Source organism: Rosa rugosa, chromosome 4, assembly GCF_958449725.1.
Source record: "Rosa rugosa chromosome 4, drRosRugo1.1, whole genome shotgun sequence".
In the NCBI taxonomy this organism is placed as follows: domain Eukaryota; kingdom Viridiplantae; phylum Streptophyta; class Magnoliopsida; order Rosales; family Rosaceae; genus Rosa; species Rosa rugosa.
In genome coordinates, this window is record NC_084823.1 from 2,080,462 (window position 1) to 2,152,550 (window position 72,089).

At 44.3% G+C, this 72,089-nt stretch overlaps 1 protein-coding gene and 3 long non-coding RNA genes across 8 annotated transcripts; 3 read left to right on the forward strand and 1 right to left on the reverse strand.

Annotated features, from left to right (window-relative positions):
* The first annotated feature begins 9,048 nt into the window (after positions 1-9,048).
* On the forward strand, positions 9,049-33,219 carry LOC133706464 (uncharacterized). Of its 3 annotated transcripts, XR_009844548.1 has the most exons (4): positions 9,049-9,557; positions 9,867-9,949; positions 32,464-32,595; positions 33,184-33,219. It is a non-coding gene; the product is annotated as an uncharacterized LOC133706464 (long non-coding RNA). The 3 variants fall into 3 exon arrangements; XR_009844546.1 differs by lacking the exon at positions 33,184-33,219 and having other exon boundaries at positions 9,051-9,557; positions 32,464-33,145; XR_009844547.1 differs by lacking the exons at positions 9,049-9,557; positions 33,184-33,219 and adding an exon at positions 9,762-9,784 and having other exon boundaries at positions 32,464-33,145.
* On the forward strand, positions 11,476-29,400 carry LOC133742347 (uncharacterized). 2 transcript variants are annotated; one of them, XR_009862524.1, is made up of 3 exons: positions 11,476-11,849; positions 11,986-12,105; positions 28,842-29,400. It is a non-coding gene; the product is annotated as an uncharacterized LOC133742347 (long non-coding RNA). The 2 variants fall into 2 exon arrangements; XR_009862525.1 differs by having other exon boundaries at positions 12,001-12,105.
* A 5,035-nt stretch (positions 33,220-38,254) lies between the features above and the next one.
* LOC133741722 (uncharacterized) lies at positions 38,255-39,176 on the forward strand. Its single transcript, XR_009862083.1, has 3 exons — positions 38,255-38,275; positions 38,356-38,631; positions 38,987-39,176. It is a non-coding gene; the product is annotated as an uncharacterized LOC133741722 (long non-coding RNA).
* A 15,906-nt stretch (positions 39,177-55,082) lies between these two features.
* On the reverse strand, positions 55,083-57,408 carry LOC133742241 (uncharacterized). Of its 2 annotated transcripts, XR_009862445.1 has the most exons (6): positions 57,289-57,408; positions 57,102-57,181; positions 56,099-56,168; positions 55,696-55,887; positions 55,457-55,591; positions 55,083-55,247 (listed from the first exon to the last, which is right to left on the reverse strand). XR_009862445.1 is itself a non-coding variant. In XM_062169917.1 (5 exons), the coding sequence occupies exons 1-4, from the start codon at positions 57,355-57,357 to the stop codon at positions 55,855-55,857; spliced, it is 252 nt and encodes an 83-aa protein (XP_062025901.1). In that variant the 5' UTR covers positions 57,358-57,402; the 3' UTR covers positions 55,083-55,591; positions 55,696-55,854. The 2 variants fall into 2 exon arrangements, 1 of the variants encoding a protein (XP_062025901.1); XM_062169917.1 differs by having other exon boundaries at positions 55,083-55,591; positions 57,289-57,402.
* Between the last annotated feature and the right edge of the window lie 14,681 nt (positions 57,409-72,089).

Sequence of the window (72,089 nt, forward strand, 5' to 3'; positions counted from 1 at the left end):
TTAATTCACTTGTCAAAACCGGTCCTTTCTTATTTATAATGTTTCTCATGCATTTAACCAAATCAGGGGGGGGGGGGGGGGGAGGAAAAGGATGAAGGCTGATGATGTCTTCATTGCTGATGTCAGCACAATTCAGAATTTTTTTTCTTTTTCTTTTCTTTTTCTCTTCTTTTCTTTCTTTCTCTCTTCTTCTTCTTTCTTTTCTTTTCTTTCTTCTCTCTTCTCAATGAACTTCCGCGTATACTATCAGAGGCAATTGGATCCGCTCCCTTAATGGTGTTGACCACAGTTGACGCGCATTGACTATTTCGTCTTTTTGTTGGAAACTCCAATTTGCTTAATTTTGCACAATTTTCTCTCGTTTCCGCAGCTCCGCTTATTTTCTACAAAACAAATAAAAGTGGGATTAATTACATACTAATAAATATGAGGATTAGCTCATTTCTAGTGTTTTAGATATAATTACACGCATAAAAATGCTTGTAATCACTACTATAAGAAAACAAGTGACTATTACCATTCCTGAATGATGCACTTAACGTAGTAAAGCTCTTTCGGGATATGGTGATCACACTTCTTTCCATGTTAAAGTTCAAGTCAACCGATTTGACCTCATTTCATTTAGCTTTTAAACCCTAAGCAAATTAAATAGCAACCACCATTCCCAAAAGATCTTGTCCTTCGGTAATTTCTGGGATATGGTAGGTTTAGAATACTTCAAGTGTTTCACGAACTTTAAATTGAATTCCCAACAAATTAATTCACTTGTCAAAACCTGTCCTTTCTTATTTATAATGTTTCTCATGCATTTAACCAAATCACCGCTTTCATTCCTAAGTCACACTTCAACATTGGAAACAAGCTTACTAATAAAATTCACAAGACCAATTTTCTACACAAATGACCAAACCAAACTTGTCCGATTAACACCATCTATAACTCGAGCAACAAATACCAATTTCATTATCATTTTCTCAAACAATTGCGACTACTTAATCTCCTTGACTTCATTCAACACATCGAGCTTTAGTTCTCAATTACCACCAAATTAGACACGTCTGCAAAATGACATTTCCAAACCAGATACATCTTCTTAATTGACAAAACTAACTCTGTCCATACATTCAACCAATTTCATCTCAAGTAATCCACAAAGCCACAACTTCACTATGTACAAACATTACACTGCATCACAAATTTCCAAGTACTAAGACCCTTACCGTCATTCTTTTCCAACTTAGAAGCCAAATTGCCGTAGCTGCACCCTACCACCATTAATCCTCCAGATTCCCTAGTACGCAAAATAGGATCAAAATTAACCTTCAACCAATTTCTTATTCCACACAGAATCTGCACATGATCCTTACCTCTTCTAGTTTCAATTGAAACTGACCCAGTAGTCTCCTCCTTCTCTGAAACTCTAAAAATGTAGATTCCACAAACCTCAATTAAATGACAGAGTTAGGAATTTCAATTCACATCAAAGCAGAAGCTCTAATCAAAGGGAAACACGAAGATTACCCAATAGTGGCGGAATGAAGCTCCAACAGCCGTGAACGGCGGAGCTAGAAATTTCTCACGCTCCTGCGGTGGTGCTTGCGGCGGACGAGGTGGCTCTGGTCGGAGTTAGAGGTCGGGGCCCTAGGGTTTTAGTGTTTGACAAGGCGCTGATTCTATTCTTGAAGGTGGTTTAGCTCGATTTGGATTGGAGGCCAGAAAACGAAAACATGCAGAGCCGAGAGCTCCGGTGATGCTCGAACTGCGTCATCAGGCAAAAGGGTTTCTGGGTTTTGCTCCGCTTTGCTGGCTGAGTAGAACTGACTTTATACAAATTTACGCAAGCGTATGTATCATTGTCATGATAGGGAAATATTATGCCCAAAGTTATCGTACCACGGGGATTAGTGGCTAACCCACAATCCTTGGGTGGTCGGAACTAAAGTCACTAAGCAAACAAAAGCAAAAGAAAAAGAAAATAAATAAAAATGCTAATCTAAGGCACCAAGCCCTAGCAATGCTCGGCTTTGGTTTTCACCAAAGCCTAATCAAAACTAAGAGCCTAGTGGTGGCTACTTACAATGAGGTAGAAATTGTCATTCAAAATTGTGATTGTAATTTTCTAATAACTAAATTGCAAGAATTTAAATGAAAGCCTTAGCTAACAACTAAATTAAATAAAGAAAAGAAAATTAAGAAATGGAAATTAGGACACTAGGGTATCCTCCTAGCTAAATTCAATGCACAAATATATTCTGACAATGGTCAAACAATGTATAATGGCATCAAGAACCGTACCCAAGGCTTTTCAAGGCTCATGGATCATTAGATTCCTTAAAGGGTATTCCTACTCCGGATCAAGGGTCGTAGAAACACAATTGGGACAATCTAGAGCCTTGTTAGAGCCTCTAGTTGCACCAAAAGGCGAAGAGTCCTAGAATCAAGGTTCCCAAGCTAGCCAATACGGCAATCGAAATTGGTATTGTAACTAACCATGTTCTAAACTAGTGTCCTAGCCATAAATTAGAGAAGTGATTAGGTCCCCTAATTTGTTTTAGACATGCACATCTACACATTCAAGAGTTAATCAAGCTCCTAATCATGCATCTAAGCCAAATATCATAGAATAGAACATATGCCAAACACGAAATTGAAAACCATTAAATCAAAACATATTTATTACATTAAATCCATGGTAGGGCTCAAACCCTAGTTTTCAAATACACTACTCACAACCCATCAACAAACCCACAACAAAATTCATCAAATTACAATAAATTAAGAGGGTATTGAGTTGAGAAAAGAGAGAGAAACCAACACTAGTCACGACAACACTAGAGAGTGAGCATGACTAGCTTGGAATTATACTTTCTCTATACCTAACCCAAATCCTTGGAGAAGATGATGAAAATTGATTGGGTGTGAGGTTGTGGTCTTGGTGGGTATAGTAGAAGAGAGAATGGTGATGGTATGTTGTGGGAAGAAGGGGAGGAATGGATCTGATGGGAAAGGGCAAAGCCCTTCCCTTTTGCGTTGCGGCGCTGCAGCTCTCCGGTTCTCCCATCGAAGAGTGAAGGGATATCTATATATAGTGGTGCAGCTGTGTGTTGTTGGTCTCTGAAGGGAGAGAGAGGATAAGGCTGCACGTGCCCAGTGCATGAGTTGGTTTTGGATAAGGAAGAAAAAAAAAGAAAATGGTTTGGTGCTTGAACGTCAGCTAGCTGCTACATAATTAAACGAAGGCTCAATTATGAAAGCATGCTAACATGCTATGCAGCATGATTAATTAATAAAATAAAATAATTTTTTTGTTTATTATTATTATTATTATTATTCATAATATATATAAGTATAAATATATATATATATATATATATATATTTCTCTTCTTCCTTGAAATTAAAATACTTCCGCACACAACATCATGACTAGTGCAGTTTCGCTCTCTCGTTGGTGTTGACCACGATTGACCCGCATTGACAATTTCATCATTTTCTCAAAATCTCCATTTCGCTCAATTTCTCACCAATTTCTCTCGGTTTCCGCAATTCCTCTTATTTCCTACACAATAAATAAAATTAGATTAATTACATTATAATTGACTCAAGGATTAGCTTATTTTTAGTGTTTTAGATATAATTACACGCATATAAATGCGTATAATCAAGAACGACGGTGGTGGAAGGGCGAGGAAATCGCCGGAGATTGAAGAAAGTAGAGGAGCAGTGGTGTTGCAACTGTGGTGATCGTGTATGGTGGCTGTGGGCGATGCATGTCGAAAGGTGAGGCTGGAGTTTGGTCGGTTTTGGGTGCTGGAACGAGTGGTGGTGGTGGTGAGTGGAGAAAGTGATTGGAAGTAGTCTTTCCGGCTAAGCATGGTGGCGGAAACTGTGGTGGTTGCATGTGGTAGCTGGAGGCGGTGCATGCCGGTGATTCTTGCTGGGTTATGGTCTGAATTTGGTCCTGGTTTTATTGGTGGAGGTGGTGCATGTGTTGAGATAGTGGGCCGGAGCTGGAGTCTCCGGTGGTGGTAGAGGGAAGAAGAAGAGAGGGAGCAAGAGGTCGGGGGAGAGAGTTCTGAGGGAGAAAAGGTGAGAGTTTAGGTTTTCTATTCCTAATTGTTCTATTTATACTCGTGTGTGAGAGAAGTCAAATTTGCTCTTGCGACGAGTTACGAAACTCTCCTAGCTAATTGCTTTCGGTTTTGGGCTCGTAACTTTCCTTTTTCTCATCCTTAGTAATTTCTCGACTTTGCCTAGAGTCAAAACTCGATTTCGCCTAGAGTCGAAACTCGATTTCGTTAAAACTAAAAATTCAAATCTTCATTACAACTAAATTTGCCTTCCTTTCAAATTTGCTTCGACGATCTTTTGCTTCAATGAACTTTAGTAACCTTCTAGGCCCAAAACGAAGGAGTCTGGCCCAAACTTAAATTATAAGGCCCAAATCGAAGTCTCGACACCGAATTGATCTCCAAGGTTAATTTCTTCACTTAAATCACCTGGCGAACAATTACCTTCAAAAATTTTCGGGGGCTCACACTCCACCCCCCTTAAAATAAATTTCGCCCTCGAAATTTGCCCAATCCATGAATGAGAGAGGTTACTTCTTTTCACCTCGTACTCAAGTGTGCACAAGACATAGTTTTACCTTCCTATGATACTTTTTGAACCTTTACCTTTCACATGGTACATCTTACTTCACTTATGAGGACGACCTCATCAAACTCTCTAACCATTTGTTTTTTCGCAAATTGCGATTTTCCTCTCATCACATTGTGTGTGTATACGCATATATTTGATTTCATTGTCTCGTCACTCTCCTCTAAGCTCAATACCATAGGCAATGACATTATCGCTTCAGCATTTCTAAAAAAAAATTCAAACAGCCTTAAAACAAATCGGGGACTAACACTTAGTCACCCACTAATCTCAATAACAACATACTGCAAAGCAGTCGTAAATCCACTTATCAACCCATAACTGAATGACCAGCACATTAATGCAAGAATTTCTCAAGCGTTACTTGTAAACAATTCACGTGGAATACCCCATCACGCATCAAGTTACGCAACATAATAACATTCATAAAACCTTCACATTTTGTGCTCCCATTCATTTCATATCCCCATTCCAGAGCTATTTTTATCAATTTAGCAAGTGTTCCTATTATACTTTCCTTAGGATACACTTCGCTCCATGAATCATGATTCTTTTTTATCAGTAACTCGCTAAATAGCAACTTCGTTGCAACCATGCAAGAATAGCTCACTTTTCATAATCACCGGAAACAAATTGATGTCTACACCCAATTCCCATTTAACGAGAGTAGAAAATTACTCGGGAATTTGAGCCTTAAATATAAATAGAAACCAAGAAGAGTAACCGAGCTTTGTCTGCATGTCTAATATAAACAACTTTCGTAGAACGTCACTATGAATGGCACGCCAACCATGTCATCACTGACGTCCGCCTTGTAGTCATCAACGATCTCGGTCATCCAACCTCATGCACCCTTATTCGTAGCCCTAGCGGATACTGTTTACTCTATGAACAAACAATTGTGACAGCTTGTCCATATGACGTCGAAACCAAGCACACAATTCAGTAAACTTGATGTCACATTGTAAAATTGCAACACCTAGGTATCTACTGCACATCATGAGATACCAGTCAATAGGTCGCTTGGCATTGACCGAACAAACCGTCCAATGCTCAAGGCGTCAAGTTGTAACAATACCTTTCTATAAGGTTCAACGAAATTCGAGGATCACCAATTGAAGTTGACTCCTCGGAATTTGTAAAGTTCGTAGCATTTCCATTCACAGTCTCGGACTTGAACTATTATTTTCACCCTATGAACTCGTTTGATGTCAAAACTCAAAAATCAAGTCATATGCGCTCCTTCAATTTTTGGTCAAGCCAAAACAGTTGAATCAGTTATAAGCACTTTATTTCCTTGTGTCCTCGTCCGACAACAAGAAAAAGTAACTTCCAAATATTCTCCTTTAAAGTAATCCTTTACTTTCGAAGTGGATGTCCTGAGTAAATTCGAAGGTGAACAAAAATTCTTCTAACCACCAGTTTTACATAAAAAGAGTAACCAAAAGTAAAAGAAAACCACAACAAGACTAACATTTCAAGTTTCCAAGAAGTTGGAAAATAATTTTGAATGGGTTCACGACTAAAATTTTGCTTATGCAATTTCAACCCAAACAAGATCCATAGATTCAATGTAGAGATGCTGACTGAGAGCGTCGTCAAAATTTCAAAAAAGTTAAAAGAAGTAGAGGTCGGATAAACTACATTTGGAGTAGTTGCAGAGAAAAACAACAATAAAATTCTCAGAATTTCAATTTTGCTGGAAAATAGATTAGGGAAATTTTCAACTTTCCTACTTTTCGAACAAGATTTGTTGGCAAGAACCATTTGGTAGGTAAGGGAATAATTTCAAATGCATTTCGCTGAAACAGCCTTGAAGATAGTTTGGAGTTTGTTTTCAAAGTCTAGGTTGCAGAACTTCTAAAGAACCTAAAATGTTCGGACTTTGTAAAACAAAACACTTCAGTAAGGAAAACTCGATTGTTTAAGGTGTAGTCTCTTGACTTATGAGGAAAATATTTTGAGTAATGCAAGAGATGAAAAGCAGCTTTTGTAGTAAGAAGCAAGAATGTAAAACAGTTAATGTAAACTCCTGGTGTGGAAGAAATGTTACGAAATCCTTGTCTCAAAAGTAAATGCGCGAGGTAAATGCGTAAATTGTCACCTAGATTTTCGAACACGTACTCATCTTTTACCTTTTTATGCCTCAAATCCCAGTGTAGCGGATTTCTCCCCAAGCAAAACTAGGTGATACATCGATCCGGGAGAGCTACTGTTGACTTGTGACTTCTTATTTTCCATTCGAATCTCCAAATATACATGTCAAAGTTTCCAGCCCTGACGTACTTTCTCCAAACTAATCATCGTCACTAAGGAAAAATAATTCGAACAAGGTTGTCCCAATAGTAGGCTCATGAGCTCGCCAACTGCGCATAAGTATTTGCGTTCAAACTTTTCTCGATTTTTCCCTTTTCTTGATGGCGAAGCCACAACATGTAATTCTACATGGCACATTGATCACCTTTCTCCACATCCCTGTAGAAGGAGGCATTAATTCAACTTTTGAATTTTCAATTACTCCTTGACATCACCATTTCAGCTTCATTCTAACCATGTAATCAAAGTTGTCTTTCAAGAGTGTGCTACCAACTTGTCCACTTTCCGAAATTCGTAGCGTTTTTTTTTTTACTTCAAAGCAATCATAGATTCCTTGAAGTAAAGAAAACTGGCTGCTAAAGTTATAATCCTTTAAAGATCTTTTCTTGACCACTCTTAGAAACGTTATTGGTGATCCTACTAAAACCAGTACAAGGGTGTGACGCTTGATCTCGAAACGTCCTAACAATTCCAAGTACGTTGCTGGTACCGCAATCATTTATTTTCCCAACAATTTCTCGAATTATAGTGAACATAATTTCTCAACTCTCTGCGGACCAATGGCAACCTAAGAATAGTTTCTGTGACTCTACTAGTCGTTCCTCGATTTCTTGGGTTTCCCAACAAAATAATATTGTCAACACAACAACACAATATTAGATTTTCCAAAGCAATAAAGCTTCATATCGTTCCACCAATTAACAACAAGATTGGGGAGATGCCAAGCTCAAACAATATTTAATTTCATGTTTGTGTTGCCATTACAAGTTTCCCTATTAGTCCACTACTTGGGAAACACTTGAGAGGTGTCTACCTTACTCGAAAGTCACACCTTCTTTCCGTAGAGCATCAATGGGGAACCGCTGCAGTCGGGCCATCGCTCGGAAGAAGAAGAGGAAATCGAGCGAAAATATGAACACCACTGATCCAAATGACTATATAGGGGTCATTATCTCACTTTTTACTCAAATTTTCACTTTGATCCGCCCAACACTCTATATTTTACAATACATGCAACAATATATGTAGTACAATAGCTTTAATCCATCAATAAAATTTTCTCTATAACACTAGCATAGGAGTACATAGATATTCCTTTCAACTTCATCTCTAACTTACTTTTCCGAGTACCAACTCACCCAATATAATCTCATTAACTCCTTATTGCTCAATCCCCTAATGATTTACCCAACACTTTATCCAATTTTCATACTTACTACCTTTGGAGCGTTTGTGGTCGAGTGGCATCATGACGGCATTGGCAATTTAAAATTTAAACCAAACTTTAAAGCACCACAAAAGACAAACTAGATAATTTTCTAAGAAATCTCAAAGGTATCTTTACTTTTCAAATCCAATGGAAATTCTTTAAACGACTCGGAAGTAGCTTTAATGAAAAATATTTGCAAGTGAAATGAGGTAAAAGGTATCATCCGAAAAGAGTAAAATAAAAGAAAAGGGGTCAAAAACATATTTTTAAATGCCCAAGAAAACTGAGTGTTTTGCTCAACCAAATTTGACACTTGAAAAATTTGAAAAGGGTTGCTAGTTTTGTAAAAAAAATTTCAAAAGTATTTCGGAACCTAGAGCTCTGATACCAAATTTTATGTGGTGACCCGAGAGGGGGGTTCCACAGCGCCGTGACCCCGAGCCAATGAGAAACCGACATGTCACGAATGACATCTCAATGACTCATCAACCCGAAATCACAGATCCTTTTGGATTTAGTTTGTTGGTTTACAAAACATTCACTACAAAAAAAAATTGCAATGGCCACCCCAGTTAGCGTCGGCGCAAAAATGCCGTCGCCGTTGGTCATAATTTGCTACGGGAAACAAGGCGTCGCAAAATTAAAATTAGTTTGCGACGGCAAAGGAGAGCCGTAGCATAAAAATGCTTCAATTGCCACAACATTAAAGGATGCCATAGCAAGATTTTTCCTCATTCTTGCTTCGCTACAATTGTCGTAGCCTTTATTCACTTTTCAACTTATTTTTCAGATATAATATTTAATATTTGGGTGTTAAAATCAAAATCAAAACGCTAATTCCTGTTTGGATCTCTCTCTCTCTCTCTCTCTCTCTCTCTCTCTCTCGTAATCCTTCTCCTTCCTGTATCTCTCGATCTCTCAATCAGGAACAAGGTAGGAGATCCAAAATCCATGCAGATCCCCCACTATCGATTTTGGATCTGCTCCGATGGTGAAGTTTCTGCTGGAGCATCTGGAGAAATCGATTTTCGATTTGCTCCGACGGTGAAGTTTCTGCTGGAGTAGTATCAGTCCTAATCGAGTTTGGATCTGCTCCGATGGTGAAGTTTCTGCTGGAGCATCTGGAGAAATCGATTTTCGATCTGCTCCGACGGTGAAGTTTCTGCTGGAGCATCAGTCTTAATCGAGTTTGGATCTGCTCCGATGGTGAAGATTCTGCTGGAGCATCTGGAGAAATTGATTTTCGATCTGCTCCGACGGTGAAGTTTCTGTTGGAGCATCTGGAGAAATCTGGGTGTGGGATATTAGACGGGTCTTGCTGGGCCGTTCATTGCGAGAAGAAGATTGCCGGAGTATACACCCGCCGCGGATGGGTACTATACATTTTACCTTTTCTCTTTGTTTTGACTACTTTGTGTTGAAATTGGAATGATTTTTATTATGACAAATGTGACAAACTTCACTTTGTAGTTGAGGAATGAACTAAAGTCATTCCTAGGATGAGTGTTTGCGTCATTTGGGTTGCTCTCTAGCTCTTTTAATTATCTCCTTTTGTATCTGTAAGGGTGTGTTATGTGGCCCTCATCATGCTTGTAGCGAGGTGTGAGTCAAATAGAAATTGATTCTTTTCCTTAAATTTGAACCTCAAGTTTATTTATTTACATACTATATCTCTAGAACAGATTCGTGCTGGCCATCTTAGTGGTGATTGCCACTGTAAACGTGAATTTTTGCTGTGCCAAGAAGATTCGAGAATTGTGAACAAGTGAGTTTCTCAGCTTCAATTTAAATAAGAAATTGAGATACCCTCTTTTGCTTACTTCCTTTGCATACATAGTGGAATACTCTGTTACTAAGAAGATTCGTGAATTTGTCTTTCAAAATTTGAAATAAGGGAGTCTGATGACTTCTTATAATTCTACCTCTCACTTGTTTATAGTTTACACCGACTTAGGTATCTCAGTAGGCTGTAGGTGACCATTTTTGGTATACTTGTGACATTTATCAGTTCCTTAAATTGTATGGTTCCTAGAGTTGTGTCAAACATGACCATTTTTTTTTATAGATACACTAGGCCAATAACCTCAATATACAACACTTTTTACACAACGAAAAAAAAAAAGATGTTGTGTGATGATGGAAAGTCAATCATACAACACGATTAGGAACCTTACGTTGTATAAGGACATAAAAATTTTGAAGTTTTTATGTAGAAGGTGATTGCACAACACTGACAAGAATAGTTTGTTGTGTGAATGAAAAAAAAAAGAGCGGTAGATTTTCCTCCTAGCTTGACTCAAATTTGGCTCCAAATTGGTACTATATAGTACAACAGAATAGTTAAATCTGTTGTATGAGAGTAGCTTGCAAAATATCATACAACAGTTTTTTACTTTGTGTTGTCCAAGTGAGGAAGATATATTGGGATGGATTGGATGTGCCCCAAAATGCCATTCATTCCCCCCCAAAATCAATAAATTTTTATCAACTTACATGTGATGATTGTAAGCTCCTACAACCAAATTATTTATCTGTGTTGTCTGAATAAGAAATGCCTCTACCCAGCGCCTAAACTAATATTTTGATTGCACATAGGCGGGAACTTTTCCTCTTCGGTCGCTCAGCTCAAATTTAATGTGTACATAATGAGACAACGTAACTTGATCTATGAAAACCAAGTGCACTGGGCCAGCGAGTTTGTCTCCTACTTAGAATCTTTCAATAGCTGTGTTTCCAATACTTTAGAAAAAATAGCTTTTTCTTCGAGCATCTCCTCTCAGCACCATCTCTCATCAAAATAGCTGGGTTTCAAAACAATCTCTCTTGAAAACACCATCTCCTCTCAACACCATCACTCAGAACAACCATCACTCTACTCAGCCATGTTCGATTAAGGTTCTACTCAGCCATCCCTCACTACTACAATTATGGGATACAAGGACACACAATTTATGTGGAGTCCTTGAAGGGTTATAAGGACACTCAGCATGTAAATGATATTTTTTAGAGGGTGAAGACTATTGCAACGACACAGCCGACGTGTTTAATGTTGTGTCCTAAATAATCCAATTTCACTTGGCGCTCGATCCCGCTCCCTCCCTCCCCAAATTTCACTTTCCCTCCTCTCAAATTTCACTTCCCTCCTCCCCAAATTTTCGACTTCCCTTTTCAATTGAAACCCACTAGAAGAGGAAAGTTGTTTCATTCACTCTATTTACATTTTCAGTTGTAATAGAACCAAAAAAAAAAAAAAAACTCAGATTTGAAAACAACTTCGATCTGATTCGATTCGGCGGAGGAGGCAGCGACTCGTAACAAGGTTCAACTCATAGTAATGGTGTGAGACATATGCTGGGTTGAGAGATTCTGGGAATTTTTCAGTAAAAGGTGAGGTCACTCGATTAAATTTTCAGATTCTCTCCTCGTCCAATTTTCAGATTCCCTCCTCCCCAATTTTCAGCTCCCCATAAAAGGTGAAAATGAAGCTTTATTAATTAGACGCAGCAGCTCTCAGATTTCTTCTTCTCCTAAAAACCTCTCAGACCCCAGCACCGCCACGATGACCTCGACCGAGACGGAGGACGCCATACGACATCGCACCGCCATCACCGATTGCCGTAAGAGGTTACTCCAGCACAAGGAGCTCGACTTCCTAGTCCGTGCAGGTCAGATTCGCACTCCAAACCCTCTTCTATCAAACTACAAATGTTCCCAATTTGTTCAATTTTTCGTCTAGGGTTTCGATTCCGATTTTCAATTCAGCCAATTTTGTGCCCTAGCTGTTTATTTTGGTTGATGTAGTTTCTGGAGTTTCAGTTTTGCGGAACGAACGCAGAACCCAGAAGAAAAAGAAGAAAGGAGTCGCGCCAACCAAAGAAACAAGGAGACATAATTGCTGAACTCCCTTCGCTCGGGGTTAAGGTAAGTGATTCTAGGACTCTTTTGTTTTGAATAGTGTTTCTACTGAAGAATACGGAACGGGATGTGTGTGTGGATCATGATGGAGAGAGAGAGAGGGAGATAACACCGCATGTATAGTGGTTCACCTTGCACTTGGGGCAAGGCTACGTCCACTTAGATATTTTACTATGAGTGAGGTCAAGTGACCTTTGTAGTGATACAAGTGTGGGGATCATGGATCCATCCCTTCTAAGAAGGGGAGGACTTCCCTTTATAGCTAAGGGAAGTCCCACTCTATTCTATATTTCCAATGTGGGATACAACATACATATTGCTTCTCTTGAAGCCTCTTGGAGAGCATGGGAGGGTGGCCTCCCTACGAGGTACCGGTCGACCTCCACCATGACAACGTAGCTCGGGTGTTGGCCTACCGGATGCATGCCATAGGCGGGGCTAGCCATGTCGCGGGGCCCACCTAAGAGGTCGTTGATTATGCTTGGCGGTATGTAATATAGATGGTATGTACAAGTCCCCCAAGTCCCCGAGTAAGAGGCGCTTCTTGGTTGGGGAGTTTAAATGTGATGCCGCCAAGTATGAGTGATGACCTCGTTGAACGCTATACCCATACTAGTCCCCCAACTCCGTAAGTAAGAAGGGACTCTACGGGTATGTTGGTGCCCCGGGGCCCTCATCAAGCTAGTACCTGCAAATAAGATGAGTGCACACAAAGCATATTGATTGCGCTAGGGCAATCAAAGTAACATTTGAGTCAAATGCATCGAGGTGCATGAATGTTTATATGAGATGTATGTTACACATTGTGTGTATGCACTTATTATGTAATGTTTGACATACGACGTATAAGTCGAAAATGTATGTGTTTGTGATAGCATACAAAGTGCATATGATGCATAGATGTGTGATGAACACAATGATATGTACATAAGGATATGTATATGTTGTATGCATATGATACATAATGATATGTAATGTTGTATGCATGTGATACATATGTGTTAGGATCGGGAGTGTTGTTACTCGCCGAGTCCCCCAAGTCACGTAGTAAAACAGGAATTTGGATTTAGGCTACGGTAGACGAAGCCGGTAAGGCTAAGAATGAAGCTCCGGTATCGAAGTAACCATTGACGATACTAGCGAGATTATGGCGTGACCATGATAGTCCCCCAAGTATAGGTTAGAGGAAGGAACTCTAACTTACTTAACCCGAACGTATAAGTCATAACCTGATTGTTTGGTTCATGTGTAACGGGAACGGAAGAGATGAGCTCGCTCATGTTGAGAGGGTGATAGGTTGTGAGAGTTTTGTCTTATGGTCTTATTAATGGGATGTAAAAGAAATTTAATTGTTGCGATCAACAATAGGTGAAAAATTTCAATATTTCCATTAATAGACCATAACACGAAAGTATGAGCGTGAAGCTCAATGATAGTCCCGGTCGGGTACTATCTCCACTTGTGATAAGTGGTATGAATAAGTCCCCCAAGTAAGAGAATGTTCGGGAGGTGAGATGAATCAAAAGCAAAGGATTGGACCTTGGCTTACCCCGCCTCCGGTACCAAGTGGGGTTTTCTGAGGGCTTGAGCCTATGGTACCCGATAGGGTAGAATGAGGATTTGGGTATCTGATACCCGGAAGGGTAGATTGAGGACTTCAGCCTCTCATACCCGATAGGGTAGATTGAGGACTTGATGCCTCTCGTACCCGATGGGGTAGCATGAGGGCTTGATGCCTCTCGTACCCGATGGGGTAGCATGAGGGCTTGATGCCTCTCGTACCCGATGGGGTAGCATGAGGGCTTGATGCCTCTCGTACCCGATGGGGTAGCATGAGGGCTTGATGCCTCTAGTACCCGATAGGGTAGCATGAGGGCTTGATCAGCGTGGGCCGGTGGGGTCACGTGAGGGCTTGAGCCTCCTTAACCCAATGGGGTTGAATGAGGGCCGGTGGGCCTCCTTTACCCGGTGGCGTGACCCCGGGTAGAATGATGTAACTCTGTTGGGGTAACCGGTGGCCTTGGGCCCCGGTACCCGGTGGCCTGGCCCCGGGTAGAATATATATTGGCTTTGTAACCCCGCTGGGGTACCTCGCCGATTGGAGAGGATTTTGTAAGGACATGACCTTGGCTTACCCCTTGGGGGTACCGCGCTCGGAGCGAGGATTTTAAGTGCCGCACGTAACACGTTGTTTAGTGTCACATGCATATATGTAGCAATTTTAATTGATAGTCAATTAAATTAACGTTTGACATGTAGGCATAAATGAATATATATGCTATCAAAAATTAACACATTGAAAGACATGCTTAGATTATAGTAATTGCTATTGAAGCATGTAAAGCATCGCACTAGCTCAAAGTGAAAGAGTATAAGTGAGAACTTATCTGGAGCCGTGAAGAAGTGGTATAAATATTGTAAAGTATTGGAGTTGCTCATAAGTAGGACTCCATATCGGCTAGCGAGTACCAATAGTTTATTTAGCCTCGCTCATTTGTACAAGCGGGTGCTCGGTTGGAATGATTGTACTTCACCAAAAATAAATAGGCGATTAGCAGTTTGTTTATATTGTTTAATTGGCTAATTACATATAATTTGCTTGTGTACTGTGAACATGTAATGCTGGTGATATGCAAACATAAGTAGTGTAGTCCGATTTTGCATGTATTCATATAAATGTCATGGGTAAAGGAAGCCACCGACATGAGCAAAGCATGTTTGAAATATCATGATAATGGAACATTTAATTTTGATATGGTAAACCATGGTTGATGTAGTAAGAATGGTTGTATGTCACGTAGTGGTGTGTAGTTATGTATGTAAAACAGGAACATAATTAAGTGGCATGATAAATGTGTGCCTAAGCTAGCAGTCATATTTAACCATACATGTTGTTGATATGTGGTACCGGTAGTATGCTACCATGTGTAAAGGTGAGATAGCATGTTTGAATTACGTGTCATAGAGTTGATCATGCTTGACATGAACTCGTCCCGGGTGAAAAGGAATCACATGCATAATCAACATATATTTGTCCTGACTAGTCTGGCAACATATATACAATAACTTGGACTTGGTATGCATGGGTCCAATCATTGACACAGTAAACAATTATGAGTGCACATTGCTTGTAATTGTGCGTATAATTGTGTATGCATGTGGTGATATGGTTCAGACATGAATTATGGTGCGAGAACGAAGTTAGAAGAAGGAAACAGCTGCACTTCCACATTGCAATCAAGTAATTCGGAAGTGCGTGTCAATATTGTAAGTATTCAGTTCATGCAGCCAATAGGAAAGAATATGAGATATTTGCATGTTAACATCGTGTTAGACGTGTGTACATATAGGGAGTGCTGATCTGCAATAAAATAGAGAGGAAAGACATAACTTATCGAAGGGTGGTGTGTCTGGGTTGATAGAAGCTAAAGGGAAGGGGCTGCTGCAAATGGGAGCTCCGGTACTGAACTCCAAGCTTCAAGTATGGCGAAGTACGCTCTTGATCAAAGTACAGAGTAGTAGTTATAGAGAAATCTGATGAGATGTGCAGGTGCTGCCGGAGTGGGCCGCCGGGAGAACTCAGAAACTGCCATGGGTGCAAAGAGAAGATTTTTTTTTTTTTTTTTTTTTTTTGAAATCGGTATCAGTGAGGGCAGCAAGTACCGTCGAGGTTCTCGTTACCGAGAAGCTGGGATTTTTCTTGGGTGTAAACGACCGGGTACCAAGAGCTGGACGAGAGGTGCCGCTTGAGATACTGGTGTTTCCTTCTGTGCTCGGAGAGCGTGAGCTAGTGCCCGGTAGAAAGCACTTTCTGGTCTACCAGTTTGAACCGTGGAACCAGCGGGTGCCGGAGGCTCCTTTTTTTTTTTTTTGTAGCAGAACATACCTGGAAACGAGTTGGGTTAATGAGACCACGACGGGTGCTCAGATGTGTGGCTGTTGGGTTTGACCCGGGAAGGCTCAGTGTCGAGAGTTGAGGATGATTCCCGGATGGCCACCGAGAGGAAGTACCGGGTTGGTATGCACTTGAATCCGGGAATTGTTGTGCCTTGACTCGGTCAAGTAACCGGTACCATGGTCGAGCAATGGTGAGTCTTCGAGTCACGGAACTTGTGCATCTAGGCAAATTGAGGGAAGGTACCGGTCGGGACGTCCGCAGCTCAGCCTGGGTTGAAGACGATGGTTATCATTGGGAACAATAGATCCCGTGGAAGTGGTACCGGGTACCGGAGACTCAAAATTGGACTGTAGAGGTGGGAAATGATTGTTCCCAGATTGAGGAGGTTGACATGGCAGGGGTACCGGTGATGGCCTGGATGGTATGGGTGAGTCACCGGAAGAAGGAACTTTGGGGTCCAGGTTGTGATGAGTTTCTAGAAGAGAGCGGTACGGGAGTTGATGACTCAGCCTAGGAAGCATGGCTGCCCAGATTACTTCTGAAGTGCGGTACCGATGAAGTTAAAATGAGTGATGCCGAGAAGATTATGAACCCAAAAGGGTCCAGGTAGACATCAAAGTCCCGGATGGACTAGCTGCCCCGGGAGTAGAAGTTAATTGCCGGGAACGACAGGTGAGGCTATCAGAATGGGTCGCCGGTAGTTTGTTCTCGGGTGGGTCACCGGGATGCTGGGTGCTGCAAGATTGACCACGACGGGTGCTCAGAGGGTCACGGAAGGTGATGATGCTTCCGGGTTCTCGGGTGTCGTTATCGAGACATGAAGCTTCTAGGGAGTGCATGGGTGCCTGCTACTTTGGTCTCCAGATCAAGTCTCAAAGTACCGGGCGGGTTCAAGGAAGGTTGAAGTCTCCGAGATGAGGTGGTGTGCAAGACTTGCTACCCAGGTATGTATAGGTGCAAGTGGACCTTGATTCCTAGATGGGTGGTGTCATGTTGCATGGCAGAGGGATGGATAGAGGTACCGGGAGGTGCGCGTACCCGCTGACTCGTGAGAGTCCCGGAGAAGAGTGGAACTTGGGAGTGGGATGTGTACGTACCCACCGACAATTGTAGTACCCGGAGACTCGTAGTACCCGGAGGATCATGTACCCGGAGAATCATGTACCTTGAGGCTCGTGGTACCCGGAGGCTCTTGCTCAAGGTTGGAGGTTCATACCCAAACTTAGGGACCCTCCTTCTAGCGCCAATGTTTCTACTGAAGAATACGGAACGGGATGTGTGTGTGGATCATGATGGAGAGAGAGAGAGGGAGATAACACCGCATGTATAGTGGTTCACCTTGCACTTGGGGCAAGGCTACGTCCACTTAGATATTTTACTATGAGTGAGGTCAAGTGACCTTTGTAGTGATACAAGTGTGGGGATCATGGATCCATCCCTTCTAAGAAGGGGAGGACTTCCCTTTATAGCTAAGGGAAGTCCCACTCTATTCTATATTTCCAATGTGGGATACAACATACATATTGCTTCTCTTGAAGCCTCTTGGAGAGCATGGGAGGGTGGCCTCCCTACGAGGTACCGGTCGACCTCCACCATGACAACGTAGCTCGGGTGTTGGCCTACCGGATGCATGCCATAGGCGGGGCTAGCCATGTCGCGGGGCCCACCTAAGAGGTCGTTGATTATGCTTGGCGGTATGTAATATAGATGGTATGTACAAATAGAGTAGTAGTATGTTGTCAAATTGGATTTGATTCCTATGTTTATCACTACCTCAACTTGAGATTCATCTTGCTTCACTTGTGTTTCTGGTGGCTTTCTCCGGGTACCTCACACAGAATGCTATACCGTCTGGGGTACCGATGCACCTCCTAAATCCTGTACCAAGAACACACGCTTAGAGGGGTAAACCGTACCGGACGGTTTACACCTCTCCGATGCCTGAGTGAGAAGCTAATATAGATATATAGTAAGTAAATAGTGGACAAAGGAGTTATTACCCGTAAAAGGTGGTTGTGCTAATGCCTTTATACTCGAGCATGTGAAGGAAGTCTCCCCCATCTTCGATGTGGGACACTAGCTGTTCTTCTGATGCCATATCAGTCCTCCTGTTGTGTAAATAGTTGGGCTGTGCTGGCCTTGCCCAGGGCCCTGGGTGCCCGGGGTGGCATCCCAAATGAGCCCCGCCATGGTGGTCGTGAACCCGGCCCATGGCATAGTACATGGGAGTACCGATGGGGCCCAGCCGATAGTGCCAAACTTAGTTGAGACTTCCCTAGTATGTACAAGTCCCCCAAGTTCCCGTTCAAGATGTTTCTTGGGTGGGGACTTATTATTGTCTCGGAAGTTTGGCACTAGTGTGCCTATAGGGAGTCCCCCAAGTTCCCGTTGAAGGGATATCTTGAGCGGGTTACGCTGTAGGTAGCTAATCTACACGCTGCGATAGGGTGAGGGTTGAGCCTCCGGTACCCAATGGGGTAGAGAGGACTTGACTCTGATACCCGATGGGGAATAGGAAGTGAGCCTCCGGTACCCAATGGGGTAGAGGATGTGAGCCTCCGGTACCCAATGGGGTAGAGAGAGGACTTGGCTCTGATACCCGATGGGGTAGAGAGAGAACTTGGCTCTGATACCCGATGAGGTAGAGGAAGTGAGCCTCCGGTACCCAATGGGGTAGAGGATGTGAGCCTCTGGTACCCAATGGGGTAGAGAGAGGACTTGGCTCTGATACCCGATGGGGTAGAGAGAGAACTTGGCTCTGATACCCGATGGGGTAGAGGAAGTGAGCCTCCGGTACCCAATGGGGTAGAGGATGTGAGCCTCCGGTACCCAATGGGGTAGAGAGAGGACTTGGCTCTGATACCCGATGGGGTAGAGAGAGAACTTGGCTCTGATACCCGATGGGGTAGAGGAAGTGAGCCTCCGGTACCCAATGGGGTAGAGGAAGGACTTGGCTCTGATACCCGATGGGGTAGAGAGAGGACTTGGCTCTGATACCCGATGGGGTAGGGAGGTCTTGGCTCTGATACCCGATGGGGTAGAGAGAGTTGGAGCCTCTTGGTACCCGATGGGGTAGGCGGTGCATGTCAGCCACGTGGGGCAGACTGAGTTGTGCAATAAATGCTCGTCCCCTCAACTGACGGTTTTCGAGACGTGGGACACGTGTAGTGATCCTGCGGTTGAGGGCTTTTCGGCTTCAACGGCCCTGATGCTTTGGAGATTGAATTTAAGAGGGAAACAGACTGTTTCCCTTCTCACTTTTTCCGAAATTCTGAGAACTGAGAATTTGCGTTTTGCCCTCTCTCCTCTTGTGCTTCTGTTGCTGTCACTGTGAGGAGTGAAGACGAAAGCTTTGGCCAGATTAGCGACTGCCGGAAAAGAGGGAAGAGAATGTGGTTTGGTTTTTTGGTTTTTTTTTTTTTGTGTTTCAGTTTGGCGTGGGTTTTGGGTTGCTTCGATTTTGCTTGTGTTTCTGGGTTTTGCTTGAAGTTCTGGGTTTTGCTTGAATTTCTGGGTTTTGCTTGAATTTCTGGGTTTCGCTTTGAATTTCTGGGTTTTGCTTGAAGTGGGGAGTGATCCGCGCTTCAACGTGGTCTTAGATCTGGTTAGGCTAACCCTTGTGCTTCTGATTCAAGATATAGCGAGTTTTGAGGTTTCCGGTATCGTGGTTAGGATGGAATCAGAAACCAAGGGTGGGGATACGGGATCGTCATACCAGTCGTCTGCCAGGCAAGCTGAAGTGGATATCGATCGGTACCTAGCTTCAGTAGGTCAATTAGCAGAGAATACCGGGTCCTCGACGGGGGTGTTCTCGGAGAGCAGTGAGGAGTCCGACGAGGGTGAGAGCGAGGATGGATCTGCGGAGGCCCCCGTAGTCACGGTGGCAATCCCCGAGGGCATACCGAAGCCTAGGTATACACTTACGAACGGGACCGTATGCCACGAACCCGGGAGAAGTATGACGATGAAGGAGATCATCGCCATGCGACTGAAGTGGGGAATACCGGACGCAGTAGAGCTTAGGCCTCTCAAGGATGGAGAGATGGCCGCGAATCCTGCCCCGGGGTGGGTGGCGCTGCACGAGAACCAGTTCCACCAAGGGTTATCGCTACCGCTGCCCCGGTGCCTACAGTATCTATTGCGGATGCTGAACCGGTCACCGGGGCAGTTGACCCCGAATGCTATTCGCCAAATATATAGTATGATGGCCATGTGGGACTTGTGCCAACAAGGGTGGCCTTCCGTAAATGAATTCCGCGCGGTACACAGGATCCTGTACTCAAGGAAGCTGTCCTGTGCGGGTACGGTGACATTTGCCGCTAGGGATTACGAACCATTAGTTACCGACATGCCCTCGTCGATGAGCAAAAGGTGGAGGAATAAAGTGTTTCTAGCTGGTGGGCGATGGCAGATTAAAAATAAGAAGTGGCATCTGACCGGTACTTTCCAAGCAATCGGGGACCAGGCCTACACTTTATCTGAGGTGGAAAGGAAGAGGATAGCCCGGGTATACTCTATTTGGAATGAGAAAGAGAGGAGCTCTTATAGATTTATCCGGCATTCTATACTTTATAGGCTAGGGCTAGGATGGCTCCCTGGTGAGGTTTTAAAAGAAAGAAATTTTTTTTTTTTTTTTTTTTTTTTTGGCTTTTTTTTTTTTTTTACTAACTTTGGAACTGATTGCAGTGAAAGCGCCGAAGAGGAAACCCCGGAAAGGCAAAGAGGAAGACAGAATGGACGATAACCAGTTGATGGATATGCTGATGAGCCAGGGAGAAGACGCCCTGCATATTGAGGTCGACCTAGGGTCGAAGGCTACGGGTCGGTCCATTGAAGAGACCCTTCTGGAGATCACTGACGCGGGATATGGGGAACCTGATCCCAATGCTCCCGCGACTCAAGTCGAGCAGCCTTCTGCCGCTGACATTATCACCATAGCTGATCCCGGAAGGGAGAAGGTACCGCTCGCCGTGTCCATTTCTTCTCGGTCCACTGGGAGCGACGAGGCCCTGCTTCCAGGGGAGAAGAAGAGGTCACATAGGCACCGGCACCGAGGTGATAAGCAGGAGGTTACCTATACCGGCCGGGATGTTAAAGGATCCGGTGCGAAGAGGCAGAAGAAAGAACTTCCGGTACCCGAGGCGTCGCCTTCACTTAGCCTACTGTCTCCTGCCATTCCGGTAATCCCTAAGAAGCCCATCAAGCAGCTGCTGAGTGAGTACGGGGTTGCTGATGAAAAATTCGTGCGGTCCATGCTTAGTGACCTGAAGGATATTGACCTCGACCGGGTGCGGGCCAAGGACAATACCCCCAAAGAGAATCGCCGTCTCGCCCGGGAATCTATGATGCGGGTATGGGTTTGCTTCACTCTTGCGACCGATATTTATTGTATATATATTTTAACCGGTGTGTTTGCAGGCACTCTTCAATGTGTACGCGGTTGATGCCAGCGAGGAAGATACTCAGCTGAAGGAGGAGGTTAGCAATCTCTCCGGGCAGGTGAAGTATCTGCATGGTGAGAAGGCCAAGCTGGAGAAGGAGCGGGACTCCTTGAGGCAAAAGATTGAGTCCTTGACTCCACTGGTTGCCGAGATGGACGCGGAAAAGCAGCGGATCGCGGAGCTTGAGGGTGAAGTCACTGAGGCGCGGGATGAGGTAAAAAATGCTCGGGACTCTGAGAAGGATGCTGCAGAGTCTGCCATATCATGGAAGGAGAAGGCAGACTATTTGGAGGAGCGTCTTCCCGTGGAGAAGCACGAGGCCGTGGAGGAGTACAAGGCTTCCGAAGAGCTTGTTGCGATGCTAGCTGCTGCCCAAGACAAGGCTGTTATCATGAAGTTCAAGGAGTGGGTGGCGGCCGGGTACTTGGATGAAGCCAAATTCAGGCGGGGCCTTCTCGAGAAGAAGAAAGAGAAGGAGGTGGCAACCAAGTCCGGTGCTGGTGGATCCCAGAGTACCGGTGGCAAGCAGTAGTGGAAATTACCATTATTACCTATTTTTTGTAGGAATTATCCTTTTCTTGAACAATGGCGTAATTCCTGTGCTTGGTAGTCCAGGCCTTTTGTGAATGGAATTTTTTTTGAACTTGAATGGGAATTGGAAAGGGATTAAAATTTCTAGGATTTTATACCTTGCTTTAAGCGTTTACTTGCATCACTTATTACCGGAATAGAGTAATTGACAACAGCTATGTCCGGGAATGCCCGGTGTAGGTAAAAAAAAAAATGCTAGAAATGGTCTGAATAATTCATTTTTCCATTCAAGTACCACATGGTGGTTAATACAGAATGAGTACCCGATGGGTAGCTTGCCATAGCTGTATGGCCAAAAAGCAAAAGCTAGGACAAGATGCTCCGGGAGCTACTTGTAATAGTACCGTAGGCGCTGGGTATTCCATGGATGCCGGGATACAACTCCGTCCATGTCCCGGATGAAAAAGGTTGCGGGGCCTACCTCTTCAATGATCTCGTAAGGGCCTGTCCAGGATGGATCCAGTCCCCGGGGCTCTGGGTAGACCTGCTTCATGACCCAGTCCCCCAACTTCAGTGTGCGGGATTGTACCTTGGCATCGTAGTAGCGAGCTATCCTCCGCTTGTTAGCCAAGTTATGCATGTGTGCCACATCCCTTCGTTCCTCTAGTAAATCGGCATCGAGTTGTAGGCCTTCCGAGTTGGTACCCGCATCGAAGTATTCGATCCGGGGACTCTGGACCTGTGTTTCAATAGGGAGTACCGCTTCTGTCCCGAAAGCCATGCAGAATGGGGTCTCTCCGGTGGCCTCTGTTGCCGTGGTCCTGACAGCCCACAACACCTCCGGGAGTTTAGCAGCCCAAAGTCCCTTGGCATCGTCGAGCTTCTTTTTCAGTATCTTCTTGATGATCTTGTTGACAGCCTCGACCTGACCGTTGGTCTGGGGGTGGGCCGGGGATGCATATAGAATCCTGGTGCCCAGGTTCTCTGTGTAAGCCCTCAACTCATCATTGTCAAACTGGGTACCATTGTCCGTGATTATGGTGTCCGGGACTCCAAACCTGCAGTAGATGTTCTTCCACAGGAAATTTTTTACCTTTTCCGTGGTGATGGCGACAAGAGGTTCTGCTTCAACCCACTTTGTTTGATAGTCTACAGCGACGATGGCGTATTTGAATTGTCCCACTGCTGTGGGAAGTTTACCAATCAAGTCCAAACCCCACTGACAGAACGGCCACGGTGCAAGGAGGATGGAGAGGGCAATGGGCGGTGCCCTTGGGATATTTGCATACATTTGGCACTTGTGGCAAGAACTGGATATTGTTTGGGCTAGGGCCGACATGGTTGGCCAGAAATATCCTGCCCTTAGGGTCTTATGTGCGAGAGACCGGGCTCCGGCATGGTTACCGCATACGCCAGCATGTATGTCCTTCATTATTTTGTGACCCTCCTCCGGCGTTACACACCTCAGACTGGGGAAGCAGTGGCCTCTCCGGTATAACTTGCCATTCATGATCGTGTATCGAGCTGACCTTAACTGCAGTCTTCTGGCCTCGATCTTATCATCCGGTGCCAGGCCGTCGACCATGTATTTCAAAATTGGGTCCATCCACGAAGCTGTGTGATCCACAGCGAAAATTTCTGACACAGTTTTAGAAGTGCTAGGTCTCTCGAGTATTTCGACTTTAGTGGCTCCATAGGTAGGACTTGGGGAAGTTGATGCAAGCTTAGCAAGGGCGTCTGCCTTGTCATTTTCTGCCCTCGGTATTTGGGTAAAAATGTAGGAAGTAAATCTCTGCACTAATGCCCAAGCCAGAGCCTGGTAAGAGGACATGTGGGGTTCCTTTGCCTCGAAGTTACCGCTGACCTGGTTTACTACTAACTGGGAATCACTGAAAATACTAAGGTGCTGCACCCCTAGTTCCCGGGCGATCTGCAGGCCTGCTATGAGTGCCTCGTACTCTGCGGTGTTGTTGGATGCCTTGAAGGCAAATTTGAGGGCGTACTCGTAGACTTGATCGTCCGGGCTAATTAGCAGGATACCGGCTCCACTTGTTTTCTTGTTGGATGCGCCATCAACATATAATCGCCAAGTGCTTTGTGGAGGCGGATCCGGGGCTAGTGGTTCAGGTGATTCCAGGGAAGGGTTATGGGAGGGAATCGCCTCAGAAATAAAATCTGCCGCTGCCTGGCCCTTGATAGCTGTCCGGGGTTGGTACTTGATATCGAACTCTCCCAGCTCGATGGCCCATTTGATTAACCTGCCTGATGTCTCCGGTTTCTGCAAAACCTGCCTCAGCGGGTGATTAGTGAAAACGGTGATTGAATGTGCTTGGAAGTAATGCCTAAGCTTCCGGGCCGATACCAAGAGGGCCAGTGCTATTTTTTCAATGTCCGGGTATCTGGATTCTGCACCAGTGTACCCCTTTCCAGCATAGTACACCGGGTACTCGCAATCGGAGTCCTTCCTAATCAGAGCTGAGCTTACAGCCGTTGAAGATGCCGCCAGATATATGTAGAGCATTTCTCCTGGAACAGGTTTGTAAAGTAGAGGTACCGCTGATAAGTACGCCTTCAAGCCAATAAAAGCACTCTCGTGCTCAGCTGTCCAGGCTATTACCTCGACGTGCTGGGTTTTTAGCAGTTTGAAGAAAGGAGTACACTTGTCCGTCAGCCTGGAGATGAACCTTGACAGGGCGGCCACCTTGCCTGTAAGAGATTGGACCTCGTTCCGGTAGGTTGGGGATACCATGTCTAATATAGCCTGCACCTTCTCCGGGTTGGCCTCGATCCCCCTGTGGCTAATGATGTACCCGAGAAACTTTCCTACCTCGACCCCGAAGATGCACTTCTGCGGGTTAAGCCGCATACCATTGCGTAATATGATGGTAAAGACGATTGACAAGTTGGTAACGTGGTCCTCCGGAGTTAAACTTTTTACCAGCATATCGTCCACGTAAACTTCCATGATAGTACCGATAACCTCCTCAAACATAGAGTTGACGAGTCGCTGATAAGTGGCACCTGCGTTCTTTAATCCGAAAGGCATGACCTGGTAACAATAGAGACCCTTGTCTGTGGTAAAGGCAGTGTGCTCCTCGTCTGCCGGGTTTATTCGAATTTGGTTGTACCCACTGAACGCATCCATGAAACTGAGTAACCGGTACCCAGCAGTGGAGTCGATTAGTTGGTCAATTCGCGGGAGCGGGAAGCTATCCTTGGGGCATGCCCGGTTGAGGTTTGTGTAGTCCACACACATGCGCCATGATCCCTGAGATTTCTTTGGCACCATGACCACGTTGGCTAACCACCGGGGATACGTGACTTCCCTGACAAAGTTGATGGCCATCAACTTCTTTACTTCAGCCTGGATAGCCCGGTACTTATCGTGTGTGAAGGCCCTCCTCTTTTGTCTTACCGGTGCTGAATAAGGGATAATACTAAGATTGTGCGTGGCTACCTCCATTGGTATACCGGGCATGTCCTCATATGACCAGGCGAATGCAGATGAGTTTGAGCGGAGGAACGAGATCAACTTTTCCCTGATAACCGGAGACAGTTTAGTACCTATCTTAACAGTCCTGTCCGGGAACTGCTATGATAGCACCACCTCCTCAATGTCCTCTACGGCACCGGGCCGTTCTTCGTCTGAATCGGTATCATCCCTGGGATCCTCGTACCTGTCCGTCAGAGGGTTAGTAGCCACGGGCAACATCTCAGACTTTCCCTTACCGCGAGATACGGTCAATGAATAGCATTTCCTTGCTGCGGCCTGGTCACCCCGGATCGTAGCAATGCCGACCGGGGTTGGCACTTTCATCATCAGTATGTGACCTGCAATGAAGGTTTTCAGACGCCAAAGTGCCGGTCGGCCTAGGATAGCATTATAGGATGAGACGTAGTCCACCACGATGAACTCTGTTTTGATGGTTGAACAATTTGGGCTTTCGCCTACCGTGATCGATAGGTAATCTGATCCGAGTGGTTGGACGATATCCCCTGAAAAGCTAATGAGGGGCTCATTATCCTGCGACAGCTTGGCTCTCCCTCTGTTCAAAGCTTTGTACGCATCGCGAAATAATACGCTAACTGAGGCCCCGGTGTCCACCAGCACCTGGGACATTATATAATGGTCCATTTGGAGCGTGATTAAGAAGGGATCATCATGGGGCATTTTCAGATCGGCTTCTTCCTCCTGCAGGAATGTCACCGATGTCCATCCGGTACCACCGTCTTGCCGCGGGGCCTTGTGGAAGTTGAAAACTTCCGGATGACCGAAACTAGAATTTCGCCTCTTCCTCTGGGGATGTAATTCCTTCGGGCCCCCACCGTGGATCGTGAAGATTTGGCCGTACACGTCCACCGCTCCTATCTCCTTAGCAGGCAGGTACCGTTGAAGCTTGCCCCTCTGGATAAGGGACTCGATAGTATTTTTTAAAGCAACACAGAGATTGGTATTGTGTCCGAAATCCTCATGATAAGTGCAGAACTTTCCGGTATCTTGCTGGGTAAGTTTACTCTTCGGGAACTTCCTTGGGGGTGGGCCCGATATCTCATCCTTACTTTCGTTCCAAATAGTATCGTATGAAGCGTTAAGGATTGTGAACACCTCATACTGGGGGGGTGGTGGTGTTCGCGGGGCCTGTTGTACCCCTGGCTCCCGCTGGTGGTGAGTGGTCCCATAACTGTTAGTCCTGGATGAGGACTCTTTGCTTCTTTTGCTCGAGGTATGGGGTGACCTGTCATGACTATGGGCCCACTCCCTCTTTCGTGGCTCATCCCTGACAGTTGAGGCCGGGGTTGGCACCCTTAGCTCTGGTCTGGGGGTGTCCCCGTAGGTTTCGAATTCGGCCTGGGCGTGTCTGATGGCAGTGGCCATCAGCTCGTCGTAGTTGGCTGGAGGATTATGGTTAATCCCATAGAGAAATTCTACGCGCCTTAAGCCTCTCCTGAAAGCCAGCTCGGCCAGTTCCTTATTAAGGTCCCGGCACTTGGCGGTAGCCGCCTGCCACCGATTTACAAAAGACTTCAAAGTTTCATTCTCTCCCTGCTGGACCTTTAACAGGCCCTTTGGTGTGTGTATCCGATCGGTGCGTAAGATGAATCGAGCTACAAACTTGTCAGCTAACTCCTTGAAGTTCCCTACAGAACCGACCGGCAGTTCGTAGAACCAACTCAAAGCTTCCCCTGACAAGGTTTCCTGGAACATATTACAACACACCTCATCCGTATATCCTTTGGCACTTGTTTGCGAGCGGAAGGCCTGTAGATGCTGGTAGGGGTCTCCAACCCCCGTGTAGTCAATCTTCAGTGGCTTCGACATATCCGCTCGAATGGCTCCTCTAACCTGTTGGGCGGTCCTCGTAGGTGGCCAGGGCCCTCCAGGTGTCCATGTTTTCTGTGGCCTGCACCCTTGCCTGCAGAGCATGCAAAGAGTTGCTCATTTGCACAAGTAATGCCGTGTTTGCGTCGGTTACCGGGGGGATATTCGGTACTGGCTGTGGTAACGGTGGTGGTGGTAGATGCCTCAGGCTTTCCGGGAATAATTCTACCGGTACTTGGATTACCCGCTGGGCAGCGTTCACGCCTGTTGCTGGTTGGGATGCCCTAGCCAGGGCCTGGGTGAGCGCCTCGTTGTGCTGGTGCCTCCGGTCCAGTGCTCGGGCCAGCGCTGTGTTTTTATCTTCCAGATCCTGCATCTTCTGTTGCGTAAGGCGGTTTGTTTCCCTATCGGTACTCTGTTGTTCCCGATCGATCCTGGATTGTTCCCTGAAGGCTGCTATCTCCGCCCGCATGGATTCCAATTCCGATACCGGAGACACTTGGTCCGGGACATGCGGGTCCAAGGATCCGAGACCATGAATCTCTTCAACACCTGGCGCTTCTGCTGATGAAGTACCCGGAGAGAATATCAGTGCCCGGGCGACACTTCTACCCTCTCCTGCCGTTCCTTCCGTCTCAGTCATGATAGCTTCCCCTATCTGGCGCGCCAATGTTTCTGGTGGCTTTCTCCGGGTACCTCACACAGAATGCTATACCGTCTGGGGTACCGATGCACCTCCTAAATCCTGTACCAAGAACACACGCTTAGAGGGGTAAACCGTACCGGACGGTTTACACCTCTCCGATGCCTGAGTGAGAAGCTAATATAGATATATAGTAAGTAAATAGTGGACAAAGGAGTTATTACCCGTAAAAGGTGGTTGTGCTAATGCCTTTATACTCGAGCATGTGAAGGAAGTCTCCCCCATCTTCGATGTGGGACACTAGCTGTTCTTCTGATGCCATATCAGTCCTCCTGTTGTGTAAATAGTTGGGCTGTGCTGGCCTTGCCCAGGGCCCTGGGTGCCCGGGGTGGCATCCCAAATGAGCCCCGCCATGGTGGTCGTGAACCCGGCCCATGGCATAGTACATGGGAGTACCGATGGGGCCCAGCCGATAGTGCCAAACTTAGTTGAGACTTCCCTAGTATGTACAACTTGTATCTCTGTCCTTGTTCACAATGAGTTTTTGTGGTCCTTTTCACTTATGTTCTGAATAGCTCTGTCAAGCTTGGTGTACGGACTTTTAATTTTTACTGGAAATGTAATTCTCAGAGTTTAATTGAAAAAGTTTACCATTGGTTTCGTGGGATTCAGTATATAGTTTCTGTTTTGAGGTAAATCCATACGGAAGACCCAAGTTGAGTAATTGGTTAGGATGAATGTTTTTGAGGACCACATTTTGATTGTGTTCACAATTTTCTCAAATGACTAGATCTCCATTTGCATATGTCTTCTTTTTGTATCTTTATCATCAGGTGCTCTGCTTTTGCATGTTTCTGTGAAGTGGTTTTCGTTGTAACATTTAGCTTCTTGCTTATGTATATCTTCCAGCCACAACCTTGGATCATAGCTGGTTCTGAAGGTATCGGAGGCTTCAACCAGCTCAAAAGGTCATACTCGGTAGACCCCCCACATATTTAAACTAGGCTAGATATCAAGTAAGTTCCAGAAATATTGCCTGCAAGTGTTGTGCTAGCCACGAAAGAGATAGGTTGCTATAGAAAGGTGTAGATACACAGATTAACTGATGGTCTAAACAAACAAACAACACCACCAAACCACAGTCTTGCTTGTTTTGATCAGGGATGGGTGACAGTTATGTCATTCACACCCCAAGTATTTCCAACAAACAGAGCCCTAAGTAAACAAAGAAGAAAAAGTGTGGGGAAAGTAAGAAGAAAATGACCACTGAGCAGACTATGGCTTTCAAGTCTGTGGGTGAATGGGTTTATTTGGATCAAGCTTCTTCACCGGCTTCCACTGCAGCTTCTTGTGTTGTGGATGATTTTGGGGTCCAGAAGACTCTTGGAAGAGGTGGAGAGAAGATAGTGTTTGAATTGCATTCACATTCAAAGTGCAGTGATGGCTTTCTTTCGCCTTCCAAGTTGGTGGAAAGGAATCATGGAAATGGGGGTGAGTCTGCTTGCATTTATTCTTTTCGTCCAACAATTTTGCTTATATTGGTCTTTCAACTGGACACTTAAAACTGGATCCATTTCTTATTTTTACTTTTTATGTTTTTCTTTTGGGCTTAATATTCATATCAGATTGATTGAGAAGATTAAATAGGTAATTTTTTCTGTCTATATATCTTATGTATTGAGAACTATATATCATCTAATATAAATGATATATATATTGTAAATTTTTCATATATGTGGTAGTGTTTTAGGACAGATATGTAACCCAAATTAACTACATGATAATTCTTTATGAGTAGTGACTTATAAGATATATAAATTCACCTAGATTCTGGTTTTCTGTGTGAATTGGGAAATTTTAGATGGTATGAGGAATTTTTTGGGTCTGAATTGCTTGTTTCGGGTTTGCAGTGCAAGAAAACCTGCAAGGAGCCAAGAAGGAGTTTGGGAAAACTGAAGATGATTTGGGGTCGCTTCAAAGTGTTGGTCAGAGTATAGGGGAAGTTTTGAGACCTCTCGATTATGAACGCTGTGAGTAAAGTTTGTTGGACCTTTCTTTGTTTAGAACATAAACATAGTTCCTGGAAACTCTTGGTGATTATGATTTTGTTAGGATTGATCGGCCTCTAAGTGGAATATGGAAACTTTCGGTGAATGTAATTTTGTTAGAGCTGCTTTGTGTTTGAGAAGTGTGGTTATGTTTGGATATGACTACTATGACTATTATGAGGGCTCTTCCAAGAGAGGTAATTACGATTCTATTATTAATGATATGAATTGACATTGTATCTGTCTACCCTTGAACATTCTTGCTTAATTTGACTTGCAGGTTGACCCAGTAGTGTATAATATGGTTCATGAAGATCCAGGTAATGTTAGCTACTCTGCTGTGGGAGGGCTAGGAGACCAGATTCGAGAGCTTAGGGAATCTATAGAGCTGTGAGGTATTTATGTTTTCTGATAATATGGGCACTTGCATCGATGGTTATTAGATTGTTTTGTCCCAAGCATCGATGGTTATTAGGTTATTAATATGGACACATCTATATATATCTCCTAAAGCTATAAAAATTAGTCCCAAGCACCTCGCTTCTTCCCAAAATTAATTACTTGTGGGTTTGGTATTTGGTTTTCTTTTGTGGATTGAATGAAGATGGTGATGGTCCTGATGGATATATACATACATGTAAATTTTCCTATGTTAAATTCTAATTACCTTTATGGGCTTGTGTTTAGGAGTACATATTAAAGGAGCTGACTATTGTTAGACAGAGTTTTCTTGTTGGAGAGCTGTTATTGTTGGCTGTGCTGCTATTGCTGGAGTTGTAAGGAGCTAGCTTGACTGGTAAGTGTTGCTTGACTGCTACTCTTTGCCTTTGTTTTGTTGAATGCATTTGTTGAAGATGGAATGCATTTGCTAATATTATGAGTTCTTTATTCAGTGGGAGAGGAGAGGCAACAATCAATATACCCAAGCAGACATAGATATGATGCGAAATGAATGGGCAAAGTATGTCATGAAGGCATATGTGTAGAAGCTAAAGGAAAGCATAAGAGGAAGTAGGTTGTTGTTGAAGGAAAGCATCATTTTTGTGCTTCTCTGCTGGTACAATATTCATGCACTATGTGGCATGTTTTGTGACAAATAGTTTGTATTTGTATCAGCTTTTGATGTCCCAAGTAGATGGTCATGCATTTGAATGCTTTTCTTCTTTCAATGTTGGCTTGGATGATTGGGAAATCCTCCCTTTTAACATTTGAATGCTTTTCTTCAAATAGTATGAGTTGGATTACTCATTTCATAGATTCCAGTGTCTTTTCTTTACAAATAGTCACTGTTCATTAGGTAAAATGGAGCATTATTATCAATGCACAAAATCCAGAAAAGACGATTATCACACAACAGAATTTCTAATGTTAATAATGTTGTCTGAAGTAACTATTTGGATGTTCACACAATGAATCCTTATATAACCATGCAACGGTTCTAACAAACATACGTTGTCTTATTTACAATCACATAACTGTAATAACTAGAATACGTTATCTAAAAACTAACACACAACAATAAAATTTCCAAAAGTGAAGTGTGAGGATAACTCATACAACAGAGAAAATAAAATGCTGTTGTCTGATTCGCCTTTCATACAACGTCTCGGAAACAACTTTCGTTGTGTGAATGATGCTAATGACATGTGCAGCATGACTGCACGGCAAATTTGGCTACCATCTGCCGAGAGAAGGCACAACACTTTTAACCAAATAAGTGTTGACTGTTTGTGTTTCATACAACGGGTTTCCACCGTTGTGCAATTTTTCATCACACAATGCTCCGATAGACAACTGAGATCGTCCAAATCACACAACTAATTTAGTCCGTTGTCTGTTAGGTTTTTTGGCCTAGTGATATCTACCATGTGCACTTGTTTGAGATATTAAAAATGTCTGATCTGTTTGTTTGTGTTTGTTTTTAATAAGTGTAAGCAAGAGTCCTGCTCTTTTCAATTACTTCAGTTCCAGGTTGTGACTTTTTATTTTGACTTTTATATTATTATCATTTTTTTTTTCTCTTGTCCTTGCAACATCTCACCAAAAGTAATAAGAGGTTTATTGAGATGTTAATCACCATTGGATTCAATTGCTTTAACTGCTACCAACAAAACCTTCTTTCATATTGCATAAACAAATAGCAAAGATGATACTCCAAGTGCCAAATTACTCATCTCGATGTATCATTTGTAGTCACTTTCTTTTCCTTTCGTTTGCCGAAATTTGAACAAAATGTTATTTGCCCTTCCTTTAGAATGAGGTGGTTTGGTCTTCCAATGGAGCCATCATTAGATACTTTATATCAATTGCTAGTTACAACTATATTGATTCTGTTATACCTTTTAATGTGATATGCAGTGAAGGGTTTATTGATCAAGACCCTTTGCAGATTAGCAAATGATCATGAACTGACATTACCTTATAACAGGGTTTATTGATTAAACTTATCACATGCTAACCCTTATAACATGGTTTTTGATCAGGCTCAGTTCATTGATCAAGACCCTTTGCAGCAGCAAGTGCAATTTTCATTCATCCATCAAATTTGCAGCACCAAGTGCAATTTTCAGTTCAGGCTCAGTTCACAGAGTACAGGGCTTTTCAATTAAGAATAGGTATATTAATTTTAATTTGTTTTTTTTTTAATATGAAATTTTGCAGTCACCATTGCTAGAAGAGATGATTAATGTCTTTTTTTCCAGGTAAATTTCCCTCTCCATTTTCTTCTCCTTTTCCATCAAATTGTGTTTACCAATTGCACAATTATATTTTCCTTTTCATGTCATCGCAATTATGATTTCCACTGGTTTGATTCATTTTTTCTTTCGAAGCTATAATTTTTGTTCAAGGAGCTCGAAAGAAATTTAGTTTTGACACTCATCTGATCTTTGCTTGGAACATTTTACCATAATTGAAATCTATATTTTTGTTTTTGCAATTTTTTTTTTCCTTCTAAGAATTGGTTGGGTTGGTTTTATTCTAAGAATGACAATTAGGATCACAATAGTGGTGTAACTTTGAATAATATCAAGTTATGAACAGATATAAAATGGAACATAAGTAGAGCAAATGAACTGTAAAGACATTTTGGTTGAGTTTTTATTTTATACTGTTTGGTACTTTGGTTTAATATGCAGCTGATTTGCTATAAATGGGAGAAAATGATGGATTAATTTCATGATTTTGTTCTTTTGCATTTGCAGGGGTCCATTCAGATGCAATTGTCATGATCGAAACAGAAAGAGGAAGACTGTTAATGCTCAAAGTCTGGCGGTAGCCAAACCTTCGTTTAACGTGGGTCCGGTGGGCGGACCGCTACTCTGTATACTTGGTGATCCTTGCTGGCTGCCAAATGAAAGACAGGGCGTCAGAGGGAGACCGCGTTGGGCGGTCTTCACTTCTCCGATGCCTAAGTCAGTTGATACATATAGGCAGCACAATAATAAATGAGTAGTTAATGCGTAATAATGAAGAGAGAAGAGAGGACCTTTTATAGGTGAGGAGAGGTCTGATCTTCTCTTTGTTTTCGATGTGGGACAAGCAAAGTTACTATTCTAATCTTTTTAACATGCAGAAAGCTATGTTATGGAGGCATGTTGGCAAGGGCGGGAAGGTGGCTTCCCGGTGGTGGATTTGCGACTTCCGGATACCGCCGCGTAGCCTGAACATAGGGCTACACGATGTATGTCTCGGTTGGGCCTTGCCATGTCTTGTGGATGTCCCAAAGTGGGTGTTACTTATGCTTGGTGACGTAGCAAATACTCCATATTATTGGAGGTATGTACAAGTCCCCGAAGTCCCCGAAGTCCCCAAGTAAGAGTAGCTTCTTGGTTGGGGAGTTATAACCACGAAGTCATCAAGCATAAGTAACCGGGCGGCACAGAGCCCCTACAAGTCCCCGAACTCCGTAAGCAAGAAGGGACTCGTTTAATCCTGCACAATGAGACAAAAAACACGCATATGTAGAATGCTTGTTGTATTGGTTACCGTTCGTATTAATGGAATGCGAAAAGAATTCGATTTGTAGCGGGCAACAAATGGCAGAAGAATTCAATATTCCATTAATGTGTATGAACATGTAAAATATTGGTAGTTGTATATGTGGATCTTTATGGCCATTAATACGCACAATAGATAGTGGCAAGTGTAATGGGTGTCCATAGTAATTTTGTGGGAGTAGTCCCGGTGACATAGAATGAAGCGTTTGTAATCTTGGGGCTTAAGTAAAACATGTTGGACATGACCGAGCAAGTTGGGTGTAGTTGAGTGTGTAGGCGCTGTGCGAGCATGCGAGGCGTGGCCCAAGCGCAAGTCGTGGCCGTACTCGATACCCAAGCAAGTCGTTTATCCGAGCATGTTTTAACTAAGTCGTAAGTGTCACAAGCTTCTAGATGAATGTCACATATTTATGTAATTGAGTTGCAATTAAGTAGTAGCATGGCATATGTGTATAGCATGTACTTGTAGAAAAGTTGCTAATAACATTGTGTAGGCATGCTTAAGGGTTATAGAGACATGCATAGTCATGGCATCGGCGGTAGCTCAAATTGCAAGAGCGGAAGAGATAAGATGAAGCTACTTATCTTGTGCCAAATAGGGGGCTAGCGAAGTTTGACGGAGCGTGGCGGTCCATCGCTTGTGGCGGAAAAAATACGCCGACAATATCTGTCAACTCGTAGTTGCAGTTTGAATGCTTGATGGAAATAGTTGAATTTCCTCGAAACAAAAGAGGTGATTAGTACATGTGTACGGAAAAGCAATACTAATAAACAATTAATGTGCTTGTGTACCAACAAAGCAGAGTGTGCAAGTAGTGCGTTTGAAGACAAAGCCATGGACTACTTACAATTGAGCCTTTGAAGAAGTAATTAATAACAACAATAGATATTTGCTGTGCGTTTCAATGGGCTTGTCATTATGCATGGACAAGTAACCGCCGACATACACATAGATATGGATATAATATGTAATACTATGCATCACAACCAATTAACAATGTATAAAGGGTGTGCTCTCAGTGTAATGAATGATCATACTGGTGCCACATGTGTGCATAGCAGACAAGAATACACATGACATTGCAGGTTAGCTGTGTCTCTGTTGACTTTTACGCTGAGCATGAGCAAGTGGTAGACATGTGTCGTGCATACCACATAACAGAAGACCTTAAAGACTTATCTTGTTGGCCTCGCTGCTGCAAGCGGCATGGGATCGATGGAGAAAGAAGACCGCTGCCATTGTTGGCGGAGGAAGCTTGTCCAAGTTGATAAGTCCGGCGGAGGAAACTAAGTCCGGCGGAGGAAAGTAACAGCAGTGCAGTCCCCGACCTGCAGTGGGCGGAGGAGGTGGGCGGTGATTCCTCAGCGGTGGTACCTCAGCGGATGGAGCCTGGCGGTGGTTGCGTGCGGTCCGGAGCAAAGGTTGGGCGGCGGAGGTTTGGGAAACTGCAGAGGGCTGGGCACGGTCCCAGACCGGCACTGGATTTGCTGGAACCGGGACCGGGACCGGCTTTTTTTTTTTCGGGCCGGGCTTGCAGTTCCAGAGAATAGGGACCGGGCTAAACCCGGACCGGGACAAGCGGGCCGGTTTTTTCGGGCTTTCGGGTCCAACCCGTCTTTGAAAAAAAAAAAAAAAAAAAAGATTGATAAGAAAAGAAAGCCAGAAAGGTTTTTGGTTTTGAAAAATCGAAGGGAGAAGAGATTTGGATTGCTGGGAAAAGAGAAGAAAGATCGTGGGTTCTTTTAGTTCCTGATGTCGTGCACGACTTGCGGTGACTGTGGCGACGGCAGCGGAGGAGGACGAAGAGAACGAGCACGATGACGGCGCCGGAGTTGAACTTGAAGAGCGAGAGGTAGAGGAAATGAGGAATAATGGACTGGCTGATCTCTAGTTTTTGGAGGAGGAGCAAAGTTGGGGGCTTGGGGTTGACTGGCTAAGGAAGAAGAAGAAGAAGAACTGAAGAAGAGAGAAGCAGAGGAGAGGAGGGGAACCGTGAAAGAAAGAAGAAGAAGGAGAGAGAAGAATGATAAAAGAAATATAAAAGAAGAAGAAGAAGGAGACAGAAGAAAGAAGATGCAGAGGAGAGAGAATAAAGAAGAATAAAAGAAATATAAAAAAAGAAGAAGAAGGAGAAAGAATAAAGAAGATGCAGTGGAGAGAGAATAAAGAAGAATAAAGAAGAATGATAGGGATAGGTAGAGTGAAAAGTAGAAGGATACGTCAAAAGAGGGAGATGGTAAGTACAAAAAATAAAAAATATATTACTTGTATAGTCAAGTTCGGGTTCTTCGGTCCAAAAGGTCAGCAAAAGTCAGGGACCGGGACCGGACCGGAAAGAATGAGTTTGGGACCGAACCGGCCCGAAAACAACTATTTTCAGTCTAAAACCCGACCCGAACCGGCCGGTCCGGATCGGTTCCTCCGGATTTTTCGGTCTTTCGGTCATTTATGCCCACCCCTACTAGACATGTGTCGTGCATACCACATAACAGAAGACCTTAAAGACTTATCTTGTTGGCCTCGCTGCTGCAAGCGGCATGGGATCGATGGAGAAAGAAGACCGCTGCCATTGTTGGCGGAGGAAGCTTGTCCAAGTTGATAAGTCCGGCGGAGGAAACTAAGTCCGGCGGAGGAAAGTAACAGCAGTGCAGTCCCCGACCTGCAGTGGGCGGAGGAGGTGGGCGGTGATTCCTCAGCGGTGGTACCTCAGCGGATGGAGCCTGGCGGTGGTTGCGTGCGGTCCGGAGCAAAGGTTGGGCGGCGGAGGTTTGGGAAACTGCAGCAGTGGGCGGAGGCCGCAGTGACGTTAGCGGTCCGACAGTGGGGCGGAGCTCGTGCCGGCGACCAACGCTGGCGGATTCGCAACGGTGGTTGTTGTCTGGCGGAGACCACGGAGCTCAGCGGGGAACTGGAGCTCGGCGGATGAGGTTGGGCGGAGCTATTCCCGGCGGAGCACCGGAGCTGCAGAGCTCGGGTCTGGTGAGCGGAAGTCCCCGGCGTGGGCGACCGCAGTTTGGCGGAAGAAGTGCAGCGAAGAATCCCCGGCGGAGCGGTGGAGCACCGGGCGGAGGAGTTCGAGGGAGACCTGGCACCTCGAGTCTGCTGACGAAGCTCGGCGGAGGATCTCAGTCCGGCGGAAGATCGCAGTCCGGCGGGGACTCGTGCCGGCTGGGCCGAGCAGTCAACTTGGAGCACTGGGCAGTGAAGTGTGGCGGAGCGGACTCGTCCAGCGGAGAAGTCCGGCGGAGATGGAAGTTGCAGCTGATCGGAGCGACTGGGGGTCGGGCGGCGAAGTTGCAGCTGGCGGATAAAAGTCTGGCGGGAAATTTGAAAACGGGATGGGTGCCCAGAGAAGATTTCTGGGTGTCCAGAGAAAATTTGGCCGCCCAGATTTTTTTTTTTTTTTTTTGGTGGTGCCAGCGTTGACTTTCATGGGTTGGGCGTTGACCAACCCCGTCGGGCGTTGACCAGATGTTGACCGCCCCACATGCTGGTGTTTTGAGCAGTTTCTGCAAGTTTTGACCACTCCATGGGCGTTGACTAACTCCGCTGGGCGTTGACCACGTGTTGACCAGCCCGCAAGGTGCAAATTTCTGCACACTCTGCTCTAGTTGCCGCCAAGAAACATTAATTCAAACATAAACTCAAAGAAGGAAGGAATTTCTTCAAGCTCCGCTAAGCAGACTTAGCTCACGGTAGGTGACGAAGCCATTGTGTTGGCTTCCCACAGACGGCGCCAATGTTAATGCTCAAAGTCTGGCGGTAGCCAAACCTTCGTTTAACGCGGGTCCGGTGGGCGGACCGCTACTCTGTATACTTGGTGATCCTTGCTGGCTGCCAAATGAAAGACAGGGCGTCAGAGGGAGACCGCGTTGGGCGGTCTTCACTTCTCCGATGCCTAAGTCAGTTGATACATATAGGCAGCACAATAATAACTGAGTAGTTAATGCGTAATAATGAAGAGAGAAGAGAGGACCTTTTATAGGTGAGGAGAGGTCTGATCTTCTCTTTGTTTTTGATGTGGGACAAGCAAAGTTACTATTCTAATCTTTTTAACATGCAGAAAGCTATGTTATGGAGGCATGTTGGCAAGGGCGGGAAGGTGGCTTCCCGGTGGCGGATTTGCGACTTCCGGATACCGCCGCGTAGCCTGAACATAGGGCTACACGATGTATGTCTCGGTTGGGCCTTGCCATGTCTTGTGGATGTCCCAAAGTGGGTGTTACTTATGCTTGGTGACGTAGCAAATACTCCATATTATTGGAGGTATGTACAAAGACTTTGAGAAATACAAAGGTAAGGCATGCTTATGCAGATTTCCAATTAAAGTTTGAGTCCTTGAATTGAAGATTTAGTATTTTTTTATTTATTTTCAGGTCTGGAAGATTTGGAATTTATATAAGGGGTTCAAACCAAGTGAGTCTTCTCTGACCTGTATCTTTGGTTTAATTTGGTTTGTTAGATAAGTTGCCAGATTGATGCAGAGACAATGAGTTTGGGTACAAGTACAATGGCCAGCAGTGACTAAGAGAGTTCTTATCTTTGATATTTCTCTCCTTCATGATTGATATAACTTTTAGTTATCTTTTGAACTTCTCGGAGAAGAAGAAGAAGAGAGAGAGGGAAGGAAACAAGAGGCAGAGAAGAGAGAGGTAGAATTTTTACATTGAAGCTGCTCAGATCCCATCATTTGTTTACATATAATTCTGTGACTTTTTTTCTTTAGGTGCCACATGTTGTGTGCAAGTGATTGGGGGTGTTCAGAGTTTGGTTTTTCATTTAATTAGTTGCTGTCTTCTTTTCTTCTTTGTTTTGGAAAAAATGATGTGGCTTTGCTAAATGCTCATGGTGGAATGCTTATTTACTGTTAGTATTCTTAATAATTCATGCTCATGGTGCAACCTGCGATATTAATTATTGGAATTGGGTTATGGTGTAACATTGAAAAAGGGTGATATGCAAAGCCATACATGATATATCAAATTTTTTTTTTTTTTGATGTCTTAGGTTCCGGATGCAACTAGTGACCATGAAATTCGGAGGGAGTCTGTAGGAGAAGAAGGGAATCCAGATTCAAGCAGTGATAGAACAATAGACTGAGTTTCAATATGTTATTGCATATTTTTGTTAAGTGTTACTCTTGGTTGTCTTCATTAGGTACTTAGTTTTGGGCATAACTTAATTTGTACTTTTTCTAATTACCTATATTGATAGTGCAACAACTTAATTACATTGCAATGAAATAGATGAGTTAATGAACAATATATGTGTTGTGTATTGATATTTTTATCCCATTTTTGGATATTGCAAAAATACAGGTTTTGTTAAAAAAAAAAAAAAAAAAAAAAAACAGGTTGGCTACTAGCATCGGTGAATTGCCGTAGCCAAGAATATATTTCTATATAACACCACACCGAAGCTACGGCAAAGAGACCGTAGCAAAATTTGCTATTGAAAAATTGGCGGGAAGCAAATTAGTAAAATTAGCGGGAAACAAATTTGGTAGGAAACAAATTTTGGCGGGAAGTAATATAATTATCTTAATATTAATTATGCTGCGACGGAAATTTGCCGTAGTATATTTTGTAATGGTGACGGCATTAGGGGTAGCATGAAACCGTCGCAGAGTAAGTGTCGCAAAGCTCTTTGCGGTCGCAAAAGTGGTCTGCAACGGCATTTTGCCGTGGCTAAAGATATTGGCGACGCCACCAACGGCGTCAGAAGCTTTGCCGTCGTAGAGCCGTCACAATTGCTTTTTTGCGACGGCAAAACAGCTTTTAGCTAGGGCAGGGCGCCGTGGCGATTGCAATTTTTTTTTGTAGTGATTTTCTTGGACAAATCATCTAGCAACCGAACAACATATTTTCAAAATCGGAATTTAAAGTGGGCTAAAGGATTTGGGCTTACAATAGGAGCCCAATTTGGAAAATAACAAATCACTAAGTAAACACAAGTATGAGAAACGCGCCCCCAGGGTTACGGGTCTCCCGAAATTTGGTAAATAAGCGAGTAGAAAACAAATAAAAAGTAAATATAAGTGACTTCAAAATCCGTTAAAGGACCAAAACCTTCTTTTGGTAAAGTCAAAGAAGAATACGCCAAGCCGAGCCATGTGCCTCCTCTGTGCTCTCCCCGACCACATACTCGAAACCTGCACACTGTTGTAGGGGTGAGCTTTCGTCCTCGCATGCCCAGTAAGGGCCGACCCAACCATGCTAGCTTTGAAAATAATATACTTGAAAATATTGACTACATAATATTGTGCACGTTTATCGAAAATACTTTAAAAAGAGGCAACCACAAACATTTGTTCTCTTTTATAAAACATATGCAGCATGCTTCACACAACTTGGAGCTCCGAGATACTTACCCGCCGGTTAAACTAAAACAAATCGGTGACCGACCTGGTTCGTCATCCTTCAAGAACCGGCCAACTACTCTGTAGTCCTTGTGACTACAAGTAGCGAAAGTGTCCATTTCTTGGCCCTGAGTCTCCTATGACTGGTTCACTGTCGGTACTCACCCTTCCTTGACAAACATAGGAGCACAGCCCCCTCCGGAGGTTTACGGTTATCGACACCGTGGAATCCCTAGGAATCAATGCGTCTAGGTCCCATTCACTTTCAGGTCACAAGTACAAACATACAAAGGGTACAGTATCTCAACATGCAAGTCTAGCCTCGATTTTCGCAATCAACAATTATCAGTTATGAAAACATATGTATCACGAGGCATCGACTAATGAACAACCAAAAACGCACTTGCAGGCAACATACTATCTTAGTATAGCATTCCACATATATTGAAAAGCCTCTAACAAGGAAGGGACAGCTCACCCTACCTGGTTATGGAGTGCTCGTCCACTTTTGGGTTTGTCCTCGACTATCGATCTTTTTTCCCAATCCAAGTGCACACGTTCGAATCCTTTGTAATAAAATTAAATCAATGAGTACATTGACTACACTATAACTCAATTAACCGAGCAACCAAAGCATTTATTTAACTTCCTTGAAGTCTACCAAATTTTCCGTTAGTCGTTAAAACCTATATATTATCCATTCCCACATAATCCAAATGATGTAGCATATGAATCATTTAGGATATGGTGATTATACTTACCACTTTGACCCAAAAATTGTTTAGCGTTACTACTTGACTTGAATCATATACTCTCGCAAGCGTACGAATCGTTGTCAAGTATGGGAAATATTAAAACCTTGATTATCGTACCTCGGGGATTAGGTGTTGGACCTAACCGAGGTAATTGGCGCTAGAATAACTCAAAAGCATACAATGAAAAATAAAAATAAAAATAAACATAAAGTAAAATATGGTGATTATACTTATCACTTTGACCCAAAAATTGTTTAGCGTTACTACTATAAGAAAACAAATGACGATTACCATTCCCGAATGATTCACTTAACGTAGTAAAGCTCTTTCGGGATATGGTGATCACACTTCTTTCCATGTTAAAGTTTCGGTCAACCGATTTGACCTCATTTCATTTAGCTTTTAAACCCTAAGCAAATTAAATAGCAACCACCATTCCCAAATGATCTCGTCCTTCGGTAATTACCGGGATATGGTAGGTTTAGAATACTTCAAGTGTTTCACGAACTTTAAATTGAATTCCCAACAAATTAATTCACTTGTCAAAACCGGTCCTTTCTTATTTATAATGTTTCTCATGCATTTAACCAAATCACAGCTTTCATTCCTGAGTCACACTTCAACATTGGAAACAAGCTTACTAATAAAATTCACAAGACCAATTTTCTACACAAATGACCAAACCAAACTTGTCCGATTAACACCATCTATAACTCGAGCAACAAATACCAATTTCATTATCATTTTCTCAAACAATTGCGACTACTTAATCTCCTTGACTTCATTCAACACATCGAGCTTTAGTTCTCAATTACCACCAAATTAGACTCGTCTGCAAAATGACATTTCCAAACCAGATACATCTTCTTAATTGACAAAACTAACTCTGTCCATACATTCAACCAATTTCATCTCAAGTAATCCACAAAGCCATAACTTCACTATGTACAAACATTGCACTGCATCACAAATTTTCAAGTACCAAGACCCTTACCGTCATTCTTTTCCAACTTAGAAGCCAAATTGTCATAGCTGCACCCTACCACCATTAATCCTCCAGATTCCCTAATACGCAAAATAGGATCAAAATTAACCTTAAACCAATTTCTTATTCCACACAGAATCTGCACATGATCCTTACCTCTTCCAGTTTCAATTGAAACTGACCCAGCAGTCTCCTCCTTCTCTGAAACTCCAAAAATGCAAATTCCACAAACCTCAATTAAATGACAGAGTTAGGGATTTCAATTCACATCAACCCAGAAGCTCTAATCAAAGGGAGACACGAAGATTACCCAATAGAGGCGGTCTGAAGCTCCAACAGCCGTGAGCGGTGGAGCTAGAAATTTCTCACGCTCTGTTAATGCTCAAAGTCTGGCGGTAGCCAAACCTTCGTTTAACGCGGGTCCGGTGGGCGGACCGCTACTCTGTATACTTGGTGATCCTTGCTGGCTGCCAAATGAAAGACAGGGCGTCAGAGGGAGACCGCGTTGGGCGGTCTTCCCTTCTCCGATGCCTAAGTCAGTTGATACATATAGGCAGCACAATAATAAATGAGTAGTTAATGCGTAATAATGAAGAGAGAAGAGAGGACCTTTTATAGGTGAGGAGAGGTCTGATCTTCTCTTTGTTTTCGATGTGGGACTGATATGCTTCAGTTCCCAGTTTCAGTAGCTTCTGATGCCGTCTTGGCAGAGTGCGTGGCGGCGCGTCAGCGGTGATCCCGGGGAACTCTTGTGCTCAGGCCGTAGCCCGCCTGGCTGCCTATCCGTGGGTCACTCCTTTGACGGTAGTTGGTACCTCTGGCGGTACGATGAGCGTGGCTGATTATAGCTAATTATGCTTTGCAAACGTACATGTAGGTACAAGTCCCCCAAGTCCCCAGTCAAGGAGGGCAATCTTGGTTGGGGAGTTGATCGGCGGTTTGAAGCGTTTTCTTCCGCTAGACTTTGCAAAAGCATAATTAGCGTCAGTGCGTTGTCAGCCATGGATATTACTGAGCAAACGCTTTATACCCTTTCGGGTGGGCCCCTGCTAGGCCCCCCAAGGATTCCCCACTCCCCGGCTAAGATGGACATCCGGATGGTCGCAGAATTTGTTTGGTGAGGGGGAGCTGCACGGAGCAGAGGGTGTTGGGTAGCGAACCCAATCTTTAGTACCCGAGTGACGGGGGTCAACGTACCTGATCAGGGCCGTCGTAGACTGTTGACTCGTCCCCGTGTCCCGTAGGGACAATCTGACTGTAACGCCGCGTGGCGGTCATTTGTCAGAATGAGGCGTGGCCTCGGGATCCGCCCCTGGCGGGTGTCCCCCCGCTGGTTTATAGCAGTAAACAGCGTCCAGTGGACGTGCTTGGCATTACTTTATTGAGCGGTACCGCACTGAATAAAGTACGCGACTTGCCAGATAAAAGAGGTTTCCGCTAGAGGTGTGTAGCGGAAGGCGCCCCGTTTGTATGATGACAAGGGAGAAGTTCCGCTGTTTGGGAGACTTCGTGAATAACAGCTAGTGAAAAGTTCCGCTGGCGGGGTTCCGCCCAGCGGAGACAGACTTGGAGAGGACAAGTGAGAAGTTCCGCTGGCGGGGTTTCGCTCAGCTGAGACCGTCACTTGGAGAGGACAAGTGAGAAGTTCCGCTGGCGGGGTTTCGCTCAGCGGAGACCGTCACTTGTAGAAGGGCGTACTTGTGATTGCTTCCGTGATACGCCTCGTCTGACGGCGGTTGACACGTGGCAAATAACTAGAGGGTTAGCGTGCGGAGACGCGTCTCCTCAGTCCGGCCGTCTTCTCATCATTAATGCGAGTAATGATGGATTTCGTAACCGAGGCGACGCCTCGGTTAACCCGGAGGGTTAGTGCGAGCAGGGGACACGTGTACGGCTGGGGTGTGATGTCGTTTTCTAGTGGACGGCCAAAAAGCCTCTGATGTGGACATAAAAGGGGGGGAACGCATCGAGAAGGGACATCACAAAATCCATTCGAACCTTAGTCGTCTTCAAGCTCTACCCATCCCAGATTGCAGAGAGAGAGTGCCGCGCGTTGGTGGAGTTCTCGTGGTCGGAGAGACGAAAACTTCCGTCGTCGGGGCATAGCGAGCATCAGTACGCCAGAGAGTTCACGACTAAGGTTAGTGTTCTGGTTATCCTTCTTGTCGGTTTCGTGTTTTTGTCGATTTATGGGTTTGGTGGTTGTTTCTGGGATTGGTGTGTGAACTGGGTTTCTTGATGTTCGTCGGGGGTGTAAGATGAGATTTGGGGGTAGGTTATGGTGTTTGACAGAGAGTTGTCAGTTAGGGTTTTGCTAGATGGTTGAATCTGGGTTGAGGGGGTTTGTTCATATTTTGGTATTTTCTGGGTAGCTGTTCGTGGTGTTCTTTGCTATACCTGATATAGGGATAGGTTAGATCCTTCTGTGGGCTAACTGATTTGGGTTTTAGGGTTTGGGATGGCCAACGTCATAGAGATCTCGAGCAGTGAGGACTCCAGGTCTGACGTGTCAATCAGTGCGGCGGATAGGGTTTTTATTGACTCGTTGCGTTCGTCTGCCCGTGCAGGAACCTCACTGCCAGAGCCGCTAGACATCGAGCCGCTACAAACCATACCCTGGGAAGTAGTCATGGGCCGTACGTCGCGTCCGGAGAGTTCTAGGGCGGGTGAGGATGCTGCTGCGCGGAATAGGAGTGAGGAGCGGCTAGCAAGTAACAGCGCCGCCAGTGGTTCCGCTGACGGGGGAAATGTGACGGGGGAGGAAACAGAGTCGGCATGGGTTCTCCAGGATGGGACCCCCGTTGACGAGGCGGGAGGGCGGATGACTGCCGCCGCTGTCAACCGGATGAAGCGGATATACCGGCTGCCGGGAGTGGTGAGACTTCGTCAACCGACGGCGGACGAGAAGGCCTCAATTCTTCCAGCGGGGTTCGCCGCTGTTCACGAGGCAATATTCCGCCAAGGAGTGACATTGCCGCTTGTACCCAACCTGCAGATCTTGGTGTGCAAGTTCGGCGTCGCCTTTGGGCAGATCTGTCCTAACATGTGGCGGTTGATGCTGGCGATGAACTCACTGTGGCGGCTATCCGAGTGCGAGGGGCCGACTGTGGCGGAGGTTTTGCACTTCTACGAACTGGTGTACGTGAATCGCCAAGGTTCCAGAGGGCAAGTAAATTTGAGCCGCCGGCAGGGAGCGCCCAAGCTGATAGAGAATTTGAGGGATTCGATGTCCTACTGGCGGGGGACGTTTTGCGTGGCAATGACAGGGTGGGAGTATCAATCGGAGTCTAACGAGGGGGAACCGACGTTTAGGATTAAGTCGGAGTTTCAGCCAATCTGAGGTTGTCTGTCGATCTCCGCTGAACATAGTTGGCGGTTTACTGTATATGTATTTCAACTGTTGTACTGACGCCTTGTTTCTTGGTTTGTAGCGCGACTGCGTTATAACCTGACGCGTGAGGAAGAGTGCCGTGTTGCGCGTATCAAAGTCTGTTGGAAGAATCACAATTTGCTGGACTTCCGTCTCCTCACCGGCTGCGAGTTGTTGGTCGATCAACAACTAACGCGCGCTATTGGTAAGAGATCTCCGCCACATTGTAACTCTTGATAGCTTGGGTAAAGCTGACGGGTGTTTGCATGTTCTCAGATACTCCGCCAGGCAACAAAGCGAGCCGCGACGCTTTTGACAAAGCCATGGATCGTGCGGAGATCGACAATTTCTTGGAGGCGATGTACGCGTCAGGGGAGGCGGCCCAAAGGACAGTTGTGAACCCTGAGACTCTGGAGGTGAGTGCATCCGAGGTTCTGGTGGTGCTGCCCATGCCGCACCACTCCCACCTAGGGGCCGACGGTCTGCCCAGCGTGCAGGCGGATGGGAATGCGGGCGGGGGAAAAAATGGGTCCTCTACCGTGCCGCAGAAGGAAAGAGTGGTTGCCACTCGACGTGGGCCACAGAAAGAAAGAGTTGTGGCGCCGGCTGGGGCTGCCGCTACTGCGGTGGGGAGACAACCGCAGAAGGGGTCCAGGGCTGCGCCCACTGGAGATACACGGGGGATCCTGCGGAAGCGGCGCCAGTGTGACTCGGCCGGGGAGGAGGATGATGACGAGACCCTCGAGGTCCACATGCAGAAGAAGGGCCGACAAGACCCGTTGAAGGCCCCTGTGACGGTCGAGAGAGAGATGCCTGTGAGCGATTTGGACTCCTTCGCCGCTTTCACCGAGTTCATGACCGACAGTGAGCGGGAGTTTCTCTATCATCTGTGCGAGCGGTTGGGGTTCGGCGGTCTGGCAGGGATGATGCGGCCAACGGCGATCGAGCAGTCGCCCTTTAGCTCAGCCTTTGGGCACCTGGCGGTTGGGCCGAACGAAATGTTCTTGGCGGCCTCCAAGCAACCCCGAATTGAGGGACAGCTCCGGGAGGAGGTTAAGAGGCTTGAGAGGAAGCTGGAGGATGCCAAGGACAGGCTGGCGGATGTGGAGCGACGCTTGATGAAGGCGGACTGTGATGCTGCGGACACTCGAGGTAAGCTAGACGTGGCCATCCAGCGGGGACATAGAACGAAATGATCATGTCTCCAAGCTGGAGCAAGACATGGCCTTGCTGCAAGAGCGTGTGGCCGCCAAGGATAAGAAAATTGATATCCTGCAGCGGGAGTCTGCCGCCAGGCAAGGGGAGGTGAAGAGACTGGAGGGTGAGGTGACCCGGCTGAGGGACGAGGGAAGCCGAGCCGCCGCCGCCGCTGTGGAGAAATTCAAGCAGTCGGCGGAATACAAAAACGCGATGAATGAATCGGCGAAGGCCGGCGCCCTAGCGAACGTCGAGATGCTACAAGCGAAGGGTGCCATTGACTGGGCGAAGGCGTCCCTGCCCAAGGCGCCGCAAGCAAAAAATGTAGCGCCGACGAAGAAACTCACGCCAGTACCCAGTCCCCCAGCAGGAGGTGGCAGCTCAGGCAGTGGGTACCATACTCCGGCGGATGGGACCATAGAGACGCCAAGTCCCACCGCTCGAGGGACTGACAAGTAAGCTGCGTACAGCCGCCGCAGTCCGAAGTAGGCGACGCCGGGGCCAACCCCTGAGATCACGGACTTGCCTTGTTATGATTGTGTAGCCGCTGAGGCTGAAGATATATGTACTCTCTTTTTTTTTTTTTTTTTTTTTTTGAATGTAAGGAATATTTTTGGGTGGGGAGTCCAAGCCCTGAATATATGAAGTATGGAATTTTTGACGTTGTGTGATGACATGTCTATACCGCTAGAGTTTTGACTTGGGATTTTCTTTTGCAATCAATGAAATATTAAAGGAATTAAGATTGGTCCAAGTGCACAACGTAGCGGACGTGGTCCGCTGACGATTGCTGGCGTTGCCAGCTGCCCTCAGTGCTAGACTTGGTAACAATGGTTTGAATAATTCCTCGTTTCATTGATAACTGACTGGTCAGTGTTAACAAAAGTGGGGATGTACCTGTTGGGTAGCTTCCCTTAGCTAAATATTGAACAAAAATTTAGCTAAGTCAAGATGCTCCTGGGTAGCGACATGACTATTTGTAGTAATACCGAAGGTGTTCGGTATTCCAAGGGTGGGTCATAGTGACGCCATCCTTGTCCATTAAGTAGAAGGTGCCTGGGCTAACGACTTCTACTATTTTGTATGGACCTTCCCAAGTTGGGCGGAGTTTTGTTGGTGCTGGAATCACTTCCTTCATTACCCAGTCCCCCAGTTGGAGGTTCCGGGCCTTGACTCTGGCGTTGTAGAAACGCGATACTCGTTGCTTGTTTTGCAGGTTTTGCAAATGGGCCTTGTGTCGTTTTTCCTCTAGGAGGTCCAAGTCCAGGTTGATGCCATCGCCGTTGGTCTCTGGGTGGTAGCACTCGACCCGAGCGGTGGGTTGAGTTACCTCGACAGGCAGAACGGCCTCAGTTCCGAACGTCATACAAAAAGGGGTTTCACCAGTGGCGGAGGATGGAGTCGTCCTGATGGCCCATAGCACTTCTGGAAGCTTTTCCGCCCACAAGCCCTTGGCAGTGTCGAGTTTCTTTTTTAGCAGCTTCTTGATTATCTTGTTTGCCGCTTCGACCTGGCCGTTGGTTTGGGGGTGGGCGACAGATGCGAAGCTCATCTTGGTGCCCAGATTGGCGGTGAATGAAATGAGCTCCTCGTTGTTGAACTGTGTGTCGTTGTCTGTAATGATTGTATGTGGGACACCATAGCGGCAGTAAATGTTTTTCCAGAGGAAGTGAATGACTTTGGCGGTAGTGATGGCCGTCAGTGGCTCTGCCTCTATCCACTTGCTGTTGTAGTCGATAGCAACAATGATGTACTTGAACTGTCCTTTGGCGGTTGGGAATTTTCCCATCAAATCGAGGCCCCATGTAGAGTGAACCCATGGACCGATGATTATTGAAAGTGGTTCCGCCGGCGCATGTGGGAGATCGGCGAACTGCTGGCATTTGTGGCAAGATCTTGACACCTGCCGGGCGTCCTCACCAAGCGTAGGCCAAAAGTAGCCCTGTCGCATTGTGCGATTGGCCAGGGATCTGGCGCCCGAGTGGTTTCCGCACTCCCCGCCGTGGATTCCTGCCAACACGACCTTTCCTTCCTCCGGGGTTAAACAGCGGAGGTTGGGGTGAGTGAACCCCTGGCGGTAAAGCTTGCCATTCTGGATATTGTAGCGGGTTGCTCTCCGCTGAATTTGGCGTGCCTTGACCTTATCCTTGGGTAATGTGCCGCTGCGCTTGTATGCAGTGATCTCGTCCATCCAGCTGGGGTTGATTTCAATGTTGAAGATCTCTGCTAGGGTCTTTGTGATGCTTGGCTTGTCAACGCATTCCACCTTTGTGTCCGCTGGACTTTGATGCGGCTGGCCGGTTGCCAATCTCGCCAGTGAATCAGCCTTGGCGTTCTTTTCCCTGGGGATTTGTGTGATGGTGTGAAAGTTGAACTTTTTTAGCAATGTTTTGACGTATCCCAAGTATGCCGCTAACTGCTGGTCCTTGGCCTGGAAGCTGTCGTTGACCTGGTTAACGACTAATTGAGAGTCGCTGAATATGTTGACGCTGTCAGCCCCTGAGTCAATGGCGAGGAGCAGACCGGCGATAAGTGCCTCGTACTCCACCACATTGTTTGAAGCTTTGAAGTTGAATTTCAACGCGTACTCCGCTTTCAGTCCCCCGGGTCCTGTTAAGATGACTCAGGCGCCGCTGGCCTTGGCGCTGGCGGACCCGTCTACATGTAGGTTCCATTCTGACTGGAGGGGACTCGCCTCCCCAACGGTTACCACTTCTGCTCCGGGCACTATCTCTATACCGGGTTCAGGTTGACGTTCGATGAGTTCAGCGATGAAGTCCGCCACTGCCTGGCCCTTCATGGCGGTTCTTGGTTTGTATTCTATGTCGAACTCACTGAGCTCGATGGCCCACTTGCTGAGGCGCCCCGAGTGTTCAGGGTTCTGCATTACTTGCCTCAGCGGTTGATTGGTTAACACATGGATCGTGTGGGCCTGGAAGTATTGGCGGAGGCGCCTGGTGGCAACGATAAGTGCAAGGGCCAGTTGCTCCAAGGGAGGATACCTTGTTTCTGCTCCGTTCATGCCTCTGCCCGCGTAGAAAACTGGGAGCTCATCTTGGCCTTCCCTTCGGACAATTGCGCAACTTACCGCCGATGCGGATACCGCTAGGTATATGAATAGGGTTTCTCCTTGGACAGGGACAAAGAGGAGAGGGACTGCCGCCAGGTATTCCTTCAGGCCTTGGAACGCCGCCTGACATTCTGGATTCCAGTCGATGACCTTCTTGTGCGTTGTTTTGAGGAGTTTGAAGAATGGGGCACACTTATCAGTGAGTCGAGAGATGAATCGAGAAAGGGCGGTTAACTTGCCCTGGAGGCACTGGACGTGTACCTTATACTCAGGGTCCGCCATGTCAAGGATGGCCTGGACCTTGTCTGGGTTAGCCTCGATGCCCCGCTCGCTGACAATGTATCCCAGGAATTTGCTAGCGGTGACTGCAAAGAAACATTTTTCCGGGTTGAGGCGCATACCATAGGCCAAGACATTGGTTACTATGATCCTGAGGTTTGCCACATGTCCGCCGGCCTTTATGCTCTTAACTAGCATGTCGTCCACGTAGACCTCGATGATTTTTCCCAGATGCTCAGCGAACATGGCGTTCATTAACCGCTGGTAAGTGGCACCGGCGTTCTTCAGACCGAAAGGCATGACATTGTAGCAGTAGAGGCCTTTGTCGGTGGTGAAGGTGGTGCATTCCTGGTCGCTGGGGTGCATTTTGATCTGATTGTATCCGGAGAAAGCGTCCATCATGCTGAGGAGCTCATGTCCGGCGGTTGAATCGACCAATTGATCGATACGGGGTAGCGGGAAACTATCCTTTGGGCATGCCTTGTTGAGATTTTTGAAGTCAACACACATCCGCCACTTGCCGCTGGGCTTTTTGACCATTACCAAATTTGAGATCCACTGGGGATAGATGACTTGGCGGATGAATCCAATGTCCTGGAGTTTGGCGACCTCTTCTCCGATTGCCCGGTATTTTTCCTCATCGAAGGCCCTCCGCTTCTGCTTGATGGGATAAAAGGAGGGTTTGATGGTCAGTTTATGAGTGATAATCTCAGGGGAGATACCTGGCATGTCCGCGTAGGACCATGCAAAGACGGAGGCGTTATGACGTAGGAATTGAATGAGTTCTGCCTCTACTTCTGGGTCTAGTTGGGCGCCTATGCGGACTGTCCGCTCAGGGTGCTCGTCTGAGATGCAGACAACTTTCAAGGATGTGTCCGGGTTGACCGGCTCCTTCCTTACATACTTCTCCTCCTCATCCATAGGGTCCTCGAAGATATTTGGTGGCGGTGCCTGGTTTCCCACTGTCAGGACATCATGGCGGTGTGTTGACCGTGCTATAGTCGTTGAATAACACTCGCGTGCCAACTGCTGGCTTCCCCTGACACTGCCCGTGCCGTTAGGTGTGGGGAACTTCATGAGAAGCATGTATCCGGCGATAATGCACTTAAGCTTGTTGAGCGCCGGTCGTCCGAGGATGGCATTATATGAGCTGAGACAATCAACGATTATGAATTCTGTATGTAGCTCCGCCATACATGGACTAGCGCCAATAGTCAACCGCATGTAGTCAGAACCGAGCGGTTGTGTGACGTCACCAGAGAAGCTGAGCAGTGGCTCATGGTCCTGGAGCAACTTGTTATTCCGCTTGAGGTGGCTGTAGCGACCGTTAAAGATGACGTTGACTGCGGACCCGCTATCTACCAATATTCTCCCCACTGAGAACCTGCCAAGAATGGCGTCGACCAAGAAGGGGTCATCATGGGGTAGGTGCACCCCGCGCTCCTCCTCCTCTGAGAATGTAATAGGTTCCCAACCCACCTTTAGGACTTTGGCGGATCTCTCGTAACGGATATGGCAGACCTCCTTTGGGTGATTAATGCGTGCATAACGCTTCCTGGCTCTGTGAGACATGCCCGTGATTGGAGCACCGCCGTCGATTGTGTTAATGCGGCCCAACGTCTCTACGTTGGCGATCACGGGTGGCGGTTGGCGCACCTTGAACTGTTCCATCTTGCCTTCACGGTACAAGGTCTCAATTTCCGTCTTCAGTGCGTTGCAGCTGTTGGTATTGTGGCCGCTGTCTTCATGGTACTTGCACCATCTGCCGGTGTTTTTAGGTTTGCCCGTCTTTGGGTATTTTGCTGGGGGAGGTGGCGGGATTTGATCCTTGCACTGATTGTATATTTCCTCGTACGAGGTTGTGAGGACCGTGAACACTGCATACCGTTGAGAAGACTTCGTTTGTCTGTTGCGGTTATCTTCCTGGGTTGGGCGGTTGCCCTTGTGGTATTGATCCTTCTGCCGCTTGCTCTGGTAGTGGCCCTGTGGCCATTCCCTTTTCTTGTCAGTTGGCGATGCGGCGGGTGCTTTATTAACGGTCTCATGACTGGAGGTGGGCTGTGTTGCCTTTGCTGGCGTTGCCGGTGGCGGTGGGGCTTCTCCATATGTAATGAATTCCGCCTGGGCGTGAATGACCGCCTCACTCATGATATGATCATATGCCGCGTTTGGATGATTGTAGTTGAGGTGATAGAGGAACGGCCCCTTGAGGAGTCCTTGCTTGAAGGCCGCCGATGCCATCGATTTGTCTAGATCGCGGCACTGAGATGCTGTCGCTCGCCACCTTGTGACGAATGCCTTTAGTGATTCGTTCTCTCCCTGCTTGACGCTGAACAGCTGACTCGTGTTATGATGTCTAGCGGACAATAAGATGAACCGGGAGAGGAAGGTATGTGATAGTGCGTTGAATGAGTCAATGGATCCTGGCGGACATTCGAAGAACCAATTCATTGCCTCTCCGTCCAGTGTTTCGCTGAACAAGTGGCACAGAGTGGGGTGGTCAAATCCCTTGTTGTTGGTGACCTTCTTGAAGGTGTCCATGTGGACGAAGGGGTCGGTTGTACCGCTGTAATGCGACATCTTTGGAGTTTTTGCGTACGCATGCCTGATAGCTTGTAGAATTGCAGCGGTGAAGGGCCCTGGTCTGGACGTGAAAAGTGGACTTTGAGTTGGCGGCGTGGCGCCCGACTCCGCCCGGAGCAACCTTTGTTCCAGCTGTTGCATCCTCTCCAGAATTTGGGCTGTTGCGTCGCCGGCGGGTCCGGCGTATGTACTCCGCTGGGTCTGCCTACGCCTTGGCGCAGGCGGATCGCCCTCAGTTCTTGCCCTAATTTCCGAGCGGTTGGTGCGTGGTACCGACTCTGCCTCCTGCTCCAACATGAGTTGGGGAATGGGCGGTGGTCCCATCCCCAGTAGTTCAAGGGGGTCCAGCGGGACCTGCATCTGTACGACTGGTTCTGGTCCCAATGTACCAGCGTTGGGATGACTACGCCTTGTGCTATGCGAATGCTCGCTCTGTGCCGGGTTGGCGGTTCTTTCCAACGTCCTTTTCAGGTCATCAAAACGTGACATCAGCGTAGCCACCTGCTTTTGGGCCTCGGTCTTCTCTCTGCGCTCCTCTTCACGCTCTCTGTTTGCCTTGTGAAGGTCTGCCAGTGCCAGCTCGTACATGGCGGTGAGGTCCTGGCCTGGTAGGCGGCTGCTGCTTGGATTCGTCTCACCGCCGGGGTTGGTTGGGGTGTTGAATAGTGCGCGGTTAACACCTACCGCTGGATTGGATGGTTGGGGGATGGCGGATTGGTCTGCCTGCTCATCGGCGTTTCCCCCGCTACCGCTAGTCATGGTAGTTGTGATGGGATGACCTCTTGTTCAAGGGTTCCCACAGACGGCGCCAATGTTAATGCTCAAAGTCTGGCGGTAGCCAAACCTTCGTTTAACGCGGGTCCGGTGGGCGGACCGCTACTCTGTATACTTGGTGATCCTTGCTGGCTGCCAAATGAAAGACAGGGCGTCAGAGGGAGACCGCGTTGGGCGGTCTTCACTTCTCCGATGCCTAAGTCAGTTGATACATATAGGCAGCACAATAATAAATGAGTAGTTAATGCGTAATAATGAAGAGAGAAGAGAGGACCTTTTATAGGTGAGGAGAGGTCTGATCTTCTCTTTGTTTTCGATGTGGGACTGATATGCTTCAGTTCCCAGTTTCAGTAGCTTCTGATGCCGTCTTGGCAGAGTGCGTGGCGGCGCGTCAGCGGTGATCCCGGGGAACTCTTGTGCTCAGGTCGTGGCCCGCCTGGCTGCCTATCCGTGGGTCACTCCTTTGACGGTAGTTGGTACCTCTGGCGGTACGATGAGCGTGGCTGATTATAGCTAATTATGCTTTGCAAACGTACATGTAGGTACACTCTCCTACGGTGGGGCTTGCGGCTGACGAGGTGGCTCTGGTAGGAGTTAGATGTCGGGGCCCTAGGGTTTTGGTGTTTGACAAGGCGCTGATTCTATTCTTGAAGGTGGTTTAGCTCGATTTGGATTGGAGGCCGGAAAACGAAAACATGCAGAGCCGAGAGCTCTAGTGATGCTCGAACGGCGTCGTCAGGCAGAAGGGTTTCTGGGTTTTGTTCTGCTTTGCTGGCTGAGTAGAACGACGGTGGCGGAAGGGCGAGGAAATCGCCGGAGATTGAAGAAAGTGGAGGAGCAATGGTGTTGCGACTGTGGTGATCGTTTAGGGTTTAGGATGCATGCTAGGATGGCGTTCCTCACTTGTTTTGTACTCTAAAATCAATCTTTCTAAAGTGCTTAATGTGCTTATGTGTACTTAATGAGTTAATTTGATAGGGTAGCGTTCTACACCTTGATTGCATATAAGTAATCTTTTGGATTACCAGCCTCACTGTGGTCTAAACGAGTGTTGTGTGATTGAAAAATCACACAACGGTGATTCCACTGTTGTGCAATATCCATTTCCTCAACAGATAATTATTTATGTTGTGCGAATTCTGCGCAGGCATGTGCCTGGCATGGCATGTGTGGAGATGCCTCGGCATTGACATGGCCATTCAGACAACAAAAGAAAAAATTCGCTGTTGTCTGAGATTCATAACACACAACAGCTATAATTCTTCATTTGTTGTCTGAGATACATAACACACTACAAAAATATAATTTCTCTCTTGTCTGCTGATTCATTCAGACAACAGAGATAATTTTATTTTTGTTGTGTGTTATGAATCTAGACAACAGAATTTTGTTTTCTTTTGTTGTTGGTTGTAGCTTCACACAACAGATTCCTTTTATTAACTATTGTGTGAGCAATATAAGGTTTGTTGTATGAGCTTGGTTCTCACAACATTGTTTTGAGCTGTTGTTTTCTCATTATGTAATTCATAACTGGAATATTTTTCCAAAAATAATGCTCCATATTACCACATAAAACCACAGTCTAATCCATATCATTCAAGTAGCATTTTTCAAACATCCAAACATTCAAGTTACTAGATAATGTACCAAACAAGAAAGCATTCCTAGCTGCTACCTACACATGAATCAAAAGCATTTCTAGCTATTCCTAGCTGCTAGCTAGACCCATGAATCAAACTTGGTAGCTCATATGCTGAAAGGAGGTAATCCATAGTACTTGCTTCTCTCACTCTAAGATCCCACTCCAACTCATTTATGTTGCTTCTCGAGCTTTGGATCACTACCACAAAGCGGGCATCCTTGGTTACGGTTCTAATGTCTTCATTCACAGTCTTCACTCTCATAATTGAAGACTGTTGAAACTCTGAAAAAATGTTAACAACTTGCACATGTCTTTTTAGAAATGCACATACAACTTACACATGTACTGTAATTTCCATCCATTTACAAATATATAAGCCCTTCTGGAAGTTAAACTCAGAATATCAACAAATTTGCATGGGGCAGTTTCAAGATGCAAATTACCTGAACATAAAACTACATTACCTTTGCTTGCATATATTTATCTCTATCTGCTTGCAAATTGCTTCCTTATTTATTCAGCTGCAAGTCATGAAGGGCAAGGACACAATCTTGTAAGTCAGAAGGTTTATAACCAGCAAGTCCTTGCAAGTCCCAGCTCTGCAACATATCTAGAGGGATCAATAATCTTCAAAATATTTCTAACAGTCTCAATCAGTATTAAGTTGCAAGATTTCAACTTTAGATAAAATTCACAAGCTCACAATTACTAAGTTCGCTACATTGTTTCTTACTCAGGCATGAACCTCAGGCTGGATTGTGAACCTTGTAAGAAAAACCGCTAATGCAGCAATAACTGATGGTAGGAATCGAACACAGCAGTAGTCAAGCAAACTCAGTTCCACAAGATAACCACCCGCGCGCTATATGTCAAACACCTCCCGCACATTCTTTGCCTGTGTCAATAAAATTATTAAATAACTTTTCCTTTCTACCTTATTACTTTCAGTTAAACAAACTATTACAAGTTGTCAAGCAAAACATTTCCAAGATCATAAAACTGTTCACAGAGCTTATAGCTAATTTCTAGCATTACAGGAAGCAAAGGCTTGCACCTGCCCAGAGTTTAACATTCAAGTCCCAAACCAAATCCCTAAGCAACCATACCTTTAAGTTATGATCCTCTTCAATGCTCTCTTCCAACCCAGCAAGTCCACCAAACGCAATCAATAGATGCCTAACAAATTTCATTCAGTCAAATAACAAGTATAAGTGGATAAGCAGGTACAAATCTCTATTTATATAACTATACATTAGCTTCATGTCTCAATTTTTCTTAAAGAAAAGCAACGGAACCTGATATATCGATACTAATTATAGGTCCATGGTCCTCTTAAATACACTCAGAGCAATCAATTGTTAAACCAAAATATTCAACAGGAATTATGCCTACTAACCCTTTTAACCTTGATGCATCTTTACATGTATGTATATATATGTATGTATTATATAGATATATTTTCTTAAAGTAATATATAAAAAATAAAAATAAAAAAGGAATGGCTGCCTCACGCCAAATCTTTGAAAAAGCTACTAGGCCACCTACTTGATTGGAAAATAACAAAAACCAGCCATTTTTAAAGGAGCAATTTAAGCACTTGTAGAAAAGTAAAAAAGGAAATGGAGAAGGTGGGGTGGGATGCGCTATCTATCTCATGTTACAGGAGGGAAGGATTTTCTTCCATTGCGAAAGCCTGATGGAGAAAGAGATGAGATGTTCCTCACGGAGCTATCACCAGCTAGTCCTTAAGTTGCAAAGAGATGCAGCAAAAATGAAATTGAAGGAAGAATATAGCATGGTTCATTTTCATAACTTCTCCAACTTCAGAAATTTCAATTGGCATGATGCATTTAGCAGGATATTAAAGGTGAGCTCACACCAATTTTCTACATATGCCCAGAAAGAAATCAGAGGTCGACAGATTGAAAGAGATTCAAAATCCGTCCCACATACATCAAGAGTCTCCCTATAAATAAGCAATCTAGTTGATGGACACAATATGCATCTAGCAAAGAGAACAACCACCATTTGTGGCTAAATACCAGCTACCCAGGAAAAGCAATACCCGCCTCATCTACAAGTACAATCTTATCAATTAATGGTTAGTACCTGAAAGTGGGTATAGTGAAATCGGAGGAATTGATAATCTGACCATGCTCTGAGGTCCTAATCAAATGATCATAGCCACCCTGTCATTGAGATAATAGAAGTTGGTAAGGAAGGTCATATCCGAACGATTAGAGAGACAACATGAATAGATAAGGCAAAGAGAGGCATAGAGTCAATGTATGGATACCTCGTATGGACATTCAGTCATTACCGAAGTGATATTGGAAGCATAGCGCACTTTGCACCCCCAATACATCCCTGCTTCTTCCCTTGGCTTGGATGATGGTACAACCTGCCATGATATATCTAGATAAATGCCATAGGAAAAAAAGCATTACATATCTAATATTCATACTAAAAGATGAAAAGAAACCTTGACTAACTATTAAGAAAGGAATCACTATAGTTAAAAGAATTCAGAACAAAACATTCATTACTAGCATCCAAATTCCAGCTGTCTCCCATAGCCACTGTAACTCTTGTTCCAGGATCACGACATTCTGCATATTGTCAACAAAATCAATTAATCGCTAACTCCCGGGATTCAGAAAAACATAGAAGAAAAGTATCAGGCAATAACTCGTGAAAGACTAGCAAAACCAGACAACGAGAATACCTTACTCAAGCCCACATCAACTAACGTCCCAACACCATCTGGAGATCTTTCCTTTAGTGTGACACCTATGCATTAATGGCAAATATTTTCCATTACCAATATTACATAATTGGTCTAAAATTTCAAATTTTAAGGTTATCAGCAATTGCATAAAGAGAAAAGTAAAATAAGTACAATTTTTTAGTGCAAGCAATCTCCTGCAGACTTATCAACAAGAAAAGACTATAAACAAAGTTACTTTTGATGTATTGCATAGTCACCTTCTCCAGGATGTATTATAGTTTTATACTTCTTTACAAAAGGAGAGTGTGCTTCTTCATTGAACTGCAAAGATCAAGCAAAATAGGGAGTCAACAAATGACTAAAATTCACAGGGTATAAGTTCAGGTAAATAACCAAAAAGGCATCAGTGAAAAGAAACATATTGATTATCATAATGATATTACCTGTGATATGTGCTCTGCAGCTGCAACCCTAGGTTTGACAACTTCACAGTTTACAATGACAAGTGTATTTGGAACACTTCCGTCGGTCTGACAAAAGTACAGGGGGAAGTAAAAACAAAGGGGATTTAAACGGACACAGCAAAAATGTAAAAGAGGATGATACAATAATACAAACCAAACAAGACGGCATGACATATGTGTAATGTGCTAACAAGTAATGACAATCAGCATTTCTGAAAATGATAAATTGAATGACTGAATATATATGACATGAACTGAGTTAGTTTCCGAACACTGATTTTCACAATCAGATGCATCAGACTGACAGTTACCGAATCAGTTCACACTACGTCACTAACCGCCATCCAAAATCTAACAACTCAATAAGCAAGGTATAAACACGGCAATCATGAAACAAAATTCCAAAGAAATGTAAAAATTCCCCCTTCCGATCAAATAACAAAACAGAGTTTAGATGCTCAAAGAGGAAATCAACATTACCTGTTCAGAAAGATAAAGACGCTGAGGTTCTTGTAAGTAGCTTGGTCTAGTTGCGGACCCCATCTACGAAAACAAAAAACCAATGGATTAGTTTCCACATACTCTAAAGTTCTAACACAGATATAGAGCTAATGGGGCCTTAAAAATGCAGCCTTTTGCAAAGAGTCTATCGTGTTTCCATAGTACTTGTACTAAATCAGGACTTCCACAATTCTAAGAGCAATTCTATGAGTTCACAGATTACCCATCTATCTCTGTTCACTCATTAGACCGAAATTTCCAAATAAAATTGACATCTTGAATTCTTCAAAAAGCAACATTGTCACACCCCGAATTCTGAATTTAAGTAATTCATATTCGAAGCATGAACCTCAAATACCCTGTTTATAATCTCAGAATTTTTTTCTCAAAATCAACTGCACATTACACCTCTCGATAATTACATAAACCAAATCCTCAAGCTACTTATTACAGTACACTCTCACCAAAACAAATTATAAAGCTCAAGAGAGCACAATTCTCCTCACAAAACAAATGCTATAAATCTAATACTAATACTCTAAACCGCACGATCACTGCCCTGATTCTCCTGACCTGTAAGACTACCCGCTACACAATTTGAATAGTGTACCGGGAGTTGCAACAACACAAAACCCGGTGAGCTTTTGACAGCCCGTATGAGTAAACAAAAAAGAACTGTTGATTTATTCAATTATATTTATTATAACTCAAGTAAACAATCAACACAGTCACACGGTAACTCCAAAAATCACATAAACATAAAAGCAAGTATATTCTCGATACTCTCTTTTAAAACTCAACATTTGACTGATCACAACCAACAAATATTGCAACATTAATATGTGAAATAACATTATAGCAAAGCATGCTTGATTCTCTTTTCACTAACACCTTCACATATTAACAATATATCACAAATAGATATTTGATCAAAATAATATAAGTACACTTTTCTTTTTAGTGAATTTTTGGATTAACTAGTAACAAATCACAAATCCACGTACTAGGGTATGTCTACTATACCCAAAATACGGGTAAGCCAGGTTGACTGGTAACAAATCATAAATCCACGTACTAGGGTATGTCTACTATACCCAAAGCACGGGTAAGCCGTAGCATACTGAGGACACTACCAAAGTATGTATACTCAAAGTAAGCACCCTTCCTAAGAGTATAATAGTGCACTATCTGTAGGGACTAGGGCCCAGGCTTAACGTCTCATATCACAAAACAATTTTACCAGTAATTCACTTAAGCACGGGGTTGTAGGAATCACCCGGCTTCACAACTGTACTTCTCAGACATAATCAAATTCACAAAATACAATCTTTATCATTTATAGATCGTATATATGTATATGTACACCCACATCAAGAGACATATTATTTCAAGATAAATTTTTATTTCTTAAAATAATTTCCACATAATCACATTTGGGCATATAAAATGGCTTTCACATCATATGATCAATATTCTATTATTCAACAATTAAATGCGAGATTAATAGCTTGAATAATAATAACCAATCAATTCTCAATCATTTCATCACATCAATCACACATCAACCAATATATATATTTCACGTAAATATATATATACGTAATCATCCGCTCAGGGATGACCACTAATACCAACTATAGTTCAAGCATAAAAACCGTGAAATTCATTTGTATAAATGAAATCATTTTAATTACCTATGGACCGTAGTTGATCAAGTCCATATGATTTAAAACAAATATTTATTCCACAAATATTTTCACACAATTGCGATAAAAATAAAGTAATTAAATTTATTCGGTTCGTAATATGAACCACGTGAGGTTTACTCACCTCTAATCCAGCTGCGTCTTCTTAACAGCTAAAACAACAATTTTCCCGAATTGTCCGCCAAATCAATCCGTCGATAACCTAATCCAATAATGATCTTAACTTAGCCAACAACTCATAAATGTAATTAAACGACGATCCAACGGTCGGATCTGAATTTAATGATGATCCAACGGTCGGATCCTCACGGATCGCCTTGAGGATCATCCTCCAAAATTATCACGAAGATCCAACGGTCAGATCTTCCTGAATCGCCCTTACTAACATCTCCACAAAATTATATGAAAATCCGACGGTCGGATTCTCACGAATCGCCTTCCGAATCACTATTTCTCAATTATACGAAGATCCAACGGTCGGATCTTCGCCCGTGACCTCACAAAGTCACCGGGACAGTCATACGATCATCATATTAAAATTTGAAGTAAAACCGATGGTCTGATCTTCGCAGATCGTAAACCGAAGATAAAACGTAAAAACCGTAAATAGTAACGTAAAAACGTAAATCCACTATTTATCAACTTTTTCTAACATGACCATGTTATATATCAAAACGCTCGTATGGATGCATAGATCATCGCCTAGATAATGAAAACTCGAAATATGGTCTGACGCGCCGCCACAAGCGGTGGTCAGTGGGCGGTCAACGCGGCGGTCAACTCCGGGTCAACCACCTCCGATGGCAGAGCGACCAACTACAAACTTGTTCAAAATGAAAGGGTGATCGACTTCCATACCTGGAGCTAAGCCTGGTTCGGCCTAGATCGTCCTAGATCAAGCGTTGAAGTTGGATTAATCCGGAGCGTCTGATCTGATTCCAGATTGAATCAGAGCCGTCGAAATAGTCAAACCTTGATCAAGCGCTCTACACCCAAAATCGTCATGCAAGGCCTATATGGGGATGATCAGGGGGAGGAGGAGATCACGAAAATGGGGAGGATCGGCCCGTGCAACGCCGGCACGGCCAAGATCCGATTGGGTCAAAAGCTAGGCTCGGGGGGCTTCGATCCAGGTCTGGGGGCAGCGGCGGAGCAAGGCGGTGGCACCAGGCCACTGGGCGGCTCACGGCGAAGCCATGGATGGCCGGGTCGTGGCCGGAGGACGCCGGAGGACGATGATGGGTCCGGGTCGGGTCGAGCGGTTCGGCCGCGTAGGGAGGAGAGAGAACAGAGAGTTTGGGGGACCAAATTGCAATTTTGAGAAAATTTCGTCCTTCCGAAAAATTCAGGTTTTCCACCTATTTATAGAAAAATTCCAATTTTAAAATATTCATAACTTATTCATACGAACTCCGAATATTGCGTTCCACATATGCACGCGATCGTATCGACGAGCTCTACAACTTTCATGAAGGAAGTTTTCCCAAATTTTGAACGTATAAAAAGTCAACTTTCTCGACCCCCTAAAAAAAACGTTCGTTTTCGAAAATAAAATCGTTCGAACTAATTCCACAACTTCTCCAAGCTTCGTACTCGCTCCCACTATCGTAAAATCATTTCTAAAAATCCATGGAATTTAATTTGGATTTTTCGGGGTATTACAGTCTACCCTCCTTAAAGAAATTTCGTCCCGAAATTTAAGCGCACTACCTATCGATCAGGTAAGGCTAGCTCGTTCAAAAATTCAGTCCACACTCTCATGTATTGTAAGAATTGGAAACGAGACCTTCATTTCATCTCAAACAACCTACCACTCACAACAACACTCCAGAACAAGAAAGCATAGGCTTGAGTTTAACTACAAACATTAGCCAAACTCAAACGCACAAAACAATGTGCAGAAAACAATGCTTCACTAAATCAAGAATTTATAAAATTCAAACACCTTCACAACGTCTTCTTATTCATTATGGGCCACTTGGGCCTACTTGTGGGCTCTAGGAGAGTCCACTAGCACGCATTCACTCCCTGTGATGATGACTTGGGCTTTCTCAATCCTTGGGCTAAGCACTAGGGCTGACCATTTGGGCTTGAAGAAATCGGACCAGCTGCAATTCGAATCAGCAAGAACCAATTTGGGCTGAAAACTCGGCCCACCGACTTTCGGCTCGGCTACGGTATGAAGTTGTACATACCGTATATATATGTCCGTATATCGAGTATATACGAGATCCAAAAATATTTGTAGGAGGTAAGGTTCGAAATCCTAACCTGCTGCGAGAAAGCTCTGCTCCCAACCACTGGAGCACAAGCTGTCCTTATTATATTATGTACAAATATAAAACTTATTATGTCATAAGCGAACATAATCAAAAATAAAAGAGGGGCAAGGTTCGAACCTCAGACCTCTTGTACAAGAACTTCTCTCTCAGCCACTAGAGCACCAGCTGCTCTCGCTGCTGTCCTTATATTTCTTTTATTTATTCTATTATAAGCAATAGAATAAAAACAAACCGTCGGCACACTCCACGTGCTACGACTCGTCTCTTCCGTGATTTATGAAAATCAGATCACTTTCGGCTAAAGTTGTCTGCCACAGCTCCTCGAGATTCGTTCTGTCCCTTACGCGCTCTACACGCGCCAACAACTTTTCCGTGTTTTTAGGGCGACTTTAATCCAACGCGTAGTTTGAATCTCTGAGATCGTCCATCCAACGGTGGAGATCTGCTCACCTTGTTCTATAAATAGATGCATTCTGGAGAAAAACTGTTCACACCAAAGGAAAGAAAATTTCTCCAGAGTTTTAGCCATTCTCTCTCAATTCTCTTCTTCTATCCGATAAACTCAAATCCCCAACACCATTTCATCAACTTCAATCCTTCTAACAGCAATCTCTTTCAAACACTCATCATCATCGTTCTTCAATTGTCACATTCTCTCAACCCTATCTTGTGCTTTATATAAACCTCATTTTGTCTCCTTCAGATTTTACTCGGTTTTGTCTAAGCGTGTAGTTTCAAATTTCTTCTCCTTCATCATGGTTCGAACCAAGGTTACCGCTCGCATGGGCGTCAATCAACGCCGCATTCTCTCTCTGGAAGAAGAAGGTCGTCAAGCGGCCACTCGCGCTGGCCTCACTCGTCCTGGGGACCATCGTCCTACACGTGAGCGTAGCCGCAGTCCCCCTCCTCTACCTCGACGCTCTCCTAGACTGCATCCTAGCGAGTCCTCTTCCTCCCGAGCTGCTCGTGCTCCTCGGCCTGTGGCCACCCTGGAGAGCTTGTCTGACTCGATTGATGCTCTGCGCTCCTCTCTCCGTGATGATATTATGGTGACGGATTGGCGAGTCACATGCATGATCGATTACATCTCTGACATGAACATCTCTTTGATTCGCTGTCACACCGCAATGGACAAGCTTGCTCAGGAAGTCAACAACATGCAGTGTCATCCTCCTGGGTTTCCTTGCAAGGACGTTGCTGCGTCACTCCACAAGGACACTCCTCCTGAGGCTAAAAACAGCAAAAGGGCTGCCACTCGCCTGCGCACCGCTCCTCATGTTCCTTGGGAAGATCTTGACTCAACCAGTAGTGACTCGCAGGACAGTGAAGAGGTCGATGATCAGATCACCAAACTCATGGAGGAGATTGCTGAGCTTTCCCAATCAAAGGGGAAGAAGTAAAAACAATTCATCTTCTAGTTATTGTATTTCTTTGTCTGCATTTTAACTTTCGTTGGACAATAACTTTATTTTGCTTCTGGTTTGTAATAAGACTGATTGAATGTGGTAGTCTTTTCTTAAAAAAACAGACCAACAACGACACCATGGATCGAACCTTGGTCACCCATTGCTCTTTCAAAACCTTAGCCAATTATGCTGCACACATCTTTCATAATTGGCATCCTCCTATGAAGAGCTTAGAGTATTAACTCTATTGCCCCAGCACTAATTAAAGTGGTAAAAGACTCATCCTAAAATTAATAAGATTGAATGTATGTTGATACTTTTCCAAAATCACAACAAACACTCAAATAATTTCGAACACAACAAGATAGTATTGCACACACAAACAAAGTTGTAAAAGACTTCTCTGTTAAATAACGAAAGATGCATCATGCAACATACCACATAGAACAACACTTTACAAAAAGAAGTCACACGCAAAAGTCTACTATAGACATCAAGCACAGCCTGTCACAACACACCAAGGAATTAGGTTCTCCAGTATCACACTTCACTTTAGTAGGAAAAGTCTTAAGGCTAATAAGGCACCTCTATTCCTCACACCTTGCTAAAGTTAGCATCCATTTGTCTCATAATCTCTCACACTCCTATCATATTGAGTTGTGAGATCAATTCTCTTTCCAACTACTCCTAACTCCTAAATCCTCAACATTTTTCACCATTTCAACCTAAGAATAGAATTCATCACATCAACCACTAATGGAACAGGCAGCTCAACCTCTAATGCCTACACCTCATCCTCAATTGTCTCCATAGAAAGATCACGTTCCTACACCAGACTAGGCCTCTATCAAAGGGTCTACTTCAATCCTTAGTTATGCTTCCCAATTTGTCCATTACTTCGGAAGCATAGCAAAAATTGTTTAAAACTTGTATAACACTCAAACATAGCATCAGTCAATACAAGTACCTAATAACCAATATACTAACACACCAAGGGTATTTCATAACTCCTAATACGACCAAACGTCCTAGATGACTTCTAACACTCTCACATACCAATGACTTGATCAATACTGAAGAGCACACGATGGGGATCCGCTGCAGACGGGCCATCACTCGGAAAGTATTGACAAATCATTAAGTATGCACCTCACGCTCTGATACCAATCTGTCACACCCCGAATTCTGAATTTAAGTAATTCATATTCGAAGCATGAACCTCAAATACCCTGTTTATAATCTCAGAATTTTTTTCTCAAAATCAACTGCACATTACACCTCTCGATAATTACATAAACCAAATCCTCAAGCTACTTATTACAGTACACTCTCACCAAAACAAATTATAAAGCTCAAGAGAGCACAATTCTCCTCACAAAACAAATGCTATAAATCTAATACTAATACTCTAAACCGCACGATCACTGCCCTGATTCTCCTGACCTGTAAGACTACCCGCTACACAATTTGAATAGTGTACCGGGAGTTGCAACAACACAAAACCCGGTGAGCTTTTGACAGCCCGTATGAGTAAACAAAAAAGAACTGTTGATTTATTCAATTATATTTATTATAACTCAAGTAAACAATCAACACAGTCACACGGTAACTCCAAAAATCACATAAACATAAAAGCAAGTATATTCTCGATACTCTCTTTTAAAACTCAACATTTGACTGATCACAACCAACAAATATTGCAACATTAATATGTGAAATAACATTATAGCAAAGCATGCTTGATTCTCTTTTCACTAACACCTTCACATATTAACAATATATCACAAATAGATATTTGATCAAAATAATATAAGTACACTTTTCTTTTTAGTGAATTTTTGGATTAACTAGTAACAAATCACAAATCCACGTACTAGGGTATGTCTACTATACCCAAAATACGGGTAAGCCAGGTTGACTGGTAACAAATCATAAATCCACGTACTAGGGTATGTCTACTATACCCAAAGCACGGGTAAGCCGTAGCATACTGAGGACACTACCAAAGTATGTATACTCAAAGTAAGCACCCTTCCTAAGAGTATAATAGTGCACTATCTGTAGGGACTAGGGCCCAGGCTTAACGTCTCATATCACAAAACAATTTTACCAGTAATTCACTTAAGCACGGGGTTGTAGGAATCACCCGGCTTCACAACTGTACTTCTCAGACATAATCAAATTCACAAAATACAATCTTTATCATTTATAGATCGTATATATGTATATGTACACCCACATCAAGAGACATATTATTTCAAGATAAATTTTTATTTCTTAAAATAATTTCCACATAATCACATTTGGGCATATAAAATGGCTTTCACATCATATGATCAATATTCTATTATTCAACAATTAAATGCGAGATTAATAGCTTGAATAATAATAACCAATCAATTCTCAATCATTTCATCACATCAATCACACATCAACCAATATATATATTTCACGTAAATATATATATACGTAATCATCCGCTCAGGGATGACCACTAATACCAACTATAGTTCAAGCATAAAAACCGTGAAATTCATTTGTATAAATGAAATCATTTTAATTACCTATGGACCGTAGTTGATCAAGTCCATATGATTTAAAACAAATATTTATTCCACAAATATTTTCACACAATTGCGATAAAAATAAAGTAATTAAATTTATTCGGTTCGTAATATGAACCACGTGAGGTTTACTCACCTCTAATCCAGCTGCGTCTTCTTAACAGCTAAAACAACAATTTTCCCGAATTGTCCGCCAAATCAATCCGTCGATAACCTAATCCAATAATGATCTTAACTTAGCCAACAACTCATAAATGTAATTAAACGACGATCCAACGGTCGGATCTGAATTTAATGATGATCCAACGGTCGGATCCTCACGGATCGCCTTGAGGATCATCCTCCAAAATTATCACGAAGATCCAACGGTCAGATCTTCCTGAATCGCCCTTACTAACATCTCCACAAAATTATATGAAAATCCGACGGTCGGATTCTCACGAATCGCCTTCCGAATCACTATTTCTCAATTATACGAAGATCCAACGGTCGGATCTTCGCCCGTGACCTCACAAAGTCACCGGGACAGTCATACGATCAACATATTAAAATTTGAAGTAAAACCGATGGTCTGATCTTCGCAGATCGTAAACCGAAGATAAAACGTAAAAACCGTAAATAGTAACGTAAAAACGTAAATCCACTATTTATCAACTTTTTCTAACATGACCATGTTATATATCAAAACGCTCGTATGGATGCATAGATCATCGCCTAGATAATGAAAACTCGAAATATGGTCTGACGCGCCGCCACAAGCGGTGGTCAGTGGGCGGTCAACGCGGCGGTCAACTCCGGGTCAACCACCTCCGATGGCAGAGCGACCAACTACAAACTTGTTCAAAATGAAAGGGTGATCGACTTCCATACCTGGAGCTAAGCCTGGTTCGGCCTAGATCGTCCTAGATCAAGCGTTGAAGTTGGATTAATCCGGAGCGTCTGATCTGATTCCAGATTGAATCAGAGCCGTCGAAAAAGTCAAACCTTGATCAAGCGCTCTACACCCAAAATCGTCATGCAAGGCCTATATGGGGATGATCAGGGGGAGGAGGAGATCACGAAAATGGGGAGGATCGGCCCGTGCAACGCCGGCACGGCCAAGATCCGATCGGGTCAAAAGCTAGGCTCGGGGGGCTTCGATCCAGGTCTGGGGGCAGCGGCGGAGCAAGGCGGTGGCACCAGGCCACTGGGCGGCTCACGGCGAAGCCATGGATGGCCGGGTCGTGGCCGGAGGACGCCGGAGGACGATGATGGGTCCGGGTCGGGTCGAGCGGTTCGGCCTCGTAGGGAGGAGAGAGAACGGAGAGTTTGGGGGACCAAATTGCAATTTTGAGAAAATTTCGTCCTTCCGAAAAATTCAGGTTTTCCACCTATTTATAGAAAAATTCCAATTTTAAAATATTCATAACTTATTCATACGAACTCCGAATATTGCGTTCCACATATGCACGCGATCGTATCGACGAGCTCTACAACTTTCATGAAGGAAGTTTTCCCAAATTTTGAACGTATAAAAAGTCAACTTTCTCGACCCCCTAAAAAAAACGTTCGTTTTCGAAAATAAAATCGTTCGAACTAATTCCACAACTTCTCCAAGCTTCGTACTCGCTCCCACTATCGTAAAATCATTTCTAAAAATCCATGGAATTTAATTTGGATTTTTCGGGGTATTACAAACATGAACCTGAATCACAATATGTGCAAACCCAATCAAAATCCTACATTCAATTAGTTTAAGCTAATTGCAGAAACTGGAAACCAATATTGAAAATCGATGTCATACATAAACCATAACCCTAATGCTGAATTCATCATCCATTAGATCAAAGCAAAGAGAAACCAATCATCTGCGTTAGAGAAATAGAGAGAGAGAGAGAGGCGAAAAGGGACCTGGAGTCCCGAAGCTTGGCGGTGGACTTCTTCTCGACGCTGAGAACGATGGTGTCGGTGCCACGGACGCCGACGGCGGCGTTACCCTTTCGCACGGCTTCGAGGGCGTACTCGACCAGGAAGAGCTGGCCGTCGGGAGAAAAGACTGTAATGTCCCTATCGTACCTCGCCATCTTTCTTCTTCTACTCTATTGCTTTCTTCTTCTTCCTCATGTAGATTATTCAAGAAGTATTGTCTCACAAGATAAGCTGCTTTATCCGTCTCTTGCCAAAACTGCAGGAAAACTCAATTACAACATTGAAATTCAGCCCCGTTCAATGAAATTGGAATGAACCTGGAAGGGCCAAAGGTGAGGGTGATCGATGGAGTCGCCGCGCTTGAAATAAACCTTGACTGAAGAAGCGTCCGCGACCTAAAACCTCTTCTGCATCTCGGACGAGGAGGAGAGAGAGATAGAGGAGAGAGAAAGTGGATCTATGGGACACTCTACCTCCTCCATCACTGAAGAGGATTTGGATTTCGGGGGATAAAGAATAGAAGCAAGGAGATCGAGAGACTGAGAGAGGTTTCAGGAGAGAGAGGGGTTTCGCGGGGGAAGAGAGAGATAGAGAAGCCAGGGGTTCGCGACTGAGAGAGCTCGAGAGAGGTTAGGTTTCGTTTTGTTTGTTTTTTTTCTTTTCTTTCAGACTGGGTAAGGGCACAATTAAACTTCAATAAATTCTAAAGTCGCTCACACAACAGAAGCCTCATCAACTGTCGTATGAGTATACTACATAAAATCAAAATGCCAAAATATGGAGGGAAACATGACGCCTACAATATTTTGGCTCAAAATGTTGCCGCCCAGTTCCAAGTTCACACAACAGAAAAATTTAAATATGTTGTCTGATGACCACAACTTACACTAGGCCTATCTAGGGGAAGACATTTAAGCAAGCTTACTCAAACTTTGGTGCTTAGTTTTTCAATCACACAACGGAAATAATGAAACCCGTTGTACCTAGTAGCCCAAATTTTAGTGTTTCAAGAGCCAACCAAGACTCCAAAGTGGAGGGAAATCTGCCGCTAAATTTTTTAACACTCAGACGACGGACAATACTTAATTCCGTTGTGCAATGTAGTTTTGATAAAAAAGTTATCACTCTGTTGACATTCACACAACAGAATATCCCTAATACCGTTGTACAATCGAGCTTACTTAAACACACAACAGATGATTTCTGTTCTGTTGTGTGATTAGTGTTGTGTGATTAACTTTTTGTAGTAGTGCGTCCCCTGCTAAACAAGTGAGCTGAGCTCCGCCAAAATTGTTCCTCTACTACCTGGCCGTGTCCTGAAAGAGTTATCGAATGGTTTGGGTTAAGGGCGACAATTATTAACATTTGAAACATCTTGGGCCGCACGTCCAAACCTTGATTCAAACTTAATTTTTAACTATTTCTCCTCATTAAAACCAATGTGTAATTTAACTTAAGATAGTGCTTTTCTCGAAATTCATTGTCTTATTACACTTGTGTTTCATTCCATTACGTCTTACTAACTTTATCTTACCTCTTTCCATTTCAGGAACTCGTGTATGAACACAAGGAGATACCCACAAGGCAAGCTTGTTCCTTTTGATCCAGAGCTACAAAAAACAATTCGAAACAACAAAAAGCTCACTACAACAGAAAAGCTAATTTGCGAGGAACAAGTTTGTCGCTGAAAATCGAAATTTCCTCACCGTAGTGTTTCCGCGAGGAAAATATTTTGGTCGTCAGTTCGTCACAGTAGGGTGGTCAAGAAAAGTTTCGGCGAGGAAAATACCATTTCCTCACCAAGCTCTTTTCATGACGAAAATATTTTTTTCTCGCTGATATTCTTTAGCTACAATTTCTTTCCTCGCCTAAGCTCATACTTTTTCCTCATTGAAAATTTTTGAGGGCTGAAAAATAGTCGTTAAATATATTTTTCGATAAAATAGATTTCATTGCTAAAGAATTTTTTTTTTGATAGAATGAGGTCACTCTTTATTAAAAAATAGAAAACAAACTACATATTACAAAACTCAGCTGCCAAAGCCGTAAGAAGAAAGGAAGGAGCTGAAAAATAAAAGTTTCTTCGGTAAAAGAACTGGAACATGCAGCCATGAGATGAGCTACTGTGTTTGCAGACCTCCTTGTGTGAGAAACCTTCAAGTTAGAATGAGCATCCAGAATGGAACCAATATCATCATGAATACGCCCCAAGGTTGAGGTATTACGCCCATCCCTGGTAATCAAATTACTGTGCACAATTTGAGAATCAGTCTCCAAGATAGCTAGAAGATAATCATGTTCAACCACAAATTGAGCAGCCAAATTACACGCCTTAGCCTCTGCGTGTTCTGGTGACAACAAACCACTCAACGCCTTACCCCCTCCAGCAACCATAGTACCCTGAAAGTCTCTTATCACAAACCGACCACTACCTCTTCTTGAAGCATAATTGTAAGCCCCATCAACATTCACCTTAAACCCCCCACAGGTGGTGACTTCCAGCGTACAACCGTGTGTGTTCTTACTCCACTTGGTTCAGTTTTCAAGTTATGAAAACGAAACTCATTCAATCGTGAAATTACCTTGATCAAGACTTCACCAACTTGACTACTTTTGTGCTCCCACACCCTACAATTACGTTCTTTCCAGACTCCCCAAAGTAGGTACATCAAATCACCTAGACTTCTCAACGACAACTCTTTTGCACAAAAGTTGAACCATTCCAAAATATTGTAATGCATAGCATGAGGATTGTAACATACCTGGTACAATACATCATTGGACTGGAGCAGTTGTTTAGTAAAGGGACAATCACGACACAAATGTAGATTAGTCTCTATAGCATTGGAACAAAGAGGACAGATCAAGGTCTCCAGTGCTACTCTTCGAGAAGCCAACTGTTCCATGGAAGGCAATATATCATGACATATATACTCTCCAAACATGGATTTTAGCTGAATTTGGAATTGTTACCTTCCACATCTTTTTCCAGAAAGTCGCACCAGCCGTTAGTTCAAAGGGACTACGAGAAGAAGAAGTAGAGAATGAAAATCTATACGCAGTTTTCACCGTAAATTTTCCATTCTTCTCGAGATGCCAAGCAAATCTATCATCAACCTCTCTGAAGGATAAGGGAATGGCCAATATTGCCTCTGCCTCTTCCACAGGAAAATTATCACGGAGCAATGCAGTATTCCACTAACCTGTCTGACCAATTAAGTCACTCACCAAAGTAAGATCATTCGACGCAGCATTACCCTGCATAGGCCTAAAATCTGGTACCCCAGGAAGCCATGAATCGCTCCACAAGTTTACCTCCTTTCCATTACCAATCTGCCAATAAGTCCCACTTCTTAACAAATCCCTTGTAGAAAAAATACTCCTCCATGAAAAAGAAGGAGAAGAGTGAGGAGCCCCAGTCCAAAAAGAATCTTCTGGATAGTACTTAGCCTTGAAAATTTGAGCAACAAGAGAATGAGGATTATTGATCAAATGCCAGGCTTGCTTCGCTAACATTGCCGCATTAAAATCAGATAAA

Bases quoted from the DNA above. Each gene is read 5' to 3' on its own strand.
- LOC133742241 (XM_062169917.1), bottom strand. From the start codon at position 57,357: ATGTATTGGGGGTGCAAAGTGCGCTATGCTTCCAATATCACTTCGGTA. The intron at 56,169-57,101 runs GTACTAACCATT...GAAATTTGTTAG, and splicing joins TTCACTATACCCACTTTCAG to GCATCTATTGATTGCGTTTG. The intron at 55,888-56,098 runs GTATGGTTGCTT...TTATTGACACAG, and splicing joins AAGAGGATCATAACTTAAAG to GCAAAGAATGTGCGGGAGGT.